The sequence below is a fragment of the Zea mays genome, chromosome 5, assembly GCF_902167145.1.
Source record: "Zea mays cultivar B73 chromosome 5, Zm-B73-REFERENCE-NAM-5.0, whole genome shotgun sequence".
Taxonomy (NCBI): Eukaryota; Viridiplantae; Streptophyta; class Magnoliopsida; order Poales; family Poaceae; genus Zea; species Zea mays.
In genome coordinates, this window is record NC_050100.1 from 15,389,466 (window position 1) to 15,461,273 (window position 71,808).

At 47.6% G+C, this 71,808-nt stretch overlaps 1 protein-coding gene and 1 pseudogene across 2 annotated transcripts; both read left to right on the forward strand.

Annotated features, from left to right (window-relative positions):
- The first annotated feature begins 20,373 nt into the window (after positions 1-20,373).
- On the forward strand, positions 20,374-26,441 carry LOC100191572 (serine-threonine protein kinase pseudogene; annotated as a pseudogene). The gene is made up of 10 exons (NR_159707.1): positions 20,374-20,651; positions 22,069-22,862; positions 23,022-23,072; positions 23,819-23,908; positions 23,994-24,089; positions 24,179-24,249; positions 24,726-24,881; positions 24,960-25,086; positions 25,577-25,692; positions 26,160-26,441. The product of NR_159707.1 is annotated as a serine-threonine protein kinase pseudogene (transcript).
- A 16,975-nt stretch (positions 26,442-43,416) lies between these two features.
- Positions 43,417-52,115, forward strand: LOC103626016 (threonine--tRNA ligase, mitochondrial-like). The gene is made up of 20 exons (NM_001346037.1): positions 43,417-43,805; positions 43,983-44,220; positions 44,361-44,420; positions 44,529-44,618; positions 44,856-44,930; positions 45,045-45,173; positions 45,264-45,353; positions 45,852-45,940; positions 46,043-46,139; positions 46,223-46,309; positions 46,428-46,512; positions 48,619-48,713; positions 48,821-48,853; positions 49,087-49,173; positions 49,899-49,991; positions 50,650-50,742; positions 50,818-51,039; positions 51,416-51,487; positions 51,639-51,710; positions 51,841-52,115. The coding sequence occupies exons 1-20, from the start codon at positions 43,489-43,491 to the stop codon at positions 51,934-51,936; spliced, it is 2,220 nt and encodes a 739-aa protein (NP_001332966.1). The 5' UTR covers positions 43,417-43,488; the 3' UTR covers positions 51,937-52,115.
- Positions 52,116-71,808: the final 19,693 nt, after the last annotated feature.

Sequence of the window (71,808 nt, forward strand, 5' to 3'; positions counted from 1 at the left end):
TGAAGCGAGAATAATCATCCACAATAACTAGACAGTACTTACTCCCGCCGATGCTTATGTAAGCAATCGGGCCGAATAGGTCCATGTGTAGGAGCTCCAGTGGCCTGTCAGTTGTCATGATGTTCTTATGTGGATGATGGGCACCAACTTGCTTCCCTGCTTGGCATGCGCTACAAATCCTGTCTTTCTCAAAATGAACATTTGTTAATCCTAAAATGTGCTCTCCCTTTAGAAGCTTATGAAGATTCTTCATCCCAACATGGGCTAGTCGGCGGTGCCAAGGCCAACCCATGTTAGTCTTAGCAATTAAGCAAGTGTCGAGTTCAGCTCTATCAAAATCTACCAAGTATAGCTGACACTCTAACACTCCCTTAAATGCTATTGAATCATCACTTCTTCTACAGACAGTGACACCTACATCAGTAAAGAGACAGTTGTAGCCCATTTGACATAATTGAGATACGGAAAGCAAATTGTAATCTAATGAATCAACAAGAAAAACATTGGAAATGGAATGGTCAGGTGATATAGCAATTTTACCCAATCCTTTGACCAAACCTTGGTTTCCATCCCCGAATGTGATAGCTCGTTGGGGATCTTGGTTTTTCTCGTAGGAGGAGAACATCTTCTTCTCCCTCGTCATGTGGTTTGTGCACCCGCTATCGATTATCCAACTTGAGCCCCTGGATGCATAAACCTACAAAACATGTTTAGTTCTTGACTTTAGGTACCCAAATGGTTTTGGGTCCTTTGGCATTAGATACAAGAACTTTGGGTACCCAAACACAAGTTTTTGACCCCTTGTGCTTGCCCCCAACATATTTGGCAACTACTTTGCCGGATTTGTTAGTTAACACATAAGATGCATCAAAAGTTTTAAAAGAAATGTCATGATCATTTGATGCACTAGGAGTTTTCTTCATAGGCAACTTAGCACGGGTTCGTTGCTTAGAACTAGATGTCTCACCCTTATACATGAAAGCATGATTGGGGCCAGAGTGAGACTTCCTAGAATGAATTCTCCTAATTTTGCTCTCGGGATAACCGGCAGGGTACAAAATGTAGCCCTCGTTATCCTGAGGCATGGGAGCCTTGCCCTTAACAAAGTTGGACAATTTCTTAGGAGGGGCATTAATTTTGGCATTGCCTCCCTGTTGGAAGCCAATGCCATCCTTAATGCCAGGGCGTCTCCCTCTAAAGAGCATGCTTCTAGCGAATTTAAATTTTTCATTCTCTAAGTCATGCTCGACAATTTTAGCATCTAATTTTGCTATATGATCATTTTGTTGTTTAATTAAAGCCATGTGATCATGTATAGCATTAATATCAACATCTCTACATCTAGTACAAATAGAAGTGTGCTCAACGGTAGATGTAGAGGGTTTGCAATATTTCAATTCTACAACCTTAGCATGCAATATATCATTCTTAGTTCTAAGGTCCGAAATTGTAGCATTGCAAACATCTAATTCTTTAACCTTAGCAAGCATTTTTTCATTTTCAATCCTAAGGCTAGCAAGAGACATGTTTAATTCTTCAATCTTAGCAAGTAAATCATCATTATCATTTCTAAGATTGGGAATTGAAACATTACAAGCAATAGAATCAACATTAGCTGACAGATTAGCATTCTCATTTCTAAGGTTGTCTATAGTCTCATGGCAAGTGCTTAGCTCACTAGATAATTTTTCGCACTTTTCAACTTCTAGAGCATAAGCATTTTTTACTTTAACATGCTTCTTGTTTTCTTTTATAAGGAAGTCCTCTTGGGAGTCCAAGAGATCATCCTTTTCATGGATAGCACTAATCAATTCATTTAATTTCTCTTTTTGTTGCATGTTTGAGTTGGCAAAAAGAGTACGTAAATTATCTTCCTCATCACTAGCGTTATCATCGCTAGAAGACTCATATCTAGTGGAGGATTTAGATTTAACCTTCTCCTTTTTGTCGTCCTTTGCCATGAGGCACTTGTGGCCGACCTTGGGGAAGAGAAGCCCCTTGGTGACGGCGATGTTGGCGGCGTCCTCGTCATCGGAGGAGTCGTTAGAGCTTTCGTCGGAGTCCCACTCGCGACAAACATGGGCATCGTCGCCCTTCTTCTTGTAGTACCTCTTCTTCTCCTTTCTTCTCCCCTTCTTGTCGTCTCCCCTGTCACTGGAAATAGGACATTTTGCTATAAAGTGACCGGGCTTACCACACTTGTAGCAAACTTTCTTGGAGCGAGGCTTGTAGTCTTTGCCCCTCCTTTGCTTGAGGATTTGGCGAAAGCTTTTGATGACAAGCGCCATTTCCTTGTTGTCGAGCTTGGAGGCGTCGATGGGTGTTCTACTCGGTGTAAACTCCTCCTTCTTCTCCTCCGTCGCCTTAAATGCGACCGGTTGTGCTTCGGACGTGGAGGGGCCGTCAAGCTCGTTGATCTTCCTTGAGCCTTTGATCATAAACTCAAAGCTCACAAAATTCCCGATTACTTCCTCGGGAGTCATTAGTGTATATCTAGGATTGCCACGAATTAATTGTACTTGAGTAGGGTTAAGGAAAATAAGAGATCTTAGAATAACCTTAACCACCTCGTGGTCATCCCATTTCTTGCTCCCGAGGTTGCGCACTTGATTTACCAAGGTTTTGAGCCGGTTGTACATGTCTTGTGGCTCCTCCCCTTGGCGTAGACGGAAGCGACCGAGCTCTCCCTCGATCGTTTCCCGCTTGGTGATTTTGGTGAGTTCATCACCCTCGTGCGCGGTCTTGAGCACGTCCCAAACTTCCTTGGCGCTCTTTAATCCTTGCACCTTGTTGTACTCCTCCCTACTTAGAGAGGCGAGGAGTATGATTGTGGCTTGGGAGTTGAAGTGCTCGATTTGGGCCACCTCGTCTTCATCATAATCCTCATCACCGACGGATGGTACCTGTGCTCCAAATTCAACAACATTCCATATAATTTTGTGGAGTGAGGTTAGATGAAATTTCATTAAATCACTCCACCTAGCATAAGCTTCACCGTCAAAGGTTGGCGGTTTGCCTAATGGAACGGAAAGCAATGGAGTATGTCTAGAGGTGCGAGGGTAGTGTAAGGGAATCTTACTAAACTTCTTGCGCTCATGGTGCTTAGAAGTTACGGAGGGCGCGTCGGAGCCGGAGGTAGATGGCGATGAGGTGTCGGTCTCGTAGTAGACCACCTTCCTCATCTTCTTTTTCTTGTCCCCACTCCGATGCGATTTGTGGGAAGAGGCTTTCTTCTCCTTCCCCTTTCCCTTTTTGCGGGACTCTTCCGATGAAGCTTTCCTGTGGCTTGTAGCGGGCTTGTCATCGGTCTCCATCTCCTTCTTGGCGTGTTCTCCCGACATCACTTCGAGCGGTTAGGCTCTAATGAAGCACCGGGCTCTGATACCAATTGAAAGTCGCCTAGAGGGGGGTGAATAGGGCGAAACTGAAATTCACAAAGTTAATCACAACTACAAGTCGGGTTAGCGTTAGAAATATAATCGAGTCCGTGAGAGAGAGTGAAAAACAAATCGCAAGCAGATAAGAAGTGTGACACGCGGATTTGTTTTACCAAGGTTCGGTTCTTGCAAACCTACTCCCCGTTGAGGTGGTCACAAAGACCGGGTCTCTTTCAACCCTTTCCCTCTCTCAAATGGTCCCTCGGACCGAGTGAGCTTTCTCTTCTCAAATCAACCGGGAACAAAACTTCCCCGCAAGGACCACCACACAATTGGTGTCTCTTGCCTTGGTTACAATTGAGTTTTGATCACAAGCAAAGAATCAAAGAAGAAAGCAATCCAAGTGCAAGAGCTCGAAAGAACACAAGCAAATCTCTCTCACTAATCACTAAGGCGTTGTGTGGAATTTGGAGAGGATTTGATCACTTGGGTATGTCTAGACTTGAATGCTAGAGCTCTTGTAAGTGGTTGAAGTAGAAAAACTTGGATGACTTGAATGTGGGGTGGTTGGGGGTATTTATAACCCCAACCACCAAACTAACCGTTTGGTGGAGGCTGTATGTCGCATGGTGCACCGGACAGTCCGGTGCACACCGGACAGTGTCCGGTGCACCAGCCACGTCACCAGGCCGTTGGGTTCCGACCGTTGGAGCTCTGACTGCAGGGCCCGCCTGGATGTCCGGTGGCACACCGGACATGCACTGTAGAGTGTCCGGTGCGCCACTTCGCGCGTGCCTGACTTCTGCGCGCTCTAGCACGCATTTAATGCTTCTGCAGGTGACCATTGGCGTGAAGTAGTCGTTGCTCCGTTGGCTCACCGGACAGTCCGGTGTACACCGGACTGTCCGGTGAATTATAGCGGAGCGAATTCCCGAAGCTGGCGAGTTCCAGAGTCGCTCTTCCGTGGGGCACCGGACACTGTCCGGTGTACACCGGACAGTCCGGTGAATTATAGCGGAGCGCCTCTGGATTTTCCCGAAGGTGAGGAGTTCAGCGTGAAGTCCCCTGGTGCACCGGACACTGTCCGGTGGCACACCGGACAGTCCGGTGCGCCAGACCAGAGCACACTTCGGTTATCCCTTTGCTCTTTTGTTGAACCCAATTCTTGGTCTTTTATTGGCTAAGTGTGAACCTTTAGCACCTGTATAACTTATACACTAGAGCAAACTAGTTAGTCCAATTATTTGTGTTGGGCAATTCAACCACCAAAATCATTTAGGAAATAGGTGTAAGCCTAATTCCCTTTCAAGAAGTTAAAAGAAATGAAATGCTTTCATGTGAATTATCTACATGTCATGAATCTATTTCTAGCTTAAAGAGTATTAATGTTGATTTAAATACTAAGTTAGAAATAGCTAATAAATCAAGCTCTGGTATAGAACATGTTGTGATTTGCAATAGGTGTAAGGATTTTAATGTTGATGCTTATAGTGAACACTTAATTTCCATCTCAAGATTAAATGGTGAAGTGGCTAGTCTTAGTGCCCAACTTAAGACTAGCAAGAATGATTTTGATAAACTAAAATTTGCAAGGGATGCCTACACCATTGGTAGATACCCCTCAATTAAGGATGGGCTTGGCTTCAAGAGGGAAGCCAAGAACTTAACAAGTCAAAGAGCTCCCATTTTCAATAAGAAAAGGGGAAGGCTCCTATGGCTAATAGTAGTCAAAAGAATCATGCATTTATTTATGATAGAAAATTTTCTAGAAATGTTCATCATGATAGGAGTTGTAATGCTTATGATTCAAATGCCATGTTTGCTTCAAGTTCTTCCTTTGTGCATGGTAGAGATATGCCTAGGAGAAATGTTGTTCATGTACCTATAAAACCAAGTAATGAACCTTCTACAATTTATCATGCTTGCAATGCTTCTTTTGCAATTTGTAGGAAGAATAAGAAAGTGATTGCTAGGAAATTAGGGGCGAAATGCAAAGGAGATAAAACTTGCATTTGGGTCCCTAAGGCTATTGTTACTAACCTTGTAGGACCCAACAAGAGTTGGGTACCTAAAACCCAAGCCTAATTTGCCTTGCAGGTTTATGCATCCGGGGGCTCAAGCTGGATTATCGACAGCGGATGCACAAACCACATGACAGGGGAGAAGAAGATGTTCCAACGGCCGCAATACGCACTATGACAATTGGAGATGTGCGACCACAGGAACAAAAGGAGCAAGATCAACCTTCTTCCTCAACAATGGTGCATCCCCCAACTCAAGATGATGAACAGGTTCATCAAGAAGAGGCATGTGATCAAGGGGAGCACAAGATGATCATGTTATGGAGGAAGAAGCACCACATGCCCCTCCAACTCAAGTCCGAGCGACGATTCAAAGGAATCATCCTGTCGACCAAATATTGGGTGATATAAGCAAGGGAGTAACTACTCACTCTAGATTAGTTAATTTTTGTGAGCATTACTCTTTTGTCTCTTCTATTGAGCCCTTCAGGGTAGAAGAGGCCTTGCTAGATCCAGACTGGGTGTTGGCCATGCAGGAAGAGCTCAACAACTTTCAGCGAAATGAAGTTTGGACACTAGTGCCTCGTCCCAAGCAAAACGTTGTGGGAACCAAGTGGGTGTTCCACAACAAACAAGACGAGCACGGGGTGGTGACAAGGAACAAGGCACGACTTGTGGCAAAAGGTTATGCCCAAGTTGCAGGTTTGGACTTTGAGGAGACCTTTGCTCCTGTGGCTAGGCTAGAGTCCATTCGCATTTTGTTAGCCTATGCCGCTCACCATTCTTTTAGGTTGTTCCAAATGGATGTGAAGAGCGCTTTCCTCAATGGGCCAATCAAGGAGGAGGTGTACGTAGAGCAACCGCCTGGCTTTGAGGATGAACGGTACCCCGACCACGTGTGTAAGCTCTCTAAGGCGCTCTATGGACTTAAGCAAGCCCCAAGATCATGGTATGAATGCCTTAGAGATTTTCTAATTGCTAATGCTTTCAAGGTTGGAAAAGCCGATCCAACTTTATTCACTAAGACTTGTGATGGTGACTTATTTGTATGCCAAATTTATGTCGATGACATAATATTTGGTTCTACTAACCGAAAGTCTTGTGAAGAGTTTAGCAGGGTGATGACTCAAAAATTTGAGATGTCAATGATGGGCGAGTTGAACTACTTCCTTGGGTTCCAAATGAAGCAACTCAAGGACGACACCTTCATCTCCCAAACGAAGTACACGCAAGATTTGATCAAGCGGTTTGGGATGAAGGACACCAAGCCCGCAAAGACTCCAATGGGAACCGACGGACATGTCGACCTCAACAAAGGAGGTAAGTCCGTTGATCAAAAGGCATACCGGTCTATGATAGGGTCTTTACTTTATTTATGTGCTAGTAGACCGGATATTATGCTAAGCGTATGCATGTGTGCTAGATTTCAATCCGATCCAAGGGAGTGTCACCTTGTGGCCGTTAAGCGAATTCTTAGATATTTAGTTGCTACGCCTTGCTTCGGGAACTGGTATTGTCGGCGTTTCGAGACCGGGGGGGTCCCTGGGCCGACGAGTGAATGTCGCCGCGTGCCCAAGCCCAGATGGGTCGAGCGCGAGGGCGAGCGCGAAGGGGGGAGAGCGAGGCGGTCGGAGTCTGGCGTGAGAGAGGTGGGAATCCCGCGGCCTTCGTGTTCGTCCCGCGCCCAGGTCGGGTGCGCTTGCAGTAGGGGGTTACAAGCGTCCACGCGGGAGAGGGAGCGAGCGGCTCCAGGCGAGCGCCTGTCTCGTCCTCGTCCCCGCGCGACCAACCCTCTCAATGAGGGCCTTGGTCCTTCCTTTTATAGGCGTAAGGAGAGGATCCAGGTGTACAATGGGGGGTGTAGCAGAGTGCTACGTGTCTAGCGGAGGAGTGCTAGCGCCCTAAGTACATGCCGTTGTGGCAGCCGAAGAGATTTTGGCACCCAGCTGGTGTGATGTCGTGGCCGTCGGAGGAGCGATGGAGCCTGGCGGAAGGACAACTGTCAGAGCGGTTGAGTCCTTGCTGACGTCCTCTTGCTTCCGTAAGGGGGCTGAGAGCCGCCGTCGTCATAGAGTACGCGGGGCGCCATCATTGCCTATCTGGCGGAGCTAGCCAGATGGGACGCCGGTCTTGTTCCCTGCGGCCCGAGTTAGCTCGGGGTAGGGTGATGATGGCGCCTCCTGTTGACGTGGCTGGCCTGCGCCCTAGGTTGGGCGATGTGGAAGCTCCTCCGAAGCCGAGGTCTAGTCTGTCTTCCGTGGCCGAGGTCGAGTCCGAGCCCCTGGGGCGGGCGAGGCGGAGGCCGTCGGCTGAGGCCAGGGCGGAGTCCGAGCCCTGGGGTCGGGCGAAGCGGAGTTCGTCGTCTTCTGGGGCTGAGCCCGAGTCCGAGCCCTGGGTCGGGCGGAGTGGAGTTCGCCGTCTTCCGGGACTTAGCCCGAGTCCGAGCCCTGGGTCGGGCGGAGCGGAGTTCGTCGTCTTCCGGGACTTAGCCCGAGTCCGAGCCCTGGGTCGGGCGGAACGGAGTTCGCCGTCTTCCGGGACTTAGCCCGAGTCCGAGCCCTGGGTCGGGCGGAGCGGAGTTCGCCGTCTTCCGGGACTTAGCCCGAGTCCGAGCCCTGGGTCGGGCGGAGCGGAGTTCACCGTCTTCCGGAACTTAGCCCGAGTCCGAGCCCTGGGTCGGGCGGAGCGGAGTTCGCCGTCTTCCGGGGCTGAGCCCGAGTACGAGCCCTGGGTCGGGCGAAGCGGAGCTTCCTATGGTGCCTTCGGTAGGGCCTGACTGCCTGTCAGTCTCACTCTGTCAAGTGGCACTGCAGTCGGGGTGGCGCAGGCGGCGCTGTCCTTCTGTCAGGCCGGTCAGTGGAGCGGCGAAGTGACGGCGGTCACTTCGGCTCTGCCGGGGGGCGCGGGTCAGGATAAAGGTGTCAGGCCACCTTTGCATTTAAGGCTCCTGCGATTTGGTTGGTTGGTGCGGCGATTTGGTCAGGGTTGCTTCTTAGCGAAGGCAGGGCCCCGGGCGAGCCGGAAATATGTTCGCCGTTGGAGGGGGGCCTCGGGCGAGACGGAAATCCTCCGGGGTCGGCTGCCCTTGTCCGAGGCTAGGCTCGGGCGAGGCGTGATCGAGTCACTCGAATGGACTGATCCCTGACTTAGTCGCACCCATCAGGCCTTTGCAGCTTTATGCTGATGGGGGTTACCAGCTGAGAATTAGGAGCCTTGAGGGTACCCCTAATTATGGTCCCCGACAGTAGCCCCCGAGCCTCGAAGGGAGTGTTTGCACTCGCTTGGAGGCTTTCGTCGCACTTTTTTGCAAGGGGACCAGCCTTTCTCGGTTGCGTTTTGTTCCGGTGGGTGCGCGCGAGCGCACCCGCCGGGTGTAGCCCTCGAGGCCTCGGAGGAGTGGTTTCACTCCTTCGAGGTCTTAATGCCTCGCGTAATGCTTCGGCTGGTCTGGTTGTTCCCTCATGCGAACTGGCCGTAGCCCGGGTGTACGGTCGGGTCCCAAGTTCTCGGGCTGGTATGTTGACGCTGTCAACGGTTCGGCCAGAGCCGGGTTTGCGAGAGCAGCCCCCGAGCCTCTGCTCAGGGCGAGAGGGCGATCAGGGACAGACTCGGCTTTTTTACATACGCCCCTGCGTCGCCTTTCCGCAAGGAGGAGGGGGGGAAAGCGCCATGTTGCCCTCGATGGGTGCCGAACATGGTGTCTCCGGTGAGCTGCAAGCGGGTAATCCGAGTGGACGTCCGTGCCCCGTTCGTTAGGGGTCGGCTAGGGGCCCAGAGGCACGCCCAAAAGTACCTGCGGGTGATCTGCCGGACCCGGTCCCCTGGCGACGGGGTCCGAGGGCTCGATGCCTCCCTCTGATGGGATTCCGTTACAAGATCGCTCCCGCTGGTCTCGGAAATGTCCTAGGGTACCTCGGGAGCGCAGCCCGAGCCTTGGTTACGTATCGAACGTACCCATGGTCATCCCTCGCTCGGCGTCTGAGGCGGCTGTGAACCCTTCGGGGGCCAGCCTTCGAACCCCTGATCAGTAATGGGCGCGGAGCCCGAGTGGCCTGAGGTGGCCGTGGAACCCTTCCGAGGGGCCGGCCTTCGAACCTCTCACCAGTAGTGGGTGTAGGGCCCACGCGATCTGAGGCGGCTGTCGAACCCTTCCGGGGGGCCAGCCTTCGAACCTCTGATCAGTAGGGAGGCTCGGAGCCTGGTTCCTTCACGGGGAAGGATCCTTTTCGGGGTATCCCCCTTTCCCGGTCCCTGTTGCAAGAGAGAGAAAGAGGAAAAAAGGAAAAGGATACGAAATCGAACGACGTGGCGTACCTTTACTGACGCGGTCATTATGGCGAAGGCGAAGCGTCGCCCGCTTCTCATGCCAAAGGCGCCGCCTGTCCCGCCGCGGAGTCAATGCGACGGGGCGAGTGGTTGGCGGGGCGGCGGTTGCGCGTGCGCGAGCCGTTCGAGGAACGGAACACGGGCGCGTTGTCTTCATGCCGTGAGAGAGGGTTCTCTCGCTGCCCCCGGATGGGACGTGAGCTTGGCTGACGACATGACCGCTGCTCCTGCCCGCCTGCCACCGTCATTACTGCCGGCCCATTTTTTGTCGCACCGACCGCCGCGCCAGGCTGGCGCTGCTGGGTCGTGCGCTGGGTCGCCTTGAGTCGCGGTATTGGTTCCGCAATCGAGGAGGCGCGGTGGTGGCGCAAGTGGCGGTGCAGTTGCATGCACGAAGCATTCGACGCGCCGGTTGCATGACACGTGGGCCTGGGCCTCCAGGCTGGGCGTATTGGGAGTCGGAGAAACGCGCCCACTTGGCGCGGTTGCATGCCGCCTGCATGGCTGCCCGCCCCTTTCGCCCGTTGGTCTGGGCCAAAGTGGAGGGTCACTTGTAACCGCTGGGCGGTTATGCGCACCGCGCACAGCGGTTTGGCTTCTTCTGCTCTGAGCCGGTTTGCATGACGTGTGGGACCCAGCCCCCGCGCCGCAGGGGAGGACCTTGGAGTGTGTTGGAGAAGACTCAGCCCGCGACAGTTGGGGGCGCAAGTAGGGAGAGTCGCCTTTAAAAGGAGGGCGACCCCCTTTGGAAGGCGACCATGTCTTCGCGCTCCCTTATGCATCGTGTCTTTTCACCTTCCAAGCCCCCGGATGGGGGATACCCACCGTCTTTTCGCGTCATCATTGGAGGAACGCAACTCCGCGGGAGTTGGTACCTTTCAACCATCGTTCGGCTTCAAGGATTTTCATCAGCCAGCTCGGCTGTACCCCCCCCCCCCCCCCCGCCGGCGGTCACCCAAGACGGCGACCACCAGCCCCTAGGTGGGGAGAAGCAAGCCGGGCTACGATCTTGGTCCCACCCTCAGCTTCAAGGATGTTCATCATCCTCGCTGGGGTGGAGGCCGGGCTGAGCCGGAGCTCTACCTCCCGCGCGGGTTCGTGGGTCACCCTCTCCTGCGGTGTTCGAGGGAGAGGGCGCTCGCTGGCCCTGTGAGAGGGTCGGACTTCGACAATGCAGGGCTGGTCGACGGCGGGCGTCGTCAGCCCCAGCGTGTCGAGCTCGTCGGCTTGGCTCCCGGTGGCCCCTCCTGCCGGAAGGCGGCTGCCGCGCCGTGTGCACGGGAGGACCGCCCAAGATGTCGCGCGCTGCTAGAGCGGTGTTCGTGTTCTGGGGCGGTCCTGCCTTTGCACCGGTATGGCGCCTCCGCGCGGAGGTCGGTGCCCCACTCGTCCGGGAGGATCTGAGTGGGGATCTGCCGGAGGGCTGACGGCCCCTGTCGTCGGTGCCGAGGTGGAGGCGGCTCGAGAAGTCCCTGTCGCCGATGGGATCACCGCCACCATCCACGCTTCGGGCCTCCGGCTCTTTGTACTTGTCCTCGCCCCTCGAGCATCGGCGTGGGCGAGGGCAAGATTGCAGCAGCACCCACCCTGAGGCCTGCGCTGCTGCAGTTCGGCCACCCGGAGCGGGGGTCATTGTTGTTGCTGTCAGAGCGGGCGGCGCGAGCCGCCCATCAGTCTTCTGTTGCTCCGCAGGCCCTCCCCCATCGAGTGGGGTTGTTCGTACCTGCGGAGGTGGAACCGGAGTTCCGTTTGTAATGGCACTCTGAATGCCAGTGTTTTTGTTCATTGTGGCTGTCGAGGCCTGAACATGTATGTAATTTTGGCACGGAGCCGTGTTTTTTCCTCATTTTCGAGCACTAAGACTCGCCTGTTGGTTGTCTGAACCGCTTCACCAAGCGTGAGTCGCCCCGCGTCAAGGTGGCGAGTGAGGTATTCGTATCCTGGAGGCGTAGGAGTCCCTCGGCTCGGTCGGCCTTGTTGTCCGAGGCTCCTCTAGCTTAGTTAAAGGGACCCCTTGGCCGCTCTTGGATGAGCCAAGGCCAGGGGTAGCGATATCAGCATGAACAGGGGTAGAGTTGGCTCGAAAATGAAACCTGGTTGGCCGGAGCCTAGCCGGGTCGTCCGTTAGCGGGACCGACGCTGGAGTTGACCAGCCGACGCCTCGGGTCGGGCTGGCGCCCTCAGAGGACGGCTGGCCGAGGCCCCGGGGCGACCGGCCGAGCCGCCTGCTCGGGCCGGATTCCCGGAGAAGACCCTGGCAGCGATTGCCCGGGCGTGGTGATGACGTCGTCTTTTAGAGCGGAGATCCTTGGACCGCGTCGCCGTCCGAGGCTAGGTCGGACCTCGCCGAAGGTATCGTCGATGCCGAGGGTGCTACTGCCCCCTTCCAGCGTCAAGACCCGAGCCTGCAGGATCAGATTGTCTTGTAGCGTGTGCCTCCTGCGGCCGCCGAGGCCAGAACACACACCCTCGCTGTGTTGTAAAGCTGCGTCTCTTTTCCTCTTGTTTCGAGTATCTGGACTTTTTTGTCGGTAACAGGGATGTTTGTGCGAGCGAGAGTTGCTTCTCACGGAAGGTGATGAGTGAGGTATCCGTATCCCGGAGGCATAGGAGTCCCTCGGCTCGGTCGGCCTTGCCGCTTACGCGCACTTTTACCCGTCCATGAGGCTCTGTCACCGACTCAGTCGAGAAGGCTCGAAGGATCGCTTCGGCAGAAGAACTTCCGAACGTGAAGACTTGTTCGGTCCGCGGAATCACTTATCCGAACGTGAGTTACTTATCGCAGAAGGTGATGAGTGAGGTATCCGTATCCCGGAGGCGTAGGAGTCCCTCGGCTCGGTCAGCCTTGGCTGCTTACGTGTACTCCGTTGTTTTCAGGATCCACTTTTCGAAGTAGTCAAAAAGCACGAAAGATATTCTGGCAGAAGAGATCTTTTTTTCGAGGAAAATTTCAACGCAGAGGGGGTTACCCCCCCTTTTAGCCCCCGAGGGAGGGTCGGGATTTGCCGAGGCGAGGCCGACCCTTCCTTGATGACTAAACTTTGCGTGGGTGCGAGGTATATGAACAACTTGAAAACATCTTAAGGGTAGAAGCGACGTAGCTGTTGGATGTTCTAAGCGTTGCCGTAGACCTCGCCTTGACTGTTGGCCAGCTTGTACGTTCCGGGCTTCAGAACCTTGGCGATGACGAACGGTCCCTCCCAGGGGGGCGTGAGCTTGTGCCTCCCTCGGGCGTCTTGTCGCAGCCGAAGCACCAGGTCGCCCACCTGGAGGTCTCGGGACCAGACCCCTCGGGCGTGGTAGCGTCGCAGGGACTGCTGGTACCGCGCCGAGTGTAGTAAGGCCTTGTCCCGAGCCTCTTCCAGGTGGTCCAGCGAGTCTTCTCGGCTAGCTTGGTTGCTTTGATCGCTGTAGGCCCTCGTCCTCGGGGAGTCGTATTCCAGGTCTGTGGGCAAGACAGCCTCGGCCCCGTAGACTAGGAAGAACAACGTGAAACCCGTGGCTCGGCTCGGCGTTGTCCTCAGGCTCCAGACCACCGAGGGGAGTTCCTTCATCCATCGCTTGCCGAACTTGTTGAGGTCGTTGTAGGTCCGAGGCTTGAGCCCTTGTAGAATCATGCCGTTGGCACGCTCTACTTGCCCATTTAACATGGGATGAGCCACGGCGGCCCAGTCCACCCGGATGTGGTGATCCTCGCAGAAGTCCAAGAACTTTCTGCCGGTGAACTGGGTGCCGTTGTCGGTGATGATGGAGTTTGGGACCCCGAAGCGATGGATGATGTTGGTGAAGAACGCCACCGCCTGCTCGGACCTGATGTTGTTCAGAGGTCGGACCTCGATCCACTTGGAGAATTTGTCGATGGCGACCAGCAGGTGCGTGTAGCCCCCGGGCGCCTTCTGCAAGGGGCTGACGAGGTCCAGACCCCACACAGCAAAGGGCTAGGTGATGGGTATCGTCTGCAGAGCCTGAGCGGGCAGGTGGGTCTGCTTCGCATAGAATTGACACCCTTCGCAGGTGCGGACAATTCTAGTGGCGTCGGCCACCGCCGTCGGCCAGTAGAAGCCTTGTCGGAAAGCATTCCCGACAAGGGCTCGAGGCGCTGCGTGATGGCTGCAAGCCCCCGAGTGTATCTCTCGCAGGAGTTCCTGACCTTCGGTGACGGAGATGCATCGCTGGAGGATGCCTGAGGGGCTGCGGTGGTAGAGCTCCTTCTCATCGCCCAGCAGGACGAACGACTTGGCGCGCCGCGCCACCCGCTGAGCCTCGGCTCGGTCGAGGGGTAGCTCTCCTTGGTGGAGATATTGCAGGTACGGGGTCTGCCAGTTTCGATCAGGCGTGGCCCCGCTTCGCTCCTCCTCGACGCGCAGTGCCTCACCCTCGGGGGCCGAGGGTACCTCGGGCTAAACCGAGGGCGCCTCGGGCCGAGCTGAGGGTGCCTCGAGCTGTGCCGAGGGTGCCTCGAGCTGTGCCAAGGGTACCTCGGTCTGGGCCGAGGGTACCTCGGACTGGGCCGAGGTCGCCTCAGGCTCGGGCATGTCGTCGATCTTGATGGAGGGTCGATGCAGATCCCGGGAGAAGACGTCCGGGGGAGCCGTTGTTCGCCCCGAGGCTATTTTAGCCAGCTCGTCCGCAGTCTCGTTGTAGCGCCGAGCGATGTGGTTGAGCTCGAGCCCGTAGAACTTGTCCTCCAAGCGCCGAACCTCATCGCAGTAGGCCTCCATCTTCGGGTCACAGCAGTGGGAGTTCTTCATGACTTGGTCGATGACGAGCTGCGAGTCACCGCGGGCGTCGAGGCGCCGGACCCCTAGCTCGATGGCGATCCGCAACCCGTTGACCAGAGCCTCATACTCAGCCACATTGTTGGACGCCGAGAAATGGAGGCGTAGCACATAGCGTAGGTGTTTCCCGAGGGGCGAGATGAAGAGTAGGCCTGCGTCGGCTCCCGTCTTCATCAGTGACCCGTCGAAAAACATGGTCCAGAGCTCCGGTTGGATCAGAGCCTTCGGTAGCTGGGTGTCGACCCATTCGGCCACGAAGTCCGCTAAAACCTGGGACTTGATGGCCTTCCGAGGGGCGAACGAGATTGTCTCGCCCATGATTTCCACCGCCCACTTTGCAATCCTACCCGAGGCCTCTCGGCACTGGATGATCTCCCCCAGGGGGAAGGATGACACCACAGTTACCGGATGAGACTCGAAGTAGTGTCGCAACTTCCGCCATGTCAGGATCACTGCATACAGCAGCTTCTGAACTTGTGGGTAGCGGACCTTGGTTTCGGACAGTACCTCGCTGACGAAGTAAACTAGCCTCTGAACGAGCAATGCATGCCCCTCTTCTTGCCTCTTGACCACAATCGTGGCGTTAACCACCTGAGTGGTCGCGGCGACGTAGACCAAGAGGGCTTCACCGGTAGCTGGAGGCACCAAGATAGGCGCCTTTGTGAGGAGGGCCTTCAAGTTCCCGAGAGCTTCCTCGGCCTCGGGGGTCCAAGTGAAGCACTCGGCCTTCCTTAAGAGGCGGTACAGAGGTAGACCTCTTTCGCCGAGGCGTGAGATGAAACGGCTTAGAGCCGCGAGACATCCCATGACCCTCTGTACACCTTTCAAGTCCTTGATGGGCCCCATGCTGGTGATGGCTGCGATCTTCTCCGGGTTGGCTTCGATGCCCCGCTCGGAGACGATGAACCCCAAGAGCATGCCTCGAGGCACCCCGAAGACACACTTCTCGGGATTGAGCTTGACGCCTTTCGCCTTGAGGCATCGGAATGTCACTTCAAGGTCGGAAAGGAGGTCGGAAGCTTTCCTCGTCTTGACTACGATGTCATCGACGTAGGCCTCGACCGTGCGGGCAATGTGTTCGCCGAACACATGGTTCATGCACCGCTGGTACGTCGCGCCCGCATTCCTCAAGCCGAACGGCATGGTGACATAGCAGTACATGCCGAAGGGCGTGATGAATGAAGTCGCGAGCTGGTCAGACTCTTTCATCCTGATTTGATGATACCCTGAGTAGGCATCGAGGAAAGACAGGGTTTCGCACCCAGCAGTGGAATCCACGATTTGATCGATGCGAGGCAGAGGGTAGGGAACCTTCGGACATGCTTTGTTGAGACCAGTGTAGTCTACACACATCCACCATTTACCCCCTTTCTTTCTCACAAGCACAGGGTTGGCAAGCCATTCAGGATGGAATACCTCTTTGATGAACCCTGCCGCCATTAGCTTGTGGATCTCCTCGCCTATGGCTCTGCGCTTCTCTTCGTCGAATCAGCGCAGAGGCTGCTTGACGGGTCGGGCTCCGGCTCGAATGTCCAGCGAGTGCTCGGCGACATCCCTCGGTATGCCGGGCATGTCCGAGGGACTCCACGCGAAGACGTCGGCGTTCGCGCGGAGAAAGTCGACGATCACTGCTTCCTATTTGGGATCGAGCCCGAAGCCGATCCGGATCTGCTTGGAGGCGTCGCCGCTGGGGTCGAGGGGGACGGCCTTAACCGTCTCCACTGGCTCGAAGTTGCCGGCATGACGTTTCACGTCTGGCACCTCCTTAGAGAGGCTTTCCAAGTCGGCGATGAGGGCCTCGGACTCGGCGAGGGCCTCGGCGTACTCCACGCACTCCACGTCGCATTCGAACGCGTGTTTGTATGTGGGGCCGACGGTGATGACCCCGTTGGGGCCCGACATCTTGAGCTTCAGGTAGGTGTAGTTGGGGACGGCCATGAACTTCACGTAGCATGGCCTTCCTAGTACCGCGTGGTAGGTTCCTCGGAACCCGACCACCTCGAATGTCAGGGTCTCCCTTCGAAAGTTGGAGGGTGTTCCGAAGCAGACGGGGAGGTCGAGTTGTCCGAGGGGCTGGACGCGCTTCCCGGGAATGATCCCATGGAAGGGCGCAGCGCCTGCTCGGACGGAGGACAGATCGACACGCAGGAGCCCGAGGGTCTCGGCGTAGATGATGTTGAGCCTGCTGCCTCCGTCCATAAGGACCTTGGTGAGCCTGACGTTGCCGATGACAGGGTCGACGACGAGCGGGTATTTCTCCGGGCTCGGCACGTGGTCGGGGTGGTCGGCTTGGTCGAAGGTGATGGGCTTGTCGAACCAGTCTAGGTAGACTGGCGCCGCCACCTTCACCGAGCAGACCTCCCGGCGCTCTTGCTTGCGGTGCCGAGCCGAGGCATTCGCCGCTTGCCCACCGTAGATCATGAAGCAGTCGCGGACCTCGGGGAACTCTCCTGCTTGGTGATCTTCCTTCTTGTCATCGTCGCGGGCCCTGCCACCCTCCGCGGGTGGCCCGACCTTGTGGAAGTGGCGCCGAAGCATGACGCACTCCTCAAGGGTGTGCTTGACGGGCCCCTGATGATAGGGGCACGGCTCCTTGAGCATCTTGTCGAAGAGGTTGGCACCTCCGGGGGGTTTCCGAGGGTTCTTGTACTCGGCGGCGGCGGCGGCGCGTTTCGCTTGCGACTTCTTCTTGCCTTTCTTCTTGGCGCCGCGCTGAGTTGACGCCTCGGGAGCATCTTCCGATGGGCGGCCCTGGGGCTGCTTGTCCTTTCGGAAGATAGCCTCGACCGCCTCTTGGCCGGAGGCGAACTTGGTGGCGATGTCCATCAGCTCGCTCGCCCTGGTGGGGGTCTTGCGACCCAACTTGCTCACCAGGTCGCGGCAGGTGGTGCCGGCGAGGAACGCGCCGATGACATCCGAGTCGGTGATGTTGGGCAGCTCGGTGCGCTGCTTCGAGAATCGCCGGATGTAGTCCCGGAGAGACTCTCCCGGCTGCTGCCGGCAGCTTCAGAGGTCCCAGGAATTCCCGGGGCGCACGTACGTGCCCTGGAAATTGCCGGCGAAAGCTTGGACTAGGTCGTCCCAGTTGGAGATCTGCCCCGGAGGCAGGTGCTCCAACCAGGCGCGAGCGGTGTCGGAGAGGAACAGGGGGAGGTTGCGGATGATGAGGTTGTCATCGTCCGTTCCACCCAGTTGGCAGGCCAGACGGTAGTCCGCGAGCCACAGTTCCGGTCTCGTCTCCCCCGAGTACTTTGTGATAGTAGTCGGAGGTCGGAACCGGGTCGGGAACGGTGCCCGTCGGATGGCCCGGCTGAAGGCCTGCGGACCGGGCGGTTCGGGCGAGGGACTCCGATCCTCCCCGCTGTCATAGCGTCCCCACGCCTGGGGTGGTAGCCTCGGCGCACCCTCTCGTCGAGGTGGGCCCGACGGTCGCGGTGATGGTGCTCGTTGCCGAGGCGGCCCGGGGCCGCAGGCGCGGTGTTGCGCGTGCGCCCGGTGTAGACCGAGGCTTCCCGCATGAATCGGGAAGTCGCGGCATGAGGTTCCGAGGGGTACCCCTGCCTTCGGGAGGCAGAGCTCTCGGCCCGTCGGACCGCAGTGCCTTCCAGGAGATTCTTGAGCTCCCCCTGGATTCACCGGCCCTCGGTGGTTGATGGTTCCGGCATCGCGCGGAGAAGCACCGCTGCTGCAGCCAGGTTCTGGCCGACCCCACTAGATGCGGGTGGTGGCCTGACCCTGACGTCGTCGGCGACGCGGTGCTGGAAGCCCTGGGGCAGATGACGTATTTCTCCGGCCGGGGTTGGCCCGCCCATGCCTGCCCGACGTCCCGGCGGATCGGCTCAAGCGCTCCTGCTCCCTCGTCGAGCCTGGCCTGCACCCCGCGGATTTGCTCGAGCTGTGGGTCATGGCCCCCCGCTTGAACGGGGACCACAACTAGCTCCTGGGGGATGTCAACGTGGGGCGCCGGCCTAGGGAGGTCACCGTCCTCTGGCATGCCGAGATGATTGCCTTCGGGGGGACCCCCTAGATCGACGTGGAAACATTCGCGGCTTGGGCCGCAGTCCTCGTCGCCGAGGCTGCGGCTACCGTCGGAACAGTCGGAGAGGCAGTAGTCACATGCGGTCATGAAGTCCCGCATGGCACTGGGGTTGCCAAGTCCAGAGAAGTCCCAGCAGATGCTGGGCTCGTCATCTTCCTCGGACCCAGAGGGCCCGTAGGTCGAGACGTCCGTCAGCCGGTCCCAAGGCGACCGCATGCGAAACCCTAGAGGGTTTGGACTCGCCTCTACGAGAGCGCCCGCCAAAGCGAGGTTGCTAGGCGGGTTGAGGCTGAATCCAAATGACGTAGGATGGGAATCGGTCGGTACCTCTTGGTCGACGAGCGGCGATATAGTCACGTCGGGAACTGATTGCATCGTCATCTCGGGTATGAGGGTGACGTCCAGCAAGCTTTTCGCGAGCGCGCTGGCGTCGTCCGCTTGCTCGGGACTGGCGTGTCGCGGGGAGACGGCGCTCGTCTTCGTCTCAAGCGCGAAGTCGATACCCGGTGCGCCCCCCGTTGGGGTGCCGGCGCTGTCGACTCGCTCGACAGCCAACGAGGCGCTGCCTTCTGCTTGGCCTTGGTTGCCCTGCCTTCCCTTCCGTCGGCGGGGAAGAGGGCGGGATGAGCTCGAAGGTTGTTCTTCCACCACGCGGGGAAGACGTCGTCGATTCCGCCGCCGGTGGGCGGGCTGTCGGCCGCCATTGTCGTTGTCGCTCGACGGTGGAAGGAGTATCATGTCGTAGCTGCCGTCGAGGGACATGAACTCAAGACTCCCGAAACGGAGCACCGTCCTGGGTTGGAGAGGTTGCTGGAGACTGCCCATTTGGAGCTTGACGGGAAGCTGTTCGTCAACACGCAGCAGGCCCCTACCTAGCGCGCCAACTATCGACGTTTCGAGACCGGGGGGTCCCTGGGCCGACGAGTGAATGTCGCCGCGTGCCCCAGCCCAGATGGGTCGAGCGCGAGGGCGAGCGCGAAGGGGGGAGAGCGAGGCGGCCGGAGTCCGGCGTGAGAGAGGTGGGAATCCCGCGGCCTTCGTGTTCATCCCGCGCCCAGGTCGGGTGCGCTTGCAGTAGGGGGTTACAAGCGTCCACGCGGGAGAGGGAGCGAGCGGCTCCAGGCGAGCGCCTGTCTCGTCCTCGTCCCTGCGCTGCCAACCCTCTCTAAGAGGGCCCTGGTCCTTCCTTTTATATGCGTAAGGAGAGGATCCAGGTGTACAATGGGGGTGTAGCAGAGTGCTACGTGTCTAGCGCCCTAAGTACATGCCATTGTGGCAGCCGGAGAGATTTTGGCACCCAGCTGGTGTGATGTCGTGGCCGTTGGAGGAGCGATGAAGCCTGGCGGAAGGACAACTGTCGGAGCGGTTGAGTCCTTGCTGACGTCCTCTTGCTTCCGTAAGGGGGCTGAGAGCCGCCGTCGTCACAGAGTACGCGGGGCGCCATCATTGTCTATCTGGCGGAGCTAGCCAGATGGGACGCCGGTCTTGTTCCCTGCGGCCCGAGTCAGCTCGGGGTAGGGTGATGATGACGCCTCCTGTTGACGTGCACTACAAGAAACTAATAAATGTTCGTGGGTTAATTTAAGAACGTGGGTACCAACGTTCTTAATTGAGTTATGTTCGTGGGTTAATTTAAGAACGTGGGTACCCACGTTCTTAAATTAAATTCGTGGGCCCGTGCTAAAACCGTCGAACTTATCGTATTAGGAACGTGGGTACCCACGTTCTTAAGTTAAATTCGTGGGCCACGTGAACACCATCGAACTTAACCCAAAACCTAAATCCCTAACCCCGTGCGTCTCTCTTCTTTCGCTCTGTCTACCGCGCGCGCCCGCCGCTACCTGCCAGTCGCGCGCCTGCCGCCAGCGCCCCGCCGCCACCCCACGCGCGCCCCACCGCCCCCGCGCGCCGGCTCGTGTACTCCGCTGTCCGCTCCCATTCCACTATGGCCTAGCTGCGTGCTGCTCTGGCATCGGTCGGTGGATAAGCCCAGCAGGCAAGCAGGCAGGAGACTAGGAGAGCTCAGCACTGCACGCACGCTCCCCTCCCCTTACTGGCCAAATCGATCGTCCCCTTCAGGTTCCAGGCTCCGGAGCTTGCTTTACTTCAGGTGAGATTACTTCCCCTCACCTCCGACTCCGATCCCATTCCTTTCTTCCATTCGCTAAGGATTCGGTTTAGATCCGTCTTATGAATTGAAAAACATCAGCCCAGCAAAATTGAGATAGGGTGGTAGTGGTACTACTACTTCTATACTTCTATACTGCTCGTCCACAAACGTGCCCAGTAGTTACTGAAAATTTGGTGTAATCTGGATTGTTGCTATCTCACTGTATGGTGTATGAACTAAATTCAGTTTAGCTCCCTATTTTGTTAAACCTTATGGAAGCAAAAGGTCTACGAGACAGCAATCTACAAAAAAACAATCACAAACAGACTTTTCTAGCGAGAGTTTACTAATGAATCTCCCCAGTATTGAATCTAGAGGAGCATGCATGTATGTTCTTACTGCAAGTATATTATTCTATGGTTGTTTTGTTGTCACAAGTGCCACCAATAATGTAGGCCTCGCCATTTTCTTTTTATAATATATGGATCATCACGCTGCTTGTCTATATGTTTAATAAGAGCTTCATAGGATTTTGACTTCATCGTATATACTTCTACGCAAACACTCATTATATTCCTGGAAAAAGATTGCTCAACTATATTCCCCATAGAAAAGTACTCATGATATATCCATATGTTTTTTTATTTTAATAACAAGAGTGTGGACTCAATACTCAATTATATTCCATATCAGTCACTTAGAATACAACAATACATAATTTATTTTTCCCTCTCACAAGCACAAGAATCGCTCCTGCTGTAAGATGTCACACTTTATTACCTTCAGGTTGCAAGAAGTGCCAATTTAATTAACATCTTCAGGATTATTAGGTAGACAGTATCTAGAGAACTATATCAGTCTCCAACTTTATTTTTTAATATTGATAGACCTCTACTACAGAAGGCACCAAAAATCTGTTGTTTTGCGTGCTTAGTTTGATTCACCAGGTCTAAGTTTTTAAAGCAAACATGAGTTCTTTATCTCTCTTTTTTCAACTGTCTAATACACATTGTAATTGATTTGGATAAAAGCAGTTAAACTATAATTCCTGCAGTACCAAGGTTTCCAGGTTGTGTTTAAATTATTAATGGCAGGGGCCAAATCCCCCATCCCCCATGATGCCCTCCACTACTTTAACCGGCATGATGTCAAACTCAAGGATGATCTTCTTCCTTTGTTTTGGAAAAGGAGTTAAATAGTACTAATAACAGGATGAGTTGGATTATTAGGTGCCCTGTGATGCTTTGGTTTATTGGGAGAAAAGATTGCAATTAATTTTGTTATTTAAAGCAGACATGCATTTAATCTCCTTATTGTATTGGGTATAGAAATGTACTTCTTTTGTTATGTTATATTTCATTGCCCCGTCTCTATTTTGGTTCCTGGCCTTGATTTTTGTTTCTTGTATTTTTTTTAGGTTGTCTAGCTGCATGTTGAAGTATAATTCCGGATGTATCCTTGAAGTGTAAACATTTAAGGATTGTGTAATTCTTTGGGTACCAAGGCCCATTTTTAAATTTTAAACAATCCAGTTTTTGCTTGAATGTATCATCAGAGATTCGCAGTAGGGAACATCAGAGATTAATATTTCTTGTCCCTTGAATGTATCATGGCTTGTTTAGAGGCGGGGGCAGCACTTTCTGATCTCAAATTTTGTTCTTCACTTATATTTATTTCATCAGAGATTCACAGTTTTTATCCGCTAGGAAGGGTGGTAAAAGGCTAAGTTTTTTTTTATGAATTCTCTGCGTTCTTCACTAATCCCCACCCTAATCAGTAAACACGCTTACGAATCGTTTCCTAATCGTGTGACAGGGACAACAATGACCTCAGGGACAACAATGACCTCCAAGACGAGCGGCAGCATAACCACCAACCTGAGCACCACGGGGAAGCTCTCCTCCGTGGGCAGCAGCTTCATGGCGTCTGCCGGCAGCCGCAGCACCAGCGGCGGGGTTTGACAAGGGGGCCAAGTACTCCGACGACCAGATCCTCGAGGCGCCCAACCTCCGCACCTTCACATTCATAGAGCTCAAGACGGCCACCAAGAACTTCCGTCCAGACAGCGTCCTCGGCGAAGGAGGGTTCGGGAGAGTCTACAAAGGGTGGGTGGATGAGAAGACCATGGCGCCGACCAAGAACGACACCGGCATGGTTGTTGCGGTCAAGAAGCTCAACTCGGAGAGCATGCATGGGTTTGAGGAATGGCAGGTAAACAAAATCCTGCTCCTTTTTTCGCTTCTATATAATCTAGTACTACGTATTAAATAACAATGACAATAATCTTGAAATAGAGGGTGCCTAGTATAAGATTAGTATAAGATCGGGGCCTTGACTTGGTTTTGATTGCAATAGGGTTGCAATTTTCAGAGATCGTGAGTCAGAGCGCAAGGATCCTGATTATGACAGAAGCTATGACAGGTCAGTTTCTTTTGTCGTAACACATCTCTTTGATGCTAAACTCTTAGCGCACCGTAGACAGGAAAGCTTTTATGGCTATTTTTACCATGCTTCTGCTCTGTAGTTTCTTATGCATTGTATGAAGTTCTTCATTTGACTATCGTCCAAAACTTTTCAAGTCAACTGCAAAATATCAGTTTGATTGCTAATGATGGGATCCTAGTGAAGCATGTCAATAAGAGGATTCTTTCTTTTTATAGGAAACACTAAATCTTGTGATGTACTCCCTCTGTTCCTAAGTCTCCAGCGTATTAGTCATCTGCACAGTGACCAAGGAGCGCTGATATGCTTTTACTCGCAGTCTTTTTAACCGTGCACTTTCGAATAAATCTGCAATTTTGGATCGTATCAGAGATGCAGTGTTTAAGAAAGTGAGTTTGTTTCCTGAATTTTATATTTCCACCAAATGTCATTGATTAGCATTGTTACAATTAGAATTTTCTACGTATATGGTAATAATAACCCACTGAGGCTTTGTTTGGATAATGTAGTATTGACACCAATCCACTGAGGCTTTGTATAGTCATTCCCTTGTGCTCAACTCTTTGTGATACAACTATGATCAGTTGATAAAAGTGGCACATAACTTGAGCAAGTTTTATATTTTGAGTACCTCCCTATTGTAACATATCTTGTTACACTTCTAATTTTGTGGCTAGAACATGAGGTAACTGGTAAGAGAGTTCCTTTTTCATTTCATGTGGTAGGGTTTCCAGGCCAGTTATACATGGTCATATACCACCCCGCGTGCCCCGCGCCGCCAGCCCGCGCCTCCACCCCGTGCGATCTCTGTTTAGGTTCAAGTTTCCACGAAGCACATTTCTGCTCAACCATCTGCTTTCATTTAACTGCATTATATATTAATGTCCTGTATTTTTCTAGATCAATCGAGTTGAGTTTGTTCATTCCAAGTCATTATTGCATAGAGATATCAAGCCTGATAATTTTCTCATGGGTCTCGGGAAAAGAGAAAACCAGGTTGATTAGCTATATTCCCTCAATCTACATTTATTTATGGGTCTATTAGTAGGTACACACATTAATAACTGATTTTAATCTCTGTATAGGTTTATGTTATCGATTTTGGACTTGCAAAGAAGTACAGAGATACATCAACACACCAGCACATTCCATACAGGTAAGCATGCTGTGTGTGTGAAATTTGAATGAAATTGATGTGCAACGTCTTGTTTATTTCTGCCTTTACCGTAAAATAACTGTACTTGGTCCATAGTGTCACCAACAATATATTCTACTTCTGTAATTTCTGATGCTGCCACACTAGGTCCATAATTATATTATGCCCATGTTTGATATTGTTCCATGTACCACTAGAAATTCAAATATCTAGAAAATGTTCTCTTAGCATGATTTGAGACAGCACCTCGATTTAAAATATTTGAACCTTTAGTGTTGTCCATGTAATTGTATTGAGAACAAGAACTTGACTGGAACAGCAAAATATGCAATTGTAAATACCCACCTTGGAATTGGTAGGTTTAATTCAATTGGTGGTAGCTAGTTTCCAGGCATGCTGTTTCTGGATTCCTGAAAAACTTCTCTTACCTTTCCATGACATTTCATTTCTATATTATAATTGATGTCTTCTCGCAGAACAAAGCCGGAGGGATGACATGGAATAAAAAACAAAAGTATTCGGGAAGGTTGGTTTAATACACTGTCAGCCTTCCATGGTAGGGCCTGAAAGCTGGGAACAAAAAACAAAAGTATGAAAAGATCAGCGAAAGGAAAATTGCTACTTCAACTGAGGTCACACATTGTTCTCTACTAACTGTGTTGCCTTCCTTCTTTGGTGTATCTGTTCTTATTGTGTTTCCCCAACTGTAGGCTCTCTGCCGTGGATATCCTACCAAATTTGCTTCTTACTTCCATTACTGTCGCTCACAGCGTTTCGAAGATGCACCGGACTATCAGTACCTGAAGAATTTGTTCAGAGACCTTTTTATTCGGGAAGGTTGGTTTAATACACCCAATATTTCATTTAATGACTAAACCATGTCTGCATTTCTCAGTGTAGCAAAAATGCTAACTTAGAATTATGTTATCCATTGGGCAGGTTTTCAGTTTGATTATGTTTTTGACTGGACCATTCTAAAGTACCAACAGGCATAGATGACCACTGCACCACCTCGTGCAATTGTCTGTACAAGGAATAAACTTACCCTCCTACCTTAAGTAGTAGTAGAGATTGTATTGGGTATAGAAATGTACTTCTTTTGTTATGTTATATTTCATTGCCCCCTCTCTATTTTGGTTCCTGGCCTTGGTTTTTGTTTCTTGTATTTTTTTTCCATGTCGTCTAGCTACTGTAGTTGCCCATCGTCAAAGTTTTGTAGAGTGGTTAGTGTTTTTGGTTGACAGACATTGGTGCTAGATTTGGGATCAGCCTTCCTAAACAGTACCATTTACTTTAGCTCAATGATATGAATAATGCTTGTTTGCAGGACATATTGCTAAGAATCTGCCACATTATGTTTGCTTGAGGTATTAATTTATCCAGGTGTTTAATGCTGGAGTACAGTTAGAAGATCCCTAATCAATTGCTTCTCATTTCAGTCGTGTAAGTCACTCTGTAAGTTTTGCTACCATTTTCTGAACTCCATTGTTCTCTGTATGATTTTATTTGGTCACATGCTCCTTCATGTGCTATTTTGCTTCTTGCAAGTTCTTGTGATCTTCTGTTCTGGCTCCTTGATTTCATACATGAACCTTTCTACCCTTGTCCTTGATACCTGAGCATTTTCAGGTAGCAAGTGTTGGGCGAAGTACAAAGATACTGGCCAACAAAAACATGGAGTTTCCGTGTGTTGCAGTATTCTACACTTGCCTAACAGTATTTATTAACTGTAGTTAGCATATATGTTTATACTCACCTGTTGCTGCCAAGAATAATACTAAAGTTATCTAATAAGTTTCAGTGATGGAATTCATGAAGCACACTGTAGTTAGCATATATGTTTATACTCTTATCGCTACTAAAGGAGCTCTCATGGCCATTGAATGACCTCTCTTTTTATGGAAAAATAGGTAACTTTATTCATGCTACAACAACGACTTTGAGCGAACATGAGACCACTGAGCTCTAGAGTGAATGAAGGACGTCGTCTTTGGAAGTCAGACATCACCTAGAGCTAGGGTGTCCATTCTTGACATGTTTCTCTTAGTGATAGGTGGATACTGTCTAGTTAGGAACAGAGTCTTGAGGGATTGATGGACGCATGCATCTTCAATTCCTGTGTGTTGTATTACTACTGGTACAATCTCCAATTCTTGTGAACTTATGTATTTGGACTTGTGTGAATTTGTGATATGAACATATATCCATGTGTTTGAAATCTATATTGTATGTGATATTTTGTGTTGCATGTGATATTATGTTTGTCTAAATTTTCATTTCTGTATTTTTTATTTTTTCTAGAAAAGGGTTAAGAACGTGGGTACCCACGTTCTTAACGTTAAGAACGTGGGTACCGTCGAACTTATTGTGCATTCCTCGCAGACCCACGTAGGACACATAAGGTCGACGGCCACGTGGCCCCGTCGAACTTAACCGTAAGAACGTGGGTGCCGTCGAACTTATGGGAAAAAATTTGACGGCCCCGTCGAACTTAAAAACGCACGTTCAAGTTAAGTTCGACGGTACCCACGTTCTTAACGTTAAGTTCGACGGGGCCGTCGAACTTACTTCTCTAAGTTCTGTTGGATCTTTTATGGGCTTGGCCCATTTATTGAATAAACTCTATGGTGTGTAATGGTGGAGAATACCAATAGTACCACATTGGAAGTCCAAGGGTCTTTTGCCTTGACTTATATGGTGGGATTTATTCCACTTAACTTGAGAAGTCAAGAAATGGACAAGGGCGTGCCACACGCGCGCGCGCCGCCGCCGCCGCCGGCCGGGCCGGGCCGGGCGTGGCGTGGCGTGGCGAGGCGAGGCGAGGCGAGGCGAGCAGGCAGGCAGGCAGGCAGGCGAGCGGGCGTGGTGTGGTTGTGTTAATTTTTAGCACTCACTAACCGCGTCAGCCGAGTGACCCTGTCTCTTCGTCTGCCGAGTGACTCTGTCTCTCCGTCAGCCAGCCGAGTGACCCTTCTCCTTCAGCTGCCGACTTATGGCGTGACTCGGCAAGAGCTGGCCGACTCATGACATAACTCGGCTAGAGCTGGCCGACTCTTGGCGTGACTCGGCGACCTTTCTCCTTCATCTTCCCTCTGCGAGAGGTTAAATAGAGGAGCACCCCTGTCACTCGGTACACGCGAAAAAACACTTTCAGAACACAGTCCAGCAGCCGAGTGAGGGTATTTCCATCTCGTGACTCTGCGCGCACAGAGAAGCGAGAGGGCAGGTGCCTCCGGAGCCCTTGCCGTTCGAGACCTTGCACGGGGGATCGGCAATTAGGTTTTTGGGGAGCGTCTTCGCGACTGCCCAACATCTGTCTTCATCGCTGGTTCTTGGCGTCTTCAACTCGATCGGATGACAAGAGAAGTTGGACAAGGATCAGGATCCTCGGAGCGCATGGGAGGGTATGATCAATTCAGTTCATTACAGTTTTATATTCTGCATATTATATATGTCGTATGTAGCTTTGCTCTATCGTATTATAATATGTTATATCTGTTTGTCTTAATTTTACAGTCATTCTGTTTATATTGTTTTCTGTTTATTTCCAGTTGTTCCGCAATAAACCATGAACCATGTTTATATGCTTATTTTATTTATATGAATTACATGCTTCATATGCTTTGTGTTCTCATGATCCATATTGTTATGGATATTTTTGAGATCACGTTTTCCATGTTTGATTATCTATTATATGTCATCATCATAATGTTAATTTATGGAATTAAAATAATACAGAAAATGCCTATATTTCTAACAATCCAAAAACCTAATGTTAGGCATTTTTCTGTCAGAGGTTTTGCTGCTGTGCTAAAGCCTGATCCTTTTGATGGTAAAAACTTCTTGATATGGAAAGCTAAAATGGAATTGTGGCTAACTGCAATGTCTTGTTTTCATGCCGCTGAGGGCAAGCCTGCAAACTTACCTCCTGAGGATGAGGCTAAGTTTAAGGCTGAAGACAACCTCTTTCGAGGAGCAGTAATTAGCGCACTGGATACTAAATTCCAGAAAAGCTATATCATCCTTCCCACGGGGAAAGAGCTGTGGGATGCTCTTGTCGGAAAGTTTGGAGTAACTGACGCTGGTAGCGAGCTGTATCTCATGGAGCAGCTGTATGACTACAAGATGGTTGAGAACCGATCTGTAGTGGAACAGGCTCATGAGTTTCAGGCACTAGCTAAGGAACTCGAACTTTTTCCTTGTCCTTTGCCTGACAAGTTTGTGGCTGGCGGTATAATCGCCAAGTTGCCACCTTCTTGGAAGGACTTTGCTACCTCTCTTAAACATAAGAGACAAGAGTTCAATGTGGAAGAGCTCATTGGTACTCTTGATGTTGAGGAAAGGGCTAGAACAAAGGACAGTGGAAAAGGTGTTGAGACCTCTACTGCTAATGTGGTGCAGAAGAGAAACTTCCGCAAGTTTAACAAGAAGAAAAACCAGAACAAACAAGAGAATGCAAATAAACCTGTTCAAACAGCACAGTTTAAAAAGAAGAACAACAATAACAAGGGAAAGGGAGGTTGCTTTGTCTGTGGCAGTGATCAACACTGGGCAAGAGAGTGCCCTGATCGCAAGTTCACTCAAGACAAGAAATCAGCTAATGTTGTAACCACTGAAACTGAAGAAGGAACATCTGGGTATGGTAATTCTTTACCATTTGTTCTTTCAGTCTGTAATTCACCTGAGTGGTGGATGGACAGTGGTGCAAACATTCATGTGTGTGCTGATGCCTCTATGTTCACTTCCTATCAGGTCGGGAGGTCTGGCGCCTTGTTGATGGGAAATGGGTCGCGTGCTCATGTTCTTGGTGTTGGTACAGTCATTCTGAAGTTTACTTCGGGAAAGACGGTGCCATTGAAGAGCGTGCAGCATGTGCCCTCTATCAAGAAGAATCTCGTTAGCGCGTCTATGCTATGTCGAGATGGATACAAAGTTGTTCTTGAGTCTAATAAATGTGTTGTGTCGAAACATGGTACTTTTGTTGGTAAAGGATATGATTGCGGAGGCTTGTTCCGCTTATCACTGCATGATGTGTGTAACAAACTGGTGAATTCTGTTAATTTTTCTGATGAGTCAGATTTATGGCATTCACGGTTTTGTCATGCAAGCTTTGGCTGTCTTATGCGGTTAGCAAATATAAATTTAATTCCTAAATTTAACTTGGTCAAAAAGTCTAAGTGCCATGTGTGTGTTGAATCAAAACAACCCCGCAAGCCACACAAGGCTGCCGAGGCGAGGAGTTTGGCACCTCTAGAACTTGTTCACTCTGATCTGTGCGAGATGAATGGAATTTTGACCAAAGGTGGTAAAAGATACTTTCTCACTTTTATAGATGACTCCACTAGATTTTGTTATGTGTATCTCTTAAAAACAAAAGATGAAGCGTTCAATTATTTTAAGGCCTATAAAGCTGAAGTAGAGAACCAACTTGAGAGGAAAATAAAACGTTTAAGGTCCGACCGAGGTGGAGAATATTTCTCTAATGTGTTCGATGAGTTCTGCATGGAACATGGTATTATTCATGAGAGGACACCGCCATTCTCACCACAATCCAATGGGATTGCTGAAAGGAAAAACCGCACTCTAACAGATTTGGTGAATGCCATGTTGAGTACAGCGGGATTATCCAAGGCATGGTGGGGTGAGGCGATTTTGACAGCATGTCATGTCCTGAATAGAGTTCCAACAAAGAACAAAGAGATCACACCATTCGAGGAATGGGAAAAGAGAAGATTAAATCTCTCATATTTGCGCACTTGGGGTTGCTTGGCTAAAGTGAATGTGCCAATCAACAAAAAGCGTAAACTTGGGCCTAAAACTGTTGACTGTATATTCCTTGGGTACTCTTTTCACAGCACTGGGTATAGGTTCTTAATTATAAAATCTGATGTGCCTGATATGTATGTTGATACTATCATGGAATCAAGAGACGCAACATTTTTTGAGAATGAGTTTCCCATGAAGAATACACCTAGTGATACAAGTCATGAGACTATAATTCCCCATGAGCACGAACTGTCGATTCCTATAGATCATGCTAAGGATTCTCACGTGCACATCCCTGAGGAGGATGACACTATAGTCACTCGAAAGAGCAAGAGACAGAGGGTTGCAAAATCCTTTGGTAATGACTTTATAGTGTACCTTGTGGAAGACACACCAACTACCATTAGTGAGGCATATTCCTCTCCTGATGCTGACTTATGGAAGGAAGCAGTAAGGAGTGAGATGGAATCTATTATGTCTAATGGAACTTGGGAGGTCGTTGATCGTCCCTATGGTTGTCAACCTATAGGTTGCAAATGGATCTTCAAGAAAAAGCTTAGGCCTGATGGTACAATTGAGAGGTACAAGGCAAGGCTTGTGGCCAAAGGATATACCCAAAAGGAGGGTGAAGATTTCTTTGATACCTACTCACCAGTGGCTCGATTGACTACAATTCGCACATTAATAGCCATGGCAGCCTCTTATGGTCTTATCATTCATCAGATGGATGTTAAGACAGCTTTCCTAAATGGAGAGTTGGATGAGGAGATCTATATGGATCAGCCAGAAGGGTTTATTGCGGATGGTCAAGAGAACAAGGTGTGCAGGTTGATAAAATCATTGTATGGCCTAAAACAAGCACCTAAGCAATGGCATGAAAAGTTTGATAATACTCTTACAACAGCTGGCTTTGTTGTAAATGAATCTGACACGTGTGTATACTATCGGTATGGTGGGGGTGAGTCTGTTATGCTGTGTCTTTATGTTGATGACATTTTGATCTTTGGATCAAATCTCAATGTGATTGAGGAAGTTAAAAATCTTCTATCGAGCAATTTCGAGATGAAAGATTTGGGAGAGGCTGATGTCATTCTAAACATCAAGCTTGTTAGAGATGCTGATGGTGGGGTAACTTTGTTACAATCCCATTATGTGGAAAAGGTATTGAGTCGCTTTGGTTTTAGTGACTGTGATCCTGCTCCAACACCTTATGACCCCAGTGTGCTATTAAGAAAGAATCGGAGAATAGCAAGGGATCAATTGACATACTCCCAGATCATTGGCTCGCTCATGTACCTTGCAAGTGCAACAAGGCCAGACATCTCTTATGCTGTGAGTAAGCTAAGTCGGTTTGTGTCGAAACCAGGAGATGATCACTGGCGTGCTCTTGAGAGAGTGTTGCGGTATTTGAAAGGTACTATGACATACGGTATTCATTATACCGGAAACCCAAAAGTGCTAGAAGGCTATTGTGATGCCAACTGGATTTCTGATGCTGATGAGCTTTATGCCACAAGCGGATATGTGTTTCTGTTTGGAGGTGGCGCTGTTTCCTGGAAGTCTTGCAAGCAGACTATCTTAACGAAGTCTACAATGGAAGCAGAACTCGCAGCATTAGACACTGCTGGGGCTGAGGCCGAGTGGCTTCGTGATTTCCTATTGGACTTACCGGTAGTTGAAAAACCGATACCGGCTATTTCCATGAACTGTGACAACCAAACGGTGATTACAAAGGTTAACAGTTCTAGGAATAACATGAAGTCTACAAGGCATGTTAAGAGGAGATTGAAATCTGTCAGAAAGTTGAAAAACTCCGGAGTTATAACTGTGGATTATGTCCACACATCAAATAATCTGGCAGATCAATTCACTAAGGGTCTATCACGCAATGTGATAGAAAGTGCATCGAGGGAAATGGGTATGAGACCCATGTGAGATCTACTCTAGTGGTAACCTGCTCTATGTGATCGGAGATCCCGTGAAGTAGAGTGGAGAAACAAGCTAGGAGTAGATTGTGAGGAAAGATCCCTTCTTTAACTCATTTCTGATGCACATCTTTCCTATCTGTAAGGCAGGATGGTTTTTACCTTAATGTATTCCAAGAGTCTTATAAAGGTGAGATGTTGTCCTACAGAACATCTTCTGAGGAATACACCTATATGAGTCAGACTGCTAGTCACAGTCTATGGGATTTAGGTAATCCCTAAATACTCATGAAAGGCACTGAAGTGTGACTTATATGCTTCTAAACAGCGGGAATACCCTTCTGCAGCCTAGTATCAGCAAAGGATTTGAGTGAATCTTATTTCGCACAAAACTGTCAATTCAAGGCATAGTCCATTGTACAGTTGTGAATAAGTGAAACTCTTATTCTAGATGGATGTTCAACTTAACAGTCTCCATCGAAACACTGGTATATCAAAGGATTGTGATTCTGATACTTCATCATTACAAACCCTAGAGTTTGGTGGGGATTGTTGGATCTTTTATGGGCTTGGCCCATTTATTGAATAAACTCTATGGTGTGTAATGGTGGAGAATACCAATAGTACCACATTGGAAGTCCAAGGGTCTTTTGCCTTGACTTATATGGTGGGATTTATTCCACTTAACTTGAGAAGTCAAGAAATGGACAAGGGCGTGCCACACGCGCGCGCGCGCCGCCGCCGCCGCCGGCCGGGCCGGGCCGGGCGTGGCGTGGCGTGGCGTGGCGAGGCGAGGCGAGCAGGCAGGCAGGCAGGCAGGCAGGCGAGCGGGCGTGGTGTGGTTGTGTTAATTTTTAGCACTCACTAACCGCGTCAGCCGAGTGACCCTGTCTCTTCGTCTGCCGAGTGACTCTGTCTCTCCGTCAGCCAGCCGAGTGACCCTTCTCCTTCAGCTGCCGACTTATGGCGTGACTCGGCAAGAGCTGGCCGACTCATGACATAACTCGGCTAGAGCTGGCTGACTCTTGGCGTGACTCGGCGACCTTTCTCCTTCATCTTCCCTCTGCGAGAGGTTAAATAGAGGAGCACCCCTGTCACTCGGTACACGCGAAAAAACACTTTCAGAACACAGTCCAGCAGCCGAGTGAGGGTATTTCCATCTCGTGACTCTGCGCGCACAGAGAAGCGAGAGGGCAGGTGCCTCCGGAGCCCTTGCCGTTCGAGACCTTGCACGGGGGATCGGCAATTAGGTTTTTGGGGAGCGTCTTCGCGACTGCCCAACATCTGTCTTCATCGCTGGTTCTTGGCGTCTTCAACTCGATCGGATGACAAGAGAAGTTGGACAAGGATCAGGATCCTCGGAGCGCATGGGAGGGTATGATCAATTCAGTTCATTACAGTTTTATATTCTGCATATTATATATGTCGTATGTAGCTTTGCTCTATCGTATTATAATATGTTATATCTGTTTGTCTTAATTTTACAGTCATTCTGTTTATATTGTTTTCTGTTTATTTCCAGTTGTTCCGCAATAAACCATGAACCATGTTTATATGCTTATTTTATTTATATGAATTACATGCTTCATATGCTTTGTGTTCTCATGATCCATATTGTTATGGATATTTTTGAGATCACGTTTTCCATGTTTGATTATCTATTATATGTCATCATCATAATGTTAATTTATGGAATTAAAATAATACAGAAAATGCCTATATTTCTAACAAGTTCGTCCAAAAATCGTCGTCGGCTATATTCGTCGGTACACCCACGTTCTTACGGTAAGTTCGACGGCTTATTACATTAAGTTCGACGGTTTGTCACCCACGTTCTTTAACCAGTTTCCTGTAGTGGTGGCTGGCCTGCGCCCTAGGTTGGGCGATGTGGAAGCTCCTCCGAAGCCGAGGTTGAGTCTGTCTTCCGTGGCCGAGGTCGAGTCCGAGCCCCTGGGTCGGGCGAGGCAGAGGCCGTCGGCTGAGGCCAGGGCGGAGTCCGAGCCCTGGGGTCGGACGAAGCGGAGTTCGTCGTCTTCTGGGGCTGAGCCCGAGTCCGAGCCCTGGGTCGGGCGGAGCGGAGTTCGCCGTCTTCCGGGACTTAGCCCGAGTCCGAGCCCTGGGTCGGGCGGAGCGGAGTTCGTCGTCTTCCGGGACTTAGCCCGAGTCCGAGCCCTGGGTCGGGCGGAGCGGAGTTCACCGTCTTCCGGGACTTAGCCCGAGTCCGAGCCCTGGGTCGGGCGGAGCGAAGTTCGCCGTCTTCCGGGACTTAGCCCGAGTCCGAGCCCTGGGTCAGGCGGAGCGGAGTTCGCCGTCTTCCGAGACTTAGCCCGAGTCCGAGCCCTGGGTCGGGCGGAGCGGAGTTTGCCGTCTTCCGGGGCTGAGCCCGAGTCCGAGCCCTGGGTCGGGCGAAGCAGAGCTTCCTATGGTGCCTTCGGCAGGGCCTGACTGCCTGTCAGTCTCACTCTGTCAAGTGGCACTGCAGTCGGGGTGGCGCAGGCGGCGCTGTCCTTCTGTCAGGCCGGTCAGTGGAGCGGCGAAGTGACGGCGGTCACTTCGGCTCTGCCGGGGGGCGCGCGTCAGGATAAAGGTGTCAGACCACCTTTGCATTTAAGGCTCCTGCGATTTGGTCGGTTGGTGCGGCGATTTGGTCAGGGTTGCTTCTTAGCGAAGGCAGGGCCCCGGGCGAGCCAAAAATATGTTCGCCGTTGGAGGGGGGCCTCGGGCGAGACGGAAATCCTCCAGGGTCGTCTGCCCTTGTCCGAGGCTAGGCTCGGGCGAGGCGTGATCGAGTCGCTCGAATGGACTGATCCCTGACTTAGTCGCACCCATCAGGCCTTTGCAGCTTTATGCTGATGGGGGTTACCAGCTGAGAATTAGGAGCCTTGAGGGTACCCCTAATTATGGTCCCCGACAGGTATCCGAAGGGGTCAACCTTTGACTTAATTGGATACTCAGACTCCGATTATGTTGGATGCAAGGTTGATAGGAAGAGTACATCAGGGACGTGCCAATTCTTAGGAAGGTCCCTGGTATCTTGGAGTTCTAAGAAACAAACTTCCGTTACCCTATCCACCGTTGACGCTGAGTATGTTGCCGCAGGACAGTGTTGCGCGTAACTACTTTGGATGAGACAAACCCTCAGGGACTTTGGCTACAATGTGAGCAAAGTCCCACTCCTATGTGACAATGAGAGTGCTGAAAGTCGCCTAGAGGGGGGTGAATAGGGTGAATCTGAAATTTATAAACTTAAGCACAACTACAAGCTGGGTTAGCGTTAGAAATATAAACAAGTCCGAGAGAGAGGGCGCAAAACAAATCGTGAGCAAATAAAGAGCGAGACACGATGATTTGTTTTACCGAGGTTCGGTTCTTGCAAACCTACTCCCCGTTGAGGTGGTCATAAAGACCGGGTCTCTTTCAACCCTTTCCCTCTCTCAAACGGTCACTTAGACCGAGTGAGCTTCTCTTCTCAATCAAACGGGACACGAAGTTCCCGCAAGGATCACCACACAATTGGTGTCTCTTGCCTTGGTTACAATTGAGTTGAATCACAAGAAGAATGAGAAAGAAAAGAAGCGATCCAAGCGCAAGAGCTTAAATGAACACGAATGTCTCTCTCTCTAGTCACTATTTGATTTGGAGTGATTCCGGACTTGGGAGAGGATTTGATCTCTTTGGAGTGTCTAGAATTGAATGCTATAGCTCTTGTAATGTGTTGAAGGTGGAAAACTTGGATGCCATTGAATGTGGGGTGGTTGGGGTATTTATAGCCCCAACCACCATAAATGGTCGTTGGAAGGCTGCAGTCGCATGGCGCATCGGACAGTCCGGTGCGCCACCGGACACTGTCCGGTGCGCCAGCCACGTCAGCAGACCGTTGGGGTTCGACCGTTGGAGCTCTGACTTGTGGGGCCTCTGGGCTGTCCGGTGGTGCACCGGACAGGTCCTGTAGACTGTCCGGTGCGCCTCCCACGCGTGCTCTGACTCTCGCGCGCACTGTAGCGCATTTAATGCGGTTGCAGTCGACCGTTGCGCGCGAAGTAGCCGTTGCTCCGCTGGCACACCGGACAGTCCGGTGAATTATAGCGGAGCGCCCTCTGAATTTCCCGAAGGTAGCGAGTTCAGCGACGAGTACCCTGGTGCACCGGACACTGTCCGGTGGCACACCGGACAGTCCGGTGCGCCAGACCAGGGCGCCTTTGGGTTGTCTTTTTGCTCTCTTTGTTTGAACCCTTTCTTGGTCTTTTTATTGGCTTATTGTGAACCTTTGGGACCTGTAGAACTTATAGACTACAGCAAACTAGTTAGTCCAATTATTTGTGTTGGGCAATTCAACCACCAAAATCAATTAAGAAATAGGTGTAAGCCTAATTCCCTTTCAAGTGCAATCCGCATGGCGGATAATCCTGTTGAACACAGCCGCACTAAGCACATAGACATCCGGCATCACTTTTTGAGAGACCACCAGCAAAAGGGAGATATCGAAGTGTTTTATGTTAGCACCGAGAACCAACTAGCCGATATCTTTACCAAGCCTTTAGATGAGAAGACCTTTTGCAGGCTGCGTAGTGAGCTAAATGTCTTAGATTTGTAGAACTTGGATTGATTTATAGCATACATGTATTTTATGCCTTCGATCATGTTCCTTTATGCATTTTGTTGCTTAATTATGGTGATCAAGTTGTACAAAGCAATCCCTGGACCTCAAAAGTCCATGTGTGAGTGATGCACATATTTAGGGGGAGATGTGCTACAACTTGATCCTTTGAGACTAACCATGTGCTTGAGTTTTCTTAAATTAGTCTCAAAGGTGTATTGAAAGGGAATGGTGGACTTGGACCATAAAATACTTCCACTGCACTCCGATGAGAGGGTAACTTACTCCAAGTTCATCTCCATACTCTTATTGCCTCTTACTCTTATTTGAAGATTTTGGTGAGACAATGGGGTTTAAGAGACAAAAATGATCCCGTTTTGGTGCTTGATGCCAAAGGGGGAGAAATTAAGGCCAAAGCAAGAAATGGATCAGCTACCACTTGAGAATTTTGAAAATAGTAGAGTTAGAGCTTTTGATTTGTCCAAATACTCTTATGGTCTCTTATTGTCAAAAATTGGTCTCTTGTGGGGAGAATGTTTGATTATGAAAAAGGGGGAGTTTTTGAATCTTTGATCAATTTTTCTTGGAATATCTCTCTCTATGCCTCAACAAGTGAATTTGGCTTAGAGATAGGAAATTGAGTTTGATTTGCAAAAACAAACCAAGTGGTGGCAAAGAATGATCCAAATATGCCAAATTTGAATCAAAACAAATTTGTGTACGCATTCGCATTGAAGTTGCACTTCTTTTAGTTGCTTTTTGTTGTGTTGGCATAAATCACCAAAAAGGGGAAGATTGAAAGGGAAATGTGCCCTTGGGCCATTTCTAAGTATTTTGGTGATCATGTGCCAACATAAATGGTTTAAGTGTGAAACTATGCCAAATGGTGGAAGAAGTGCAAATCAACACAAAGGTATGATTCAAGACTTAGTACATTGGTTTTTGTGTACTAACATATTTGTCTAAGTGCTAGAATCAGAGAAAAGACAAAAGGAAAAAAGGACTTGGTTGAGCAGCCAAGACTCTGCTCTGTCTGGGTGCACCGGACTGTCCGGTGCGCCAGGCTGGCGCTGGTCAACTGGCCGCTCTCGGGAACTCGACGGCGATGTACCGCTATAATTCACCGGACTGTCCGGTGGTGCACCGGACTGTCCGGTGAGCCAACGGTCGGCCGCGCAATCCACGTCTGACGCGTGGCTGAGCCAACGGTCTGATGGGGGCACCGGACTGTCCGGTGTGCACCGGACAGTGTCCGGTGCGCCAACGGCTCCAGATCTTCAACGGTCGGCTGCGCTAGAATAGGAAAGCAATCAGCACCGGACAGTGTCCGGTGGTGCACCGGACTGTCCGGTGCACCACCCGACAGAAGGCAAGGATAGCCTTCCTGGATTGCTCTCAACGGCTCCTAGCTGCCTTGGGGCTATAAAAGGGACCCCTAGGCGCATGGAGGAGAACACCAAGCCTACTCTAAGCATTCTTGATCATCCACACTCCATCTTCGCACACTCGATTGACATTCTTAGTGATTTGAGCTCCGTTCTAGTGGTGAACTTGTTGTGTTTCATTTGAGCTCAAGTCTTGGCTTGTGTGTGTGTGTATTGCTGGGATTTGTGTGTGTTGCTTTTCCCTCCCTTACATCCATGTTTCTTTGTGATCATCATTTGTAAGAGCGAGAGGCTCCAAGTTGTGGAGATTCCTCGCAAACGGGATATAGTGAAAGAAAGAAAAACACCGTGGTATTCAAGTGGATCTTTGGATCACTTGAAAGGGGTTGAGTGCAACCCTCGTCCATTGGGACGCCACAACGTGGACTAGGCAAGTGTTGTACTTGGCCGAACCACGGGATAAACCATCGTGTCTCTTGTGCTTGTTCTCACTGTGACTATTGTGTTTCACAAGAGCTCGGTCCTTAGACACTTGATTTCACTGTGCTAACACTTAATCAAATTTTGTGGCTTTAAGTTTTAAGTTTTTACAGGATCACCTATTCACCCCCCCTCTAGGTGCTCTCACATTGCGGTAAAGATAGCAACACTTAGACAAAACCTAGTTTGCAAAATTTAGTTTGGTTATTTGTATATGTTTTGCTCTAGGGATTTATTAGTGGCCTAGTTTAGTAAAAGTTTTAGAAGTCCTAATTTACCCCCTCTTAGGCGTCACCCGTTTCCTACATGAATTATATAATATAAGTTTCTAGATTGTAATAATTCATAATCAAGTTATTAGGTGGTTATATCAGTTTTTTAGTTTTTACCCACTACCCATAAAACTTGGTAAATATTTACCCACCAAATAAAATTATATAAATTGGATTATATAATCTATATAAAATAAGCTAGATTATATAAACTTATAAGAGAGCGAACATGCTGTAAGTCAAATAGCTAGATCTACAAGTTATGTATATTTTTTCCAAAAAGAAATAATCTAAATGAACCAATGAAAAACCGTTTGAATGCAATATAGGTAATAGTTTAGCTAACCTACACTCTCAATCACTCAATAGTTATGAGCTAGTTCAATTTGGCAAAAAAAGTAACTAATAGCTAGCTAGCTATTTATTCAGTAGTTAAGAGCATCTCGAAGAGGCTCTATATTTTTAACTCTTTATTTACCTCTTCATAAAGATTAAACTTTATATATAAAATCTCATTCCAACATACACACTAAGAGATACGTTAGTTTAGCAAGAAAGTGAGCCAATTTAGAGAGCCGGATAGCTTAGCGAGTTGGATGACCAGTATGTTAGAGAGTTTTTTTGCTGTTAAATAGCCAAAATTCGGTCTCACGAGTTATTTGCCTAGTCTCTTCAAGATGCTATAAGGGAGTGTTTGGTTCCCAACTAAAGATTAGTCATTGCCATATCAAATTAGGGCTAGGAAAAACTCGAGGCTTGCTTAGTCTTGGCTCGGATCGAAGAGGCTCGCAAGCCTGAACGAGTCGGAGCCAAGTCTACTTTTGTGGCTCTCTCAAGTAACGAGTCGAGCGAGCTCACTGAAAGTCGCCTAGAGGGGGGTGAATAGGCAAATATGAAATTTATAAAGTTTAAGCACAACTACAAGTCGGGGTTAACGTTAGAAATATAAGCGAGTCCGAAAGAGAGTGTAAAAACAAATCTCAAGTAAATAAGAGCGGATGACACGATGATTTGTTTTACCGAGGTTCGGTTCTTGCAAACCTATTCCCCGTTGAGGTTGTCACAAAGACTGGGTCTCTTTCAACCCTTTCCCTCTCTCAAACGATCACTTAGACCGAATGAGCTTTCTCCTTAATCAAACGGGTCACTTAGACCGTACAAGGACCACTACAAACTTAGTGTCTCTTGCTTTGATTACAAGTCACTTGAAGAATGAGAATGAGGAAGAAGAAAGCACGATTGCAAACACCAAGCGACAAAAGCGACAAATAACACACGGATCACTCTCTCTCTCAAGTCACTAATCACTAATGATCACTTGTCTCAATTGTGGAACTTGGAGAGATTGGAAGCTTTGATTGTGTCTTGGAATGGATTGCTAGCTCTTGTATTGAATGTTGAAGGTTGGAATGCTTGGGTGTGGTGAATGGAGGTGCTTGTGGTTGTATTTATAGCCACCAACCACTTCCTAGCCGTTGCTCCATTTCTGCCGATCGCGGACGGTCCGCCCCTGTACATCAACGACTGAAAACGCAACGGTCAGCAGTAACGGCTATATCAACGGCTATTTTGCATTTAATGCGTCGTCAGATGTCAGATAAAGGCAGTCGTGGACGGTCCGGTCGTGCACCCCGGACGGTCCGCGAGGACGCTATAATTCATTTTACCGAACCTGTCACCTTTGGCTTTTTCGATTCCTCACCTACCGGACGGTCCACGCCTGAGGCCGCACGGTCCGCGCGTGGTCTCGGACGGTCCTTGCTTTTCCTCCAGACGGTCCGTAGTGTAGACATGGGTTTTGCATTGGTTCTGTCCGAGGGTCATCCTGGTGTCGCAAACGGTCCGCCGCAAGGGCCCGGACGGTCCGCACTTTGTCTGTTTTCCAAAAAGCTTCTCCTGTCCGGAATAATCTACAGTATTCCAGACAGTCGATTTAGAATAGTTGTAGATGAACTTATGCACCTGTAAAACTTATAATCTAGAGCAAACTAGTTAGTCCAATTATTTGTGTTGGGCAATTCAACCACCAAAATCATTTAGGAAAAGGTTTGACTCTATTTCCCTTTCACTCGCGAGCCAACATAATGACACGATGCTATGTCGTTTCAATATATATATATAAGTATGGTATTGATTTATTTTCTTATTTATATGGAGACAATGCTAGATCTGGTTTAAAATATGTTGCTAAAATTTTTAGATAATGAAAATATACAACTTATACTCGACTTAGTGTGGTGGCTCGCGAGCCGACTCATGAGCCTGAACGAGCAAAATTTTCGAGCTCGAGCTCAGCTCATTTCCAACGCTATATCAGATGTTTGAATATCTTATAAGTATTACATATAGACTTAATAAGTTTATCTCGCTATTAAGTCCTCATCTATATAATTAGTTTTATAATTATATTATATTTAATATACGTAATTGCAATCCAAACATTTGATGTAACACACACTAGACTCTAGTGGAACCAAACATTTCTTAATTCTACTAGCAATATTTTAGGCATGACCTAAGAGCATATTCATTTGCGATATAAAAAGTCTCATAAATCTTAGTTCAAGAAGTTATTATAAAAAATATCTCTAATAGTATCCTAAACAATGTTGCTAAAGTTAATAAGTTGCTATTTATCCTTTACCGTCTCCACATTTAGCAACTTGAGAAGGAATCCGACACACATTTACTATTCTAAATATAGACTGCCTTCTTGAGCATATTCAACACATATCTGGACACATATCTTCCAGGGTGTCGGATAACATAATGTTTTTGCCCCACCCATACTATCACACAAGTCATGATAGAGCACAAGGGATAATTACAAATAACAGGTACCGACAGCTCAGTCAAGAAGACAACAACGTCTCAAAGACTAACAGAAATAATCCGCCTGGGAAGAGGCTCAGAAAACGGAATTGAAAAATGACAAAGACATATAGAATATCCTTAGGACTACTGCGGGAGGCTGTAAAAAAAATAACGATAGCTCGGGAAAACGCCTTTTTTGTTGATAAAGAAATCTTGTCAAAGAGTTCGGAACTCAAGAATAGTTTGACTAAGCTGTATCATAATGTTATAAGGGAGTTTGTTAGAGAGTCAAGAGACTGCAACTCTGACGATTATAAAAGAGAGTACATGCTAAATGATTATAGGCTAGAGCTGACTCAGCCACCCTCTAATATAAGTCCGGGGGGTAATGTGGTAAAGACTGTTAGAAGGTGGGAACTTCTAAATCAAAAGTACAACGCCGATCTATGGATACCTCCTGCTAAAAAGGGGCTGTGATTACACCTGATATTATAGACAAACTCTATCTCTTATGGGATAACTTCCTAGGAAGTTACGAAAAAAGGTATTAACCGCAAACAGAACACAGATCCAGTATCTAAGGGGAAAGTCTTTGACTCGCTAGCCAGCCGTAGTAGTAATAATACGAATCAAACCTCCGAAGAGTTAAGAGAGATTCAAACTCAAATCGAGCATTTGACTATCCACTTTGATGAGGGTAGCGTCCATGAGTCTGCAGGCCAGTTGAAGGGGAAGTTCTTCAATAAAGATAGACAATCAACTAGGGATTACCTTCTTGATAAATTGAAGGATGATAAAGATATTATTAGAGGTATGGTCACCTATACACTGGAATGTGTAGCAATACATGTGTTAAGCAAGTTGTTTAATGTGTTTTCTTTGGAAAAAGACTAGCGTGTTAGCAGCCACATTGATATCAGAGCTAGATATAACAGCTAAGACGGAATATAATAATACACTATTAGCTAAAATGCAGCGCGAAAAGGAAGAAACTGAAAAGCTAATAAAGCACTATGATGAAAAGCTGGGCAAGGCTGCAATGGTGAATGAAGGTACTGATACAAATATTGATAATATACACGATGATAAAAAGCTTAAGGGTATGGAATCACCTGTGAGAATCACCTGTGGGTATTATCCCTGTCCTGGGAACATATGGGAGACATATAGACCAATCTATACAGAATAAATCGAGTAGTAATAAAAAGAGCACTAAAAAGAGTGATGTTATAAGGAAACAGATACATAAAGGTTAGGTTGGGTTTAAGATGTATATCATTTATTATATGAAACCAAAAAGAAGAAATGACAAGAAAGTCGTATAGTTTATTAATAAAAACGAATTGTTTTTGCTTTTCGTTTTTATTAATAAACTATACGTTACTCTGTGGAAAAGAACCCTATTTTGTGTTAGACTTTTTTTATTTATGTAGTTTGCAATATTTCTCTAGAGAGCATCAAATCAAGCATTTTAGGCTATATTTGGAGTCGATGAATTATAGAGATTTATGTATGTTTTGTACGTAGATTTCAATACTATGTACATAGATTTTTCTATACGTAGATTTTAGAACAATATTATGTTTGATAGAAAAAACATAAAACTTAGAATATGAGAGGTAGAGGAGTTTTTCAGGTAGCATAATTTGAAATATTTGGTAACTAAAAATAGAGAACTAATCTCTCCATCCTTTTTTATTTATCACCGTTTAGTACATAAGTGAACTAGCGAGCGAAAAATATTCAAAAACTAATCAAGAACGGATGTAATATTGATTACTGAAGAACATAGAATTATTCACTCATTATTATCATTTAGCAACTCTCTACGTTTGCAACTCTCTACATTTATTTAGTTTTTTTTACAAAACTAATGGAAATGCTCTAACCAAGGTTAAATATTCAATTTTATATGGCACCGTTTTGGTCTATTTCATAAAAACCTAGAGGCGACCGGCTAGCGCCATATCCCGCGCCGCCGCCGCCGCCGCCAACGCTTAATGCTAGTGTTCCTCCGGCGAGGCCTCTTGCTCGTCCGGCAGCCCACCACCCGCGTCCTTGCCAAACCGTCTCTCCGCCCTGCTTGTCTCTTCGTCCACCACTTCGCCGTCGACACGATGGGTGAGGGTTCTGCTGCTGGTAAGGACGCGAAGGGGAAGGGGAAGGGGAAGACCAAGGCCGCCGCCGCGGATTCGGCCCTGGTCGTTCGCGACGACTCCTACCTAGAGGCGGTCACTCAGAAGAGGATTCGCTTCTTCGAGGAGATCCAGGCAAGGCAAGCCGTCGAGCGGCTGAATATCGGCGGCGAAGTTATCAAGTGAGCTCTTAACGATCCGTTTGTGGTTTCCACACTTAAGTTTAGCTTATGAAATTAATATGCCATCATGAAATTGAACCGCCGACTATAAGTAGTTTTTGCTGTACCAACTATTGCTTGTTTGCTTCATAATTCTGATTCTCACTCAGAACCATTGTTTGGGGCCATGCCCTTCAGGGTAACTTTGCCTGATGGCGCTATCAAGGAGGGTAAGAAATGGATAACAACCCCAATGGATATTGCTAAGGAGATATCAAGTGGATTTGCAGCTAGTTGTTTGATAGCTCAAGTGGACGAAACACTCTGGGACATGGGGAGGCCACTCGAAGGTGATTGTAAATTGCAAATGTTCAAGTTTGATACCAATGAAGGTCGTGACACCTTCTGGCACTCAAGTGCTCATATTCTTGGAGAAGTGAGTTGGCATTTCGCTTGTTCATGTCTCCGAGCATGTTTTTTATATTTAAGGATTGTCATACCTTTTCATGGTATTTTGTTATTCAATGAGTTCCAGCATTTGTTTGTGACAATTCATTCTTTCATGTAAATTTGCAGTCTATTGAGAGAGCATATGGATGCAAGCTGTGTATTGGGCCTTGCACCACAAGAGGGGAGGTATGAAAATGATATAAAGATCACCAGCTTAAAGCTTAATGAATTTTGTGTAACCATCTTCTGTGTTGTTGAGCTGTTTTCTAAAGTGTTTCCACTTAACATCCTAAGGGTTTCTACTATGATGCTTACTACAATGATCAGACATTGAATGAGGAGCACTTTGGTATCATTGAAAACCAAGCTAAAAAGGCTGTTGCGGTATGCTTTGAATTTTAACTCATTTCATTTAAGCTTAAGTTAAACTTGTTTTGTGGGCACTATCTACCTGGATGGCTTATTTCAATGCATTATATATGGGTCACAAAGTGCATGTGGTGATTCAGCATCTTGAAATTGCTAGTAATGTATCCATGCCTTGCATTGTTTTTGTAGCATCAGTGAAGCACTCTAGCTCGAAACATTTGTTCTTAAATGGTTAAATCTCACATGGTGCAGGAAAAGCAACCGTTTGAACGCATTGAGGTCAGCAGGGCAGAAGCTCTTGAAATGTTTGCTGAGAATGAATTCAAGGCAACCTTCCTTGCTACTGTCTTGTTTGTTTCATTCCTCTATCATTTTGCTGCTTATGTTAAATATATATACGACTTCCATCCATTCTTACAAAAAAGTGAATTATATGTTCAGGTTGAAATCATTAATGAGTTGCCTGAGGACAAGACCATTACTGTATACAGGTGTGGTCCTTTAGTTGACCTATGCCGTGGGCCACACATCCCAAATACTTCCTTTGTCAAAGCTTTCGCTTGTCTGAAGGTAATGATTCTTTGATTGTCCACTATTCTTCTGGTTCTCTTTTTAGTGGAACTGGCTATTTCATATGTATACATACATGTAAATATTCAGGCTTCATCATCATATTGGAGAGGAAAAGTTGACCGCGAAAGCCTGCAGAGAGTATATGGAATTTCTTTCCCTGATTCTCGACGTCTCACGGTATAGAATGTAATTTCTGCTTATGATGCTATCACTGATGACACGGACAATTGTAAAACTGTTTACTAATATATAACCCTGCTGAACATGTCTGTTATATTTGCACTTCAGATACTAGCATAATTATGTGTTCATGATTATGTGCTGCACCTGAGTTGGCATAAAATTTCATACATGATATGACATACACTTCTATCTGAATCAATACTTTGAAATCTTGTCTGAGATCTTGTGTTTTCCGGAACCTGTTGGTTAACATGGGTTATGGGGTTAGGGATAGTTTTGCACAACACGCTGCATGGTATATGTGTGAAACTTTAATTGAGCGTGTCTCTGAGGCATTGATAAGTTCAGGTAACTGTAGGGTCAGGCCATACCTTTCGCTTTCGGATCTGTGTTATCGTATTCCGTCTGACTGTCCCTGAATGATACACTTGCATTTTCTTTTGTTATTATTCTCATCTTCTGTGTTTATGTTTATTACATGTCACTTTGCAGGAATATAAACATTTTCTAGAGGAAGCTAAGAAACGTGATCATAGGATATTAGGGAAAGCACAGGAACTCTTCTTTTTCCATGAACTTAGGTACATATAACTCCTTTATGTTTCTTCTTTTTCTTGCTGTCATATCTCATGGCAACATTTCTGGTTAATGGTGAATTGCTGGTTGTATTTACAATTGTGCAGCCCTGGAAGCTGCTTCTTCCTTCCACATGGTGCTAGGATATATAACAAACTGATGGACTTCATGCGACAACAGTACAGAGATAGAGGATACCAAGAGGTTTATATTAGTTTATTATTTACTGAGATTATAGACATCACTTTTCAATTCCATTGTTTTTGTTCCTTATTTCTATCTTATAGGTGTTGAGCCCAAATATTTACAATATGCAACTATGGGAAACTTCTGGACACGCCGCAAACTATAAGGAGAACATGTTTGTTTTTGAGGTATGTGCATTTATAGATTATGCAGCAGACTATGTCATTTTATTGTACATTACATGTGTCAGACTCATCAGTGAGTTACAACATCTGCTGATTGCTTGTTGGACCCATTATTGTGCAGATCGAGAAACAGGAATTTGGACTTAAGCCAATGAATTGTCCAGGACACTGTCTAATGTTTGCTAATAGGGTTCGGTCGTACAGAGGTGAGTTTCTTCCTAATTTTTGTATTTTAAATTGCTTTGTTTTAAGTGAGCGAGCGAAAGGGCCTCAAGCTGAGTTGGTTAGGTGGTTTGAGTAGCACTTCCTGGGTTCGACTCCCCGTGGGAGCGAATTTCAGGCTGTGGTAAAAAAATTCCCTCGTCTGTCCCATGCCAAAGCACAGGCCTAAGGCTCGACTCCGGTCACGGTCGTTCTCAGTTCTCACATGGGCTTCGATGCCGCTGTGTATGGGTGGGGCAGGGGTTCGGGGGTTTTCTCGACCTGTGTGAGGTCTTCTTCTTAATACAATACTTGAGGGGTGTACAAAGCACATAAGAGCAAGATATTTTGCCATTAATGAAAAAAATCTATAAAAGAACTGAATAGTTCTTTAATCTACACAAGATAATGGTTCATAATCTTGCAAACTAAAAATGGATACTACAAGTTAGTTGGATGAGGGGTCTTTTGTAAACAAGAGGTTGTGTCTTTACTATCATTAACTTATAGAAAAAGAATAAATTTCTTTTTGATATATAACTAAAAATCATTCAAATATTGATTTTCTATACTATTTCTTAGCTTGTTCTCAAAATGTGCTGCTCAAAATATTCTCTCAACACTTGTAACTGCAAACAGTAGTAGCAAGCACCACTTTAAGAAGCTTGTAAACAAATGTGAATGAGAAGTTTTTTCTCAACAACTTTGACTGAGATTAAGATGAAACAAGTATGCTTCAGCAAACTACTGCTGACCAGTGATCAATTGGGCATGAAGTCATGACTGGAATTAAACAATAGATAATGGACTGACATCTTAAAGATTCGTACAAAGACACAATCTTGCCACCATCTAGAAGATACAACCTTATCTTGTGAGGCTGATCTTTCTCTTCTCGGCTGGAGGTAGTCCTAACTGCTGTGCACCAGCATGACCACAGGAATGGGGAGTTGGTGACTTCAATACATATTTAGGCATGGTGGATTCTATTAACTGCTGGCATGCTGTCTGCTGCTATGCTCTCCAAGGTTGGCCGACAGTTGTCCATGTACACAAAGGCACAAGCATAGCGCTCTGCGTACAGGCATCCAATATTGCTCCCATTCCTGCGTTCAGCGGTCCAGCTCTGCTAGCTGCTTCTCTGCGTCTCTTTGGCGTGCTTGTTAATTGATTTTGCAATGTCGTCGCTTGTCAGTTATCCCCAATTGGCCGATTTGGCCATGCTGCTGCCCAGTTTATCCATGCCAATTATTGCGCTTGGGGGTTTTCACACAGTGGAGCAGGGAGGGGGGCAGCCGCCTGCATGTGACCGCTGCTTGTGCCAAGGTAGGAAAGAGTGAGCGGAGAAGTCAAACATCAAAATGAGAGGCTGCAGGTACGACAACCACGAGCTGGCAGCTGCTGTCTTGCTGGGCTGGTAGTTTGACTGGGCCATGCATAGGCCCACATGGATTGGGCCATAAGTTTTAAATGGGCATAGGCCCACATGGATTGGGCCATAAGTTTTAAATGGGCAAGCCAATTTATGGGCCACGCCTAGGTCCATGAGACATGCGAGGGATTTTTTTAACCACAAACTGAAATTTGCTCCCACAGGGAGTCGAACTTAGGACTGGGGAGTGCTACTAAGACCACCTAACCAACTCAGCTAGAGGCCCTTTCACTATGTTTCCAACTATAAACACCATGAACTTCATTGCACAAGATAGAACACTGTAGGGGATACTTCTGCTGTTTTGGAATTTTGGTATTCGAGACAATTTTCACAGCTTATCTTCAGATGACATTGACAATTTTGGTATTCGAGACAAGACAAGATAAGCACTAACAATACTATGCAATCAAACCAACTTCTCTTATACTTATTCACAATCAAACTTGGATCAAATCTTGATTGGATACATAGGAGCTCATATGTCAGCACTTTGTCACTGATACTAACTCCAAATGGAACCAGATGAACAATTTAAGCTTGGCAATTGCTGCTCCAATCATCCTTCTGTCGTATCTTCATTTTCGAGGGGTCCCTAAATTGTCTACCACTACTGTGCTTTTTTTTATTTGACAAACCTTATGTGTAATGGCTGAATTACCCTTACCTTTTGCTACAGAGTTGCCTCTTCGCATGGCTGATTTTGGAGTGCTTCATAGAAATGAGCTTAGTGGTGCTCTTACAGGTTTGACACGTGTTAGAAGATTCCAGCAGGTAAGGCGTCTATTCTGTGAGTTGTTTGTTTTTCAGTCCAGTTATATTTAATGATAATTTTGTTCTCTCCATACTAATCTTTTGATGTTTTATTATGTCTCTGGCAGGATGATGCTCATATCTTCTGCAGAGAAGACCAAGTAGGTTTTATTTGTGTAAACCATGCCTGTTTACTATCCTTTAGAATGGAATGAATTCGTGTTGTACTTCCATTAGTGTATGATGTTACGATAATTAATTTTATATCCTTAAGTGCTTAACACCTGCACCCTGCATACATTCTAATTTGCATTAGAAAAGTTTACAATATGGTTACTGTTTCTTCCTTTTCTCTGACAGTAGATGTACTTTAAAAGATTGTTTTTTGTTGCAGATCAAGGATGAAGTTAAGGCTGTTTTGGAATTCATCAATTATGTTTATGAGATATTTGGCTTCAAATATGAGTTGGAGTTGTCTACGGTATTCTTCTGTTCTTTTTATCTTTTATACTGATGGCTTTTTTGCTTGATAGGAACCAGAATGTACGCTTAACATTTGGCATGAAATTCCAGCTTTAATATGCAGGATACACTGTTTAAAAATCAGCTTTAATATATCATTTTTTATTTTTACTTTTTTTTACTATACTTATGTGCCAACCACTGACGAATTCGAATCACAAGATCACCACTGAATATGTTATATTTAAGTAGCTGAAGGCATGTTATCACATACATATTTTTTCAGAATTATTATAAACTCTGGAAATCACTAATATCTGTTCGTGGTTGCTAGTTGCTTGTTATTATTTCACTGAAATATATTTAGATAATGTGGTATATATTCTTGTTTTTTGTAACTTGGGGTTGTTGAAGTTCATGACAACCGACAAGGTCTTGCTATCTCCTAGCATTTGTTGCTTCCACATATGTTTCCCTGAGTCTTTAATTCCAGACAGCTTGATTGGATTGATATATTATCTTATGGTGTTGGTGATCTTAAAAAGAAATTTCTGAATGACTAATGAGAATTTGTATGTTACTGTCATTGCTTTGTATTCTTTGCTACTTCCCATTTTTCGTATCTTTGGGGCAAAGTGCTAAGATTTAGTGAATTCTTTGAGCTTCAAAGGATATTGATAACCTTTTGACAGTTTGATGTTTCCTTGTTAATACTCTAACCTGATCATGATGACATTTTTCCAGAGACCAGAGAAGTATCTAGGTGAAGTTGAAACTTGGAACAAAGCTGAGCAACAATTGACAGAAGCTTTAAATGAGTTTGGGAAGCCATGGAAGGTACCTTCACAAAGACTATGATAGCTCTTTTTCCTTTGATGTTTCCATGCCTTTATTATGCTAGAGCTAGATTTGCATTTGTACACAATATTCAATATTTTGGTGCAGTTAAAATGGCTTTCACTCAGTTACGTGTCATTTTTAGTACCTGCACTGGTTCTGACTAAAATTACAGGATTTTGAGGGCCTGTTTGGTTCTGTCCTCACTGGAGCTGCCTGGCCAAGGTTGCGCTCCCAGGTGACTGATTTCAGATGCCTGGCAGGCAGCTGTCTGGAAGGCTGTGATCCAAACACGCCCTGAGGGCACGTTTGGATTGGTTCCCTAGACATCCAAACCAAAATAAGGTCGTTGACTGTTGACATCGGGTATATTTGGATGGATGCAAAATATTGACCCGCCAAAGACACAAACCTAGCCCAGTAGTTATTTTTTGCTGCCAAAGTTGGCCAATTCAGGGGCAGCCAAAATCATCGCCAAACTTTGGCTGGCCAATGGATTGGCACAGGCAGCCTTCGACAATATCCAAACGTACCCTGAGTGCGGAAAAATCCTTCCTGTTGGCCTTGGCCTATGAAGAAGTGCATGTACATTTTGCAGCATTGTTTTCCCATGACATTGTCTTGTATCGAGAGGACTTACATAGATGCCTTCACACAGATTAATGAAGGGGATGGTGCTTTCTACGGCCCAAAAATTGATATTGGTGTGTTTGATGCCCTTAAGAGGAAATTTCAGTGTGCAACCCTACAGGTTCCCTTGAATGTTATTCTGTCATCAAATGATTGAAATAGTAATTATCTAACCTTACATTATTATCTGTTACAGCTGGATTTTCAGCTGCCCATTCGGTTCAAGCTGGCTTATTCTGCTGAGGATGAAGCCAAAATTGAAAGGCCTGTGATGATACACAGGGCAATCCTAGGTTCGGTTGAAAGGATGCTTGCCATTCTTTTGGAGCATTACAATGGTAAATGGCCCTTATGGCTAAGCCCTCGCCAGGCCATTGTTTGCTCGGTATCTTCTGGTTCAGTGGAATATGCGAAACAGGTGAATGGTTCTTGTATCTATAAAAACTGACTTGACTTCATAGTTCTCTGTTGTGGCTGACATTAAGAGAAACTTCTGTTGAGTTATAATCCACTTCGTGGTCCTCACCAGCTGTGTGGTATTTTCGATGATTCATTGCGGTTAGCAGCGTGAAATTGCTTGTTTTTTGTGTCTAATTCAAACAACAAAGATTTATTGAGTTTGAGTCGGTTGATGAGTCCACATATTATCCTTTAATGTAACTTTGCTACCTTTGATAGCTTATCATACTATCCTTCTGGGTTCATGTTACATGTGTTCCCTTTTACTGTGCTAGACAAAATCGGACCTTGCTCATTTAATAAGTAGCTGATGATCTTTTTGTTTTTGATACCAGGTTCTTGCCACTCTACATGAAGCTGGTTTTCATGTTGATATTGACGCGAGTGACAGGACAATACAAAAGAAGGTACTTACCAGTTACCAAGCTCTTTTAGGCTTTTGCACCGTTTCTTTTAATTTCTTGTTCTTATATTTGCTTGTTCCTTTTTATACAATTTTTTCAATAAAAAAGAAGGAATTGCATGTAGCCAACTGTGAGACCTCAATAAATTCTGCAGGTACGGGAAGCTCAACTGGCCCAATTCAACTACATTCTTGTCGTAGGTGCACAAGAGGCCGAGACTGGAAATGTAAGTCCTCTTTACCTCGTGTCCTCCTTTTCTTCTGCATGCGGCGTACTTACCAGTATCACCAATATTGCTGCAACCAAAATATATTTGGTTCCTTTCTGTTTGACGTGGATCTCCTGTGTAACTGCAGATATGCGTTAGGGTAAGAGACAATGCTGACCTGGTCACAACGAGTGTAGATGGCTTCATCACACGTTTGAGGGAGGAAATCGCAGCCTTCAAATGATTTTGATGCTGCATAATTTCCTACTACTCGTTTGTGATTTTGACGAGTTTTTAGTGACCAGCATCGAGTTCCTCGTGTTACTGTTCTTGTTTGTATGAAGCTAAAAGGTTGTCTTTTTGTTATTAATTACAGATGCGAAGTTAAATACTGCCGCTAGTAAAAAAATATGCTTGTTGACTTCCAGTGATTTACGTTACTGTTGGACAGTGTCTTCAGTTTTCGCCCTCTCTTACCACCCACCATGTTGACCAAAATCATTTTGTGGTTGCGATTTTATCCCATAAGGTCCGAAAACCCCTAACTTCAGTTTCGGTCGTGTCTCATAAAACCGGCTTAGTTGTTTTTAACATAATCACCTCATGATCCTTTTTTAGCCAATTTGAGTGTCATCAATTTTTTTACTCTTTTATTAAATAGCATATAGATAATAGATAGATATAGGGCATGTTTGGATACACACGCTTACGGTTGGCTAGCCAGTTATTAGTTAGGTTAAAAATTAGCTATGATTGGTTAGCTAGTTAGATGATAACTAGTTGGAGACGACTAAAAATTTACCCACCTATACCCATTAGCCTTCAGTCTGGATGTACTAGAGCTATTTTAGGCCCCCTTTGGGAATAGGATAAACGAAGTTGCATGACAATTACAATCCTACATAGATTAAAAATATAGGAAAACTTCTAAATAGTGTTTGGATGTAAACTAGAGCTAATTTAGGCCCCTTTGGAATGTATGATTGGTAAAATACATGAATAGGAAAAATGTAGTAACGAAGTTGCATGACAATTATAATCTTACATGGATTAAAAATACAGGAAAACTTCTAAATAGAGTGTTTGAATATAACATAGGAAGAATACAAGAATTAAGAGATAGAGATAGATACAAATGAAAGTTTCCAAGAGGTTGGACCTCTTGATAGATATTCTCCAAAATATCGCTACAATTAGCAATCCCATAGAAATTTTATAGGATTGGTAGGAACTCAACCCTTTGTTCCAAAGGGCTACATAGGAAGATTTCCTATATGATTCCAATGGTCCTAAATTTCTCTACTTTTCCTTTGGAATCCAAAGGGGCCAAAGCTAGAGGTTAGATCTCATGTTAAAAATACTCCAAAATCTCACTACAATGCTTTAATTCCTTAGAAATTTTATAGAATTTGTAGCAACTCAATCCTTTGTTCTAAAGGACTATATAGGAAAACTTTCTATAGAGTTTTAATCCTTCAAAATTCCTTCATTTTTCCTTTATTCCAAAGAAGACTTAATTAATTAACAATTAGTTCATATAAATGACTATTGTACAACAGTACGAGTAAGCCTTATGTGTAGGCTAGTTTTCTGGACCTTTAGATCAGGATCTAATTATATGTCATATTTAAATCCTCCATCATTAGCCTATGTAGCTTTATAAAAAAATGACAACCTACATGCATCTGAGGTTGGATTATAATCTAAAGGATCAGAAAGACTCGCTTGATGCTTGTAACTAAGACTTGCTTGCACGACAACCATTTCCATTAGTCCATAATATGAAAACTAAAATTAGTTAACTAACAATTGGTCCATAATATAAAAACATGTCCATAATGACTAAACACTACAAAAAAATAACAAACTTTTTGGTGGTTTGGAAGTGTCAAAAATAATTATTTTTTCCGTTAAAAGTAACTTATTTTTGGCAGCACCATTTTGTCTTAAGTAAAAAATAGGCATTGTATTTTGTGGTCGCCTGTCACACCCGGTTTTAGAAGGCAAACCGAATGCGAACCATGTACGTGCCAGGATCAGTTATTCACGTACACAGCAGTTACATAACATGGACATCATCACACGGTGCTCAAAATAGTATTAAAAGGGAAATAATAGTTGATTACATCATACGTCTGAGACGTCCACATAGTCCTTACAATAAATCAAAGTGCGGGAAAGAAACGTAGATAAACGCGGCCTTCACAGGCAGCCGACTGGGGGTTGCCGCTAACCCACGCCTAGAACTCGTCGTAGTCTTGGAACTCCTGAAAGTCTCCTTCCACTGCTTCATCTTCGCCTGAGCAGTGGTTGCAATGCTGACAACCTGAGGATGGGGGGTTTGGTGTGTAGAGCAAGGGTGAGTACACATCAACATACTCAACAAGTATCCTGTTTGGCTGTAGTGGACTAGCTTTATGTGGGGATAAGTCAAGCAGTTGCTTTTAGTTGGTCAGATCATTATTTACTAATAGAAAGCCAGGTTTTAGCATTAACCCAAGTTATTAGCCCGATGTACCCTTTCCAAACGGAAAGAATACCACTTACCAGCACCATAGTCATAACCAGAACCATCGATCTCATAGCCACCTGCACCATAATGTCTCTGATCAAGTACCACTAATCACTGGAGCTCCCTTGGCCGCTCATAACCGCGAGCACGACTGATATATCAGTTTTCAAACACTCTGCAGAGGTTGTGCACTTTACCCACAAGCCGTGATTCCCATTCTGCCCGGAGAGAGCTACTCTCCATTAACCACTACCTAGGTGGTCTAGCAGGGCATCACTACGTAGCCTTTACAAAGATTCCCTGGGACTGTAGCCACCCGTTAGGTTTCCTAAATGCACCGCACTCCTCCCCAAGGGGCGAACCCAAACTTGGCAGAGCGAGCCGCATACACCGAGCCCCATTGACGACACGACGGCTAAGTGAACTACACCCCGGATCCTCTAATTATTCAGCTAAGGGCATCCCATTCCACCCTCATGGTTGCACTGTTTTCCCGGACAGTCATCCATAGAACAGGTCCTTACGGAGAGGCACTCGAGAAACCGCTCGAGCCCCCTTGAAGACCACAAGTACAACATCATAATAAGAGAAGGGAAAAAAGCGTATCATAGATAATCTCATCATGTTCATTGATTAGAGGTTGAGCATGCAATAACATAAAGCTAAACAATAATAATCCAACCCAAATAGGTGAACAAGGACATGGATAACAAAAGCTAGTCAATCCTTAGGTATACATGTGGAATGCGGGAGGTGAATTAAAGAATGAATAGGACAGAGATAGGTCAAGGGACACTTGCCTCCACCAACCGACTGCTGCTCAGGGGCTTCTCCTGCGAGTTCTTCGGGTTCTCCGACCGGATCGTTCTCTATGCGGGCGCAAACACACATACATCCACATATTTAATACAAAAGAACAGTACACCATACAATAGAATGCAGTAAGTAAACAAACATTCCACGCGGGCTCACAGTTACAGTTAAGAGAGAAAGAGAACAAGACAGTCGAGAAACGGTCACGTTACATGATTATAAATTAACCACTCGCTTAATAGAAGGAAATTAATGTAGACACTATGTTTAGCGTAAAGTAAAGTCATGTTTCATGTCTAATCATTATAAGCAGATGAAGATAAATAAAAGGATTGTCGCGCGGCGAGACGCGCGACATAGCACTCTAAAACAAATTAAGAAATTAACGACTCGTCGCACGACCGAGCACGCAACGAGACACTTCGCACTAATTATAAAGAGAAGTTAAGCGTCGCGCGACGAAACGCACGACGACATACGTCAACTAGACTGAGTCTAAAGTGGAACGTCGCGTGAATACACGCGCGACGTTGCACCTTAAACAACCTGAAATTAAAAAAGGATTGTCACGCGACGAAGCGCACGACGCAACACATAAATAGCATCTGAAATTAGACAAATCCGTCGCGCGACGAAGCGCGACGCAGCACGCTAACTAACAGAGTTTGACATTGACTACCAACCAAAAAAATAATCACCGCGAACGCGGGTCGCGCACGCGAGAACGCGCTAGCGGTAAACGGGGAAGCGCGAGGCCACGCGAACCACGCCAAGGGCCAGAGCGACGCGCTCAGGGGCTGAGGCCGCGCCGGGGGCAGGGGCCGCGCTGGGGCCGAGCCGCCGGGGGGCCGCGCCGGGTGAGCAGGGGGCGGGCGGGGGGCGCCGCCGCGGGCGGGATCGCCGCCGCGGGCAGGGGGGTGGGCGGGGCCGCGCCGCCGCGAGCCGGGGAGGGGGCGGGGGGCGCCGCCGGCGAGCAGGGGAGCGGGGGCGGGGTCACGCGCGAGCAGGGGAAAGGGAGGGCGCGCGCGGGGGAGGAAGAAGAGGAGGGAGAGGGAGAGAGAGAGAGGAGAAGGGGAGGGGAGGGGAGCTCACCTCGGGGTCCGAATTCCGGTGATCGTCGTCTCCAATTCCTAGGGCACCACGGGGAGAGAGAGGTGGAGGAGGGAGAGGGAGGTTGTTGCGCGGGAGATCCAAATGAGAGAGAGAGAGGAGGGGTGCATGGGGGGGTGTGGGCGCCAGGGGCGCGCAGGGCCGGGCCAGACCGGGCCGGGCTGGGTTGGGCCGGGCCACTTCGCGGATCAAAAACCCACGACGTGCACGACCACTAAACGGAATTAAATCGCGAATCGAAATCCGGAACGGAACGAGACGAACACTCAACATCAGATAAAGAAATATGCTTCGGCATGATGCAACACCCATGACACTTAGGTTTTGGTTTATACATGACACGAACACCTGTCGCTATACTGGTTTGGAATTGGGAAGAAGGAGCGAAACAGGGAAGAGAAAAGAGAGTAACACCCGAATTTGGTGAGAGAAAAGAAGAAAAAATTCTACCCCCAAATTCAGGGCGTTACAAACCTATCCCCCTTAAAAGAATCTCGCCCTCGAGATTCAGGGTTGGTTAGCAAAGAGCTCAGGGTATTTAGCCATCAGATCATCTTCACGCTCCCAGGTTGCCTCTTCTTCGGAGTGGTGATTCCATTTGACTTTGCACATTCTGATGGTCTTCCTTCGAGTGACTCTGTCTGCAACCTCAATGATTTGCACTGGCTTCTCAACGTAGGTCAAGTCCTCCTGGACTTCAAGACCTTCCACTGGCAACTGCTCTTCTGGCACACGCAAGCACTTCTTCAACTGAGACACATGAAAGACATCATGCACAGCAGACAAATTCTCTGGCAGACTGAGCTGATAGGCCACTTCTCCACGCCTTGAGAGAATTTGGTACGGATCAATGTAGCGGGGTGCTAGCTTGCCTTTGACTCCGAACCTTCTGACTCCTCTGATCGGTGACACTTTCAGATAGACAAAGTCTCCGACTTCAAAACTCAGCTCTCTTCTTCTTGTGTCTGCATAGCTTCGCTGCCTTGATTGCGCTATCTTCAGATTCTCTCGGACCATCCTGATGTTCTCTTCAGCTTCAAGCAAAATGTCTGGCCCAAACACCTGCTTTTCTCCAGGCTGATCCCATTGCAACGGAGTTCTACAACTCCTTCCATAGAGCGCCTGAAATGGTGACATCTTCAAGCTGGCCTGATAACTGTTGTTATAGGAAAACTCTGCATAAGGCAATCTCTTGTCCCATCCGGACTGATCTTGCAACGCACAGGCTCTCAACATGTCTTCAAGAATTTGATTGGTTCTTTCGGTCTGGCCATCTGTCTGCGGATGATAAGCTGAACTAAAATTCAGATGTGTGCCCAAAGCTTCATGTAGCTGCTGCCAGAAATGAGAGGTGAACTGCGTTCCTCTGTCTGACACTATCTTCTTTGGCACACCATGAAGACAAACGATCCGAGACATATACAACTCTGCCAATACTGCACTGCTATAGTTGGTCTTGACAGGTATGAAGTGGGCTGACTTGGTCAAGCGGTCCACTACTACCCAAATGGAATCGTAGCCGGCTCGAGTGCGAGGCAATCCGACTATGAAATCCATACCGATTTCATCCCATTTCCACTGAGGGATCTGCAACGGTTGCAACAATCCAGCAGGTCTCTAGTGCTCTGCCTTAATTCTTCGACAACTATCGCACATAGCCACATGCTCTGCGATTTCCCTCTTCATTCCGTACCACCAGAATTTCTTCTTCAGATCCTGATACATCTTCTCACTACCAGGGTGAATCGAATAGGCTGTCTCATGAGCTTCCTTAAGGATCAACTCCCGAATAGACTGGACATTAGGAACACACAAGCGGTCTTTGAACCATATCACACCCTCTGCATCTTCTCGAAAATCTTTGCCTCTGCCATCTAGAATCAGTCGCCGGATCTCACTGATCTTCTCATCATTCTTCTGCGCTTCTTTGATTTCCCGCTCCAGGGTAGGTTCCAATTCAACTGTGACTCCTCGCGAATTGTTCAGAAATCCGAGACTCAACATGTCGAACTCCTTGGCCAACTCATAAGGCATCGGACGAGCGACCATCAGATTGACTTGACTCTTCCTGCTCAAAGCATCTGCCACTATGTTTGCTTTGCCTGGATGGTAGTGAATCTCCAACTCATAGTCTTTGATCAACTCTAACCATCTTCGCTGCCTCATATTCAACTCTGACTGAGTGAATATGTACTTCAGACTCTTGTGGTCTGTGTAAACATCGCATTTCTGTCCATACAGATAGTGCCTTCATGTCTTCAGTGCGTGAACCACTGCTGCCAACTCTAGGTCATGGATTGGGTAATTCTTCTCATGAACCTTCAGCTGTCGGGACGAGTAAGCCACAACTCTTCCCTCTTGCATCAACACACATCCCAAACCTGTGTAACAAGCATCACAATACACCGAGAAGGGCTTGTGCACATCAGGCAAGACTAGGACAGGCGCTGTTGTCAACTTCTCTTTCAGCGCTTCGAAGGCCTCTTGACATTTCTGGGTCCATTTGAACTCAACCTTGTTGCCTAGCAACGCTGTCATTGGTTTCGCAATCTTTGAAAACCATTCAATGAATCGTCGATAATATCCGGCCATTCCAATGAAACTCTTGATTCCTCGAGCATCTGTTGGCGCCTTCCAGTTCAGAATGTCTGCCACTTTCTTCGGATCCACAGCCAATCCTTCTTCGTTGATTATGTGACCCAAGAACAGGACTTCACTGATCCAGAATTCGCATTTGTTAAACTTTGCATACAACTGGTGCTCTCGCAATCTCTGCAATACCATCTTCAAATGATCTGCGTGCTCTTCTTCGCTTTGAGAATAAATCAGAATGTCATCAATGAATACCACCACAAACTTATCGAGATAGTCCATGAATACATTGTTCATCAGATTCATGAAAAAGGCTGGTGCATTGGTCAAACCAAAAGACATCACAGTGAACTCATACAAACCATACTTGGTAATGAATGTTGTCTTCGGAATGTCTGAAGGTCAGATCCTGAGCTGATGATAACCTGACCTCAGATCAATCTTGGAGAACACACTGGCTCCTCTCAACTGGTCGAACAGATCTTCTATTCTGGGCAAAGGGTACTTGTTCTTGATCGTGACTTCATTCAGAGCTCGATAATCGATACACATCCTCTTAGTGCCATCTTTCTTTTCCACAAACAAGACAGGAGCGGCCCAAGGCGAGGTGCTTGGCCGGATGTAACCTTTCTCTGACAGCTCATCAATCTGCTCCTTAAGTTCAACCAACTCTGGTCCGGATATTCTGTAAGCTCTCTTAAAGATGGGGGCGGTTCCAGGAAGAAGCTCTATGGCAAACTCAACTTTCCGCTCTGGTGGCATACCAGGTAAGTCCTTTGGAAACACATCTGGGAATTCGGACACAACCTTGATACTCTCGATTGGGTCTGCTTCCAGGCTGGGGTCCACTGATCTTGCGCTTACGATCTTCCATCTCCTTACGCTTCCTCTCTGTCATGATTGCTCTGTCAATCAGGTGCTGGAATGTCGGGAAGGTATGATTCATCAGTTGGTACTACAGTGGGTCAACCAAGCCTCTCAGGAAACGGTACTGCCGCTTGGCGTCGGTGTTGACATCTTCAGGAGCATAGCAAGACAACTGCAGAAACCTGTCCTGGTACTCACTGACAGACAATGGCTCTTGCTTGAGGGCCAGGAACTCCTCCTTCTTCACTGTCATCAGACCTGCCGGAACATGGTACTGACGAAAGCTTCCTCTGAACTCTTCCCAGGTGATGGCGTCGGGGTGGGCATGGGTGGCGAGGTAGGACTCCCACCATGACTGAGCTGCTCCTCTCAACAGACGGGGACCATACAAGACTTTCTCCCTATCATCACACTGAGTGGTGTGCAACTCCCGCTCCACAGTGCGCAGCCAGTCTTCAGCATCCATGGGGTCAGAAGAGTGAGCAAACGTTGGTGGATGACCTCTCATGAATTCAACACGCTTGTCTCTGGGCATCTGAGGCATCTGAGGCTGAGGTGGTGCCTGCTGCTGCTGAATGGCGGCCAGAGTCTGACCGATGGCTTGAACTGCCCGAGTCTGCATCAGAAACATCTGCTCGATCGACATCGGGGGCGGGGGCGGCAGATGCTGTTGCTGGGGCACCTCCTCCTGTTGAGCGACTCGCTCCTGCTGAGCACGCCTTCCTCCTCTACGCCTGTTCTCTGACATCTGCAGAATGCAACCACACATCAGAACTGATCTGGCAAATCTTGCAGCATAAGAAAAGAGTATAGAATTCTTCAACAGCACTGAACAGATGAGCATCTTCACTGATCTCCAACACAGACCAACACAGCTTCTCAGATAAAGAGGAAAGCGGAATAAAAGGTTTCCCAACTAGCTAACTAACTCCATTAACATAATAGATAAACCAAAATGCAGGGGATACCCACACTCTGGTGACAGCCATTACAAAGATCCAAACCAAACATAGTTCATCATGACAAACATAAATGCACATGATATAGCAAACTACCCTGTCTAACTAAGACTTAACTAAGAGCGAGACTAACGCTAAGACTGTAGCTTCTACGTATATATTTCGTATTAATTACAAGATCCAACTCTAACGATCTATGGTTCTAGATTTATCTTGGTCTTGCAGTCAGGATTGCCATAAGGCTGGCGTCCACGCCGAGGTGAGCGGTACGGGTGCTGAGTCTCGACGGGAGCGGGGGAACCATCATCTAGGTGACGACGTTCCGCGCGCTCAGCCCGCAGCAGGGCGACCTCAGCACGAGCCCTACTCAGCTCGTCTAATGCATGGTCCAGCTCCGTGTTTAGCACGGCGGCTAGGTTGACTGTGCCGCTCAACCTAGGATTGTCCTCACCGACAGGTGAAACAATCACGCCTCCTATGCTGCCAGATGGACGGCGGGGGTAATACTTCAGGTCAAGACCGTCAGCTACCCCACCGAGAACCGAGCAGTAGTGCGAAAGCGCACGCCATGCAGCATCTTGCATGGCTGCCTCAGCTGAGTCTCGCTCAGAGATAGAATAGTGCTCTGAGCAGGCCTCCGCACCCTGGAGACTGTTCTCCGGGCGGCGCACCAAGCAGGTCGCCTTCCAGCGGTCCGGGTAGACCCCGCGACTATGCTGGTAGACCACACAGCGATACTCGATGGACCAAGTACGCCGGTTAAGTGCCCGACGTAGCAGGGTATCAAGCGCATCGTGGAAGTGACACCCGCGAGCAGCGTCGCGAGTGATAGGTCGAGCAACCCATCCTTCCGGCTCCTGGTCAGCAGAGAAGTCGGTGTCGTGGCTCGAGCTGTCGTCGCCACCTCCATCGTCTGGATCTCCTCCAGCAGCTCCTCCAGAGGCTGGGGCGCCCAGTGGTGGTGCAGGGGGCGCCTCCAGGGGAAGCACAGGGGAGCAGCTCCTCACAGACTCTATCTCCTGTTGGAGCGAGAAAGAAGAGCCCTGTTGCTCCTGTCGTCGACGTTTCTGCTCCTCATGCAGGCGGTGGTGCAGTCTCTCCAAGTGGCTGGACTGTCCGACCACGGGACGGCGAAGCGGACGCTCAGCAAGACAGGAGGGTAAGAAGGGGTTGACAGACTTTCGTGCAGTGTGTCTAAGTCGAGCCATCTACAAAAGACATCGCAAGCAAAAGGGTGAGAACAGAATTAATATGACCAACAGGTAATAAACCATAAGTAAATGAAGGATTAGAATAAAACACAATTTTCAGCAAGGTATATTATATAGTAGAACATAGGTTTGGTCGGTATGACCAACTTTTGAAGAGATATCAAAGTCAAGGCAGGGGCAGAGGTCTATAGTCCTTAGAACGACCATTCTACTCTAGGTTAGCGGTCCTACAGTCAGCACGACTTTGATACCACTTATGTCACACCCGGTTTTAGAAGGCAAACCGAATGCGAACCATGTACGTGCCAGGATCAGTTATTCACGTACACAGCAGTTACATAACATGGACATCATCACACGGTGCTCAAAATAGTATTAAAAGGGAAATAATAGTTGATTACATCATACGTCTGAGACGTCCACATAGTCCTTACAATAAATCAAAGTGCGGGAAAGAAACGTAGATAAACGCGGCCTTCACAGGCAGCCGACTGGGGGTTGCCGCTAACCCACGCCTAGAACTCGTCGTAGTCTTGGAACTCCTGAAAGTCTCCTTCCACGGCTTCATCTTCGCCTGAGCAGTGGTTGCAATGCTGACAACCTGGGGATGGGGGGTTTGGTGTGTAGAGCAAGGGTGAGTACACATCAACATACTCAGCAAGTATCCTGTTTGGCTGTAGTGGACTAGCTTTATGTGGGGATAAGTCAAGCAGTTGCTTTTAGTTGGTCAGATCATTATTTACTAATAGAAAGCCAGGTTTTAGCATTAACCCAAGTTATTAGCCCGATGTACCCTTTCCAAACGGAAAGAATACCACTTACCAGCACCATAGTCATAACCAGAACCATCGATCTCATAGCCACCTGCACCATAATGTCTCCGATCAAGTACCACTAATCACTGGAGCTCCCTTGGCCACTCATAACCGCGAGAATGGCTGATATATCAGTTTTCAAACACTCTGCAGAGGTTGTGCACTTTACCCACAAGCCGTGATTCCCATTCTGCCCGGAGAGAGCTACTCTCCATTAACCACTACCTAGGTGGTCTAGCAGGGCATCACTACGTAGCCTTTACAAAGATTCCCCGGGACTGTAGCCACCCGTTAGGTTTCCTAAATGCACCGCACTCCTCCCCAAGGGGCGAACCCAAACTTGGCAGAGCGAGCCGCATACACCGAGCCCCATTGACGGCACGACGACTAAGTGAACTACACCCCGGATCCTCTAATTATTCAGCTAAGGGCATCCCATTCCACCCTCATGGTTGCACTGTTTTCCCGGGCGGTCATCCATAGAACAGGTCCTTACGGAGAGGCACTCGAGAAACCGCTCGAGCCCCCTTGAAGACCACAAGTACAACATCATAATAAGAGAAGGGAAAACAGCGTATCATAGATAATCTCATCATGTTCATTGATTAGAGGTTTAGCAATAGCATAAAGCTAAACAATAATAATCCAACCCAAATAGGTGAACAAGGACATGGATAACAAAAGCTAGTCAATCCTTAGGTATACATGTGAAATGCGGGAGGTGAATTAAAGAATGAATAGGACAGAGATAGGTCAAGGGACACTTGCCTCCACCAACCGACTGCTGCTCAGGGGCTTCTCCTGCGAGTTCTTCAGGTTCTCCGACCGGATCGTTCTCTATGCGGGCGCAAACACACATACATCCACATATTTAATACAAAAGAACAGTACACCATACAATAGAATGCAGTAAGTAAACAAACGTTCCACGCGGGCTCGCAGTTACAATTAAGAGAGAAAGAGAACAAGACAGTCGAGAAACGGTCACGTTACATGATTATAAATTAACCACTCGCTTAATAGAAGGAAATTAATGTAGACACTATGTTTAGCGTAAAGTAAAGTCATGTTTCATGTCTAATCATTATAAGCAGATGAAGATAAATAAAAAGGATTGTCGCGCGGCGAGACGCGCGACATAGCACTCTAAAACGAATTAAGAAATTAACGACTCGTCGCGCGACCGAGCACACAACGAGACACTTCGTACTAATTATAAAGAGACGTTAAGCGTCGCGCGACGAAACGCACGACGTCATACGTCAACTAGACTGAGTCTAAAGTGGAACGTCGCGTGAATACACGCGCGATGTTGCACCTTAAACAACCTGAAATTAAAAAAGGATCGTCGCGCGACGAAGCGCACGACGCAACACATAAATAGCATATAAAATTAGACAAATCCGTCGCGCGACGAAGCGCGCGACGCAGCACGCTAACTAACGGAGTTTGACATTGACTACCAACCAAAAAAAATAATCACCGCGAACGCGGGTCGCGCACGCGGGAACGCGCTAGCGGTAAACGGGGAAGCGCGAGGCCACGCCAAGGCCACGCGAACCACGCCAAGGGCCAGAACGACGCGCGCAGGGGTCGAGGCCGCGCCGGGCGAGCAGGGGGCGGGGGCCGCGCGCCGCCGCGGGCAGGGGGCGGGCGAGGGGCGCCGCCACGCGCGGGCAGGGGGCGGGCGAGGTCGCCGCGCGCGAGGAGGGGCGGGCGGGGCCGCGCGCCGGCGAGCAGGGGGAGGGGGCGGGGTCGCCGCCGCGGGCAGGGGGCGGGCGGGATCGCCGCCGCGAGCCGGGGAGGGGGCGGGGGGGGCGCCGCCGACGAGCAGGGGAGCAGGGGCGGGGTCGCGCGCGAGCAGGGGAAAGGGAGGGCGCGCGCGGGGGAGGAAGAAGAGGAGGGAGAGGGAGAGAGAGAGAGGAGAAGGGGAGGGGAGCTCACCTCGGGGTCTAAATTCCGGTGATCGCCGTCTCCAATTCCTAGGGCACCACGGGGAGAGAGAGGTGGAGGAGGGAGAGGGAGGTTGTTGCGCGGGAGATCCAAATGAGAGAGAGAGAGAGGAGGGGCGCATGGGGGGGGGGTGTGGGCGCCAGGGGCGCGCAGGGCCGGGCTGGGTTGGGCCGGGCCACTTCGCGGATCGAAAACCCACGACGTGCACGACCACTAAACAGAATTAAATCGCGAATCGAAATCCGGAACGGAACGAGACGAACACTCAACATCAGACAAAGAAATGTGCTTCGGCATGATGCAACACCCATGACACTTAGGTTTTGGTTTATACATGACACGGACACCTGTCGCTATACTGGTTTGAAATTGGGAAGAAGGAGCGAAACAGGGAAGAGAAAAGAGAGTAGCGCCCGAATTTGGTGAGAGAAAAGAAGAAAAATTCTACCCCAAATTCAGGGCGTTACATCGCCCCCTAAGAATAAGTTATTTTCGGCGACTGTAGAACAATCATCGAAAATAACTCTGACTCGACTATTTTCGGTGATAATTATGCACTTCTGCAAGATTCTTAACGAGCTCTCCTTGTAGAGCCACCATTTGGTCAGTTAGGAGCCAACCAGTTGAAATGAGGTCACAAAAGTTCGTACACCAATTCAAGATTGTTGGCAGGTGAGCGACGACCGTCTAAGGTGTCTTCTATGGCTTGCAGATGACCATGATCTTGATGGGTGGTGTGCGTAGAGATGGCAACGGGGCGGGGACTAGCCCCTCGTCCTCGCCCCATTCTCCGTTCCCCAAAACCCATTCCCCATCCCCGCCCCGTTTAACTTAACGGGATAAAATTATCCCCATCCTCATTCCCTGTTCGATGCCCCGCGGGGAATACTAGAACACAAAAAATAAATATATATTGTATAATAACAATTTAAAATATATGAATTATCAGGACAAAAATAAATCTAAAATAACTAACAACCTTATAGTACAAACATAACTTACAAGCCACAATTAATTCAACTTAGTAATAGTCTCACTCTCATAAAATACAAATCACATACACTAATATATATATATATATAGATTGTATATTAGGAGCCCTGGGCTTCCAATAACTAAAGGAAGCCCGGGCCAGACAGTGCAATCCGGTCGAGCCGGACCACATCCGGACGTCTATAAAACAGGACCCGGAGTGCTAGGGTTCAATTTTTCACGCCCCATCTCGATTCATTAGCGACGGCGGTTGCCCGATAGCGCGCGCGGCGGTGGACCCCGGCCAGTGGCTGCGGTGGCTGTGGCTCCCCGACCTCGACATGCGGTGGCGGCGGTTCCCAGGCTCGCGGTGGCGGCCCCCGATCCAGAGGGCGAGCGGCGGCGGATCCCAGGCCGGTGGCCGCAACTCCGTTACCTCGACGCGCGGTGGCGGAGGTTCCTCGATTCGCAGCGAGGCCCTTGTGCAGGCAAGCGGCGGCGTCCCCGAAGCCCCGAGGAGGCGGCACTTCCAAGGCCGGCGAGCAAGCGACGCCCATCGACGTGCGAGTAGCGATGGCGACGCATGAGGCGCGTTGTTCGAGCGAGCGACGTCACGGAAGGGGCGAGATGCGCGCAGCGATGATCGCGCGTGACATCCTCCGATCCGGCGTATTTTTCTTTTCGTTTATTGTGTTTTATGCTCACCACATGTATTATTTACGCTAAAAACTGTATGATTTTATGCTTTAACACAGAGTTCGTATATCAGTTTACTGCATGCACATTGGAAAGGCAATTCCTTGATTTATGCTGTTCTTATTTTGCGCGCATGCAATGGAAACTCCCACGATTTTGCCATAATTTTTTGATCTGTATAAAAATAGAAACCGCATGCATGCGGATGCCATGTTTTTCGGATCTGTCATAAAAATAGGATCGTAATAACAACCTACTAAAGCTATCAACCTCTAATTGACTCGGTATTTACGCTTATAATTGAGAGATTTTATGCTCAAAACTTAAGGTTTTTACGCTCCACCCGGAGATGCGTCCACCAGTGAACAACATGTCAAATTTTTACGCAGTGTAAGGAATTGCATAAATACCTACAACGTGTAGTATAATTTGTTTCAGTATACATCATAAATTCGTGTGCATGCAGCCTGTAGCAGATTTTTACGCAGTATACCGAATTGCATAATTATCTACACAGTGTAGCATATTTAGTATCAGTATATAGCATAAAATGGTCATTACGAGTTTTAGTTGCATGTCTGTTGCAGCGATCCTAAATTTATGGAGGAAATAAAGCATTTAAAATAGAAACCGCCACACATATCTTTCCTAAATTTACGCGCATGCAAGGGAACGTATTTGACTCATGCATGCATTTTGCCATAATTTTAGGATCTGTATAACCGCATGCATGCGGCTGCCATGTTTTCGGATCTGCCATAAAAATAGGATCGTAATAACAACCTACTAGAGCTATCAACCTCTCACATTGGCTCGGTATATACGCTTATAATTGAGGGATTTTATGCTCAAAACTTAAGGTTATTACGCTCCAACCCGGAGGTGCGTCCACCAGTGAACAACATGCCATATTTTTTACGCAGTGTAACGAATTGCATAAATACCTACACCATGTAGTATAATTTGTATCAGTATATATCATAAACTAGATTTAATGTGTTTTAGCTGCACGGCTGTTAGAGGGATATTATATTTATGAAGGAAATAAAACATTAAATACGATTTTTTGTTTCTATGCGTGTAATTCATTTCCTTTCATTGCACATTAATTTTATCATAAATTCGTGTGCATGCAGCTGGTAACAGATTTTTACGCAGTATATCGAATTGCATAATTATTAACACAGTGTAGCATATTTAGTCTCAGTATATATCATAAAATGGTCCTTACGCGTCTAGCTGCATGGCTGTTGCAGCGATCCTAAATTTATGGAGTAAATAAAGGATTTAAAAACAGAAACTGCCGCACATATCTTTCCTAAATTTATGTGCATGCATTGGATCGTGTTTGACTCATGCATGCATTCCTTTTTTGCGCTAACAGACGTGGAGCAGGTGACGCACCCGACAGCCTGTTTGGGCGTGCTGGGTAAACCAGTTTGCACGGTGGTCGGCCTGGGCTTCCTTTAACTATTGGAAGCCCAGGGCTCCCGTTATACCTACCATATATATATATATATATATATATATATTATATATATATATATATATATATATATATATATATATATATATATATATATATATATATATATATATATATATATATATATATATATATATATATAAAATTTCTTATCGGGTCCTCAGTAGGTCTCCGTGGGGGTTATTTTTCCCTATCCCCGCCTGTTAGCCCCGCGGGGGAGAAACCGCCCCGTACCTACCTCGAACAGGTCAGATCCCCGTGGCTCACTGCCTCCATGGTGAATTTTGTCATACCTTGGTGTGCGGTTAATCGAACTCTCCTGCGGGCCAGTTCGTTGACTCACCATGAGGTTCGCTTCTTCTGTCTTGCTGGCTGGATGTTGGGGGGACTTCCCTGTTTGCTTGCAGCCACGTCCTCTCTATTACCCATGGTTTGAAGAGGTTGTATACAAAGATTTTGGGGTTATTCGTTCTAGGCTAGCGGCTAGTGCAACCTAGTAGTCGGTCGCTACGTTGTCACGACATTAGTTGTGATGGAGCTTGAACCTTTGAAATTTTCTTCGCGTTTGTGGACTTCTTAGCAGTAGACAACCATCTAGGGATCTTGAGATGTGGTCGCATCCGTGAATTGGTTGACCACTAGCTTAGAGTCACTACGAACGAGAAGTCGCTCCGCCGATCTCCGTGGTGACCTACAGGTCTCAGGTTCTACCACATTATTCGTACCCTCAAAGTTGAGGCAGATGACACACCTAAGCTTGTTGCCACTAGATGAGTAGTGATTGGCCCGGTCCTAGTGTACGATCTGCCAACATACATTCATTAGTTTTCACGTTTTTCGAGGAAGGGATCCCTATACATCTGTCAATTCCCATCGAACGCTCACAAAACATGTACAACCTTGTCGGTGACCCCCTGTTCCTGCAATCACTGTAGCGTGGAGTGCATTTGTCAGGTTATCTCTATCATCTTACCCATCCTTATATCTTATTTGAAACTTTATTCCATAAACAATATAATATGTCAAGTGTTTTGCATGACCATATGCATGATCCGTTGGCCACGATCTCAAGCTCTCTACAACAATAACCCATAAAGGGTTATATACACTAAATCTAGCAATATGTGACCCCCTCTCTTCATCCAGCAGTGGACGCTAAAAGACCTTGTAAAATATTGAAGCTCAAGAACACCTCTAAATCTAGAGGCTCCTGTACAACATGCTTTCTTTGGTTGTAGAGGCAACAACATACTGTTGGGTATGAAAGGGAAATATGGTTAAATCTTTTCCTAAATGATTTTGGTGATTGAAATGTCCAACACAAATAATTGGACTAACTATTTTGCTCTAGAATATATTCTACATGTGCTAAAGGTTCAACACAAACTAATAAAAGGAAACAAGTTAGGGTTCAAAAGAAGGGAGCAAAATAAACCGAAGAGAACCCTGGTCTGGCGCACTAGACTGTCCGATGTGCCACCGGACAGTGTCCGGTGCACCAGGGGCGATCGACTCAAACTCCTCACCTTCGGGTTTCTGGAGAAGCGCTCCGCTATAATTCATTGGACTGTCCGATGCACCAAGCGGAGCAACGGCTCCCAGCGCAACGGTCGACTTCAACGGTCACTGCCAAACGCTACAGTGCGCAACAATGCGCGACAGAGTTAGAGCGCAGAGTCAGCGCACCGGACTGTCTGGTGCCCCAAGATGTCATAGCTCCAACGGTCGAAACCGTCATAACCCGAAACCGTCATAACCGTCCGCTATAAATACCCCCAACCACCACCACTTCAAGCATCCAAGTTTTTCAGACATCTCATTCAATACAAGAGCTAGTGCAATCAGTACAAGACACAATTCAAAAAAAATCAAAACCTCTCCAAGTCCCAAATACACTCCAAACACCTAATGACTAGAGAGAGAGTTTTGCTCGTGTTTTTTGAGCTCTTGTTCTTGGATCGCTTTCTTCTTCCCCATTCTTGTTCTTCAAGCACTTGTAATCAAAGCAAGAGACACCAATTATGTGGTGGTCCTTGTGGGGTCTAAGTGACCCGTTTAATTAAGGAGAAAGCTCACTCGGTCTAGGTGACCGTTTGAGAGAGGGAAAGAGTTGAAAGAGACCCGGTCTTTGTGACCACCTCAACGGGGACTAGGTTCATTGGAACCGAACCTCGGTAAAACAAATCACTGTGTCATCCGTTCTATTTCTTTGGTTGATTTGTTTTTCCCTTCTCTTTCGGACTCAGATTTATTTCTAACGCTAACCCCGACTTGTAGTTGTGCTTTAAGTTTATAATTTTCAGTTTCCGCCTATTCACCCCCGCTCTAGGCGACTTTCAGGGTACACAGGCCGAGGAGACAGGTCACGTACAGCTCGAAACACGAAGGAGCCTACTCACAAAATATTAGTAAAATAAAAAGAAAAATACATAGAGTACGAGATATAGAGGACATTACTGGAGAGAGTAAAAATATAGAGGATAAACTATTTTAAAGTATTATGTAAAGGAATAAAGAATATTTTTTTAGGGCTAGTTTGAGATCCCTATTTTCTTAAGGGATTTCGATTTTCCCAAAAGAAATTTTTCTTGGGATAATGGACATCTCTTAGGAAAATAAGATTCCCAAACTATCCCTTAGACCATCTTCAAAAGTAAGACGCAAATTTGGAGATGCAGTGTTTGAGTCTAAAAGCCAAATTCCATTACGATGACTCCAAGAGTTAAACCAATCAAGCGTATGCATCCTCAAGACAGAAGCGTATGCATCCTCAAGACAGTTGGCTTCGCGCGTTTCCGCCCCTGCAGGCCTGCACTGCCTCGTCAATGTGCATGCAGCTCGTACGCCCAGTGCTGCCTCGTCAGTGTGCCTGCAGCTCGTACGCCCTACGCCGCCGAGCCACAACGCCCTACACTGTCGCGGCGTACCCAGCCGTAGGGCCGCCGCACTGCGTTTTTGCCGCCGTGTCGCGGTCTGTGCTGCCGTATCACGTGTCGCTGCGCTTGCGCGTCGCCATGTTGCCGTGTTCTGTGCCGCCAGCCACACCTTCCCCAAACACGCGGACATAGGACAATAGTTGGTGCGCACAAGATACGTCGAGAAGGAACATACGATGTTTTCGATGGAGGATCGATTGAATGTGTTGAGCCAACCCATTATGGATCAAATGTTGTAGCTTGTTATTTTAATATAAAGGAGCTATTTTTAAAATAGGTCACTAGATGCCTTTCTCTTGGAGATGGCCTTAGGCTATCCACAACGGTTGTCGGTCTTAGACTATTTACAACGATTCTCTCTAAATTTTCCCTTATATGTTACTATGCAGTTACATTATCAAGATTCTATCGTCTACTTTTTCATTTCCCACAGCGGTTCTCTCTAAATTATTTCCTTATATCCATTACAACTATAAAATATAATTTACTACACATACTTTTCATCAATTATTAATTTTTCTTCTAATAACAATTACTTAAACAATACAGTCACAATGTTTAGAGAGCTTGCCGCTGCACTCCACATCTCGTGCTACCACTGTTGTGGTAGGGGAGGGTTTAGGAATCCCTCTCGTTATGCTAAATGTATACATGGTTAGGGGAGTGAGCGTCTCGTCACATGCGCTGTAGAAAACCTTAGTGCTAGTTTAAAAGTACAAAATCGGAGAAGATTGAAGATGCTAAAATCTACTTCATTTTTAATTTTAAATAAAAATGTGATTTTAGTCTCTACAATTATCTTCGGTTTTTGTACTTCCAAACTAGCATTTAGAGGACAGAATTTCCTTATTATTAAACCAGCAAGGAATCCGGCCCCCAGGATCGTCCACGTAGCCAAAAATTCCTTGACCGTTAGATCGTTATCAAGTGGTGACATTCTCTCATGTGTCCGTCGTTTGCAGATTCTTCTAGGTCTCTCCACCTCCCCAGTCTCGCGCTCTCTCTTCCCCGAAAAGCCTGTCGCCTCCGCTGCGCGTCGTCCGACCAGACCCACCGCCGTCCCCCAGTCCCCGGATCTCCTCCGTCCCCACCGCCGTCGCCGACGCACGACTCCAGGTCAGGTCAGGTGAGTCTCTACCATCCCCTCCTCTCCCCGCTCCCCCTCAATCTCGCCCGCCCGCTCGCCCGCTCGCT

Bases quoted from the DNA above. Each gene is read 5' to 3' on its own strand.
- LOC103626016 (NM_001346037.1), top strand. From the start codon at position 43,489: ATGCTAGTGTTCCTCCGGCGAGGCCTCTTGCTCGTCCGGCAGCCCACC. The intron at 50,743-50,817 runs GTTCCCTTGAAT...TATCTGTTACAG, and splicing joins TTCAGTGTGCAACCCTACAG to CTGGATTTTCAGCTGCCCAT. The intron at 51,711-51,840 runs GTAAGTCCTCTT...GTGTAACTGCAG, and splicing joins AAGAGGCCGAGACTGGAAAT to ATATGCGTTAGGGTAAGAGA.